We start from the raw sequence: 71,576 nt of genomic DNA on the forward strand, positions 1-71,576 counted from the left end.
GGATGGCATGTGAAACAATGTTTGCATTGGAAGTACCTTCCACGTCAGAATAAGATGAACAACCAAAAAGAATTTCATCTTTGTCTTCACCACCTTTATCTCTATCCATATTCCATGTATCATCTTCATCATCAATTGATGTGTTGGGTTAATAAATTGGTGCAACATTGGATGATGACCTATGTATCTCATAATTACTATAAAACAGTGGTTGAGTATCGATATCCAATGACGACCACGATAATGAAGAGTTGCTAACATAATCAATTTTAACATTTGACTCAAGCAACCTTGTTGCGACTTCAGCAAGTTCACCGGTCGTAAAAGTAATAAAGTGTACCAGAGTACAAGATCATTCCCACTAGAATTGGAATTCAAGCACTAGTTCACTATTCATGCTTTATTTGGACAAACAATTACGAGAATCTTTGAATTTAAACTTAAAACTAAGCAATAGCATAAAATTGCAAAATTAACAAGCAAGTAATTAAATGGAAGGTTGTTTTGACCTCAGGAAAAGTGCATTTAGGGTTTTGATTTTTTCCAATTTCCTCTCTATGATACAGATTAAACCTTTAAGTAATTGTCCTTAATATATTGCCAATCGATTCCTCTAAATTAATTAGGGCTCAGTCCATTGACACCCTAATTCTATATAATCTTGAAAGAACTTTAGTTCCTCAATTATTTCTCAAGAAAACATGCATTAAGATGAAGAATCACAAGATTGCAAAAATTACCCTATGTCTATTCTTAGAATCATAAGGATTATGATGAATTTATCAATCAAGAATCATGTACCAACATCCCTATTGTCATACAATCTCACCAAATCAATCTACAAGATCAAACTCATTGAAGGCATAAAGAAAAGATATATTCATTCCATTATAAACAGGGAATTCAAAAATCTAGCCTAGCATAGCGAATACAATAAAATAATAAAGCTTCCCCAAACTCCATTGGTATGATGGCATTGTGGATCTTCAAAGCTCCCAGCGTAATTTTGAATTCCACCCACGTCTAGTACTCCAAAGCATGAAGGACGCACTTATATGACCAAAACAGGATTTCGCTCTTCCAATTCGTCGAAAAGCCACTTGATTCCTCATAAAAAATAGCTTAAATAGGTGTAGGAATCCTTGTTTTGGGTAAAAATTGCACAATGGTCCTTAACTGGGTCGCAAACTAAAACATGACTGGGGACCCAATGAGAGCGCTAAAGCGCCTTATTTTTCCAACAATAACATTGTTTCATATTGTTAGCATAACTTGAGCTATATTTGTTCGATTGATGTGATCTTGATCTCGTTGGAAAAATAAAAGAGAGATCTACAACTTTCATGAGGAACACAAGATCTATATCCATCATCTTAGATACAAAAATTGGCTAAAAGACAGCTTCAAGAAGATTTTCACTAATTATTTGCTCCTCATTTATTGCTTTAAGTCCTCCTAGCTTAGCCATTGCTCCAGTTCTTCAATTCAACTCAATTGTCTTACAAATTAAGCAAAAATCATTCACGTAAATCAATAATTCAAACTCCATGATTTTTATTCAATTAGCTTAAGTTCTCATGCTTTTGACTAGATAATATATGTAATTTTAGTCCTTAAAACATGATAAACTATGGGTTTATCAAACCTCATCTAAGACTTTTGCTACTGAAACGTACTAAAAATCAACGCAACATCATCATTGTCTGCAACCTCCAAAATCAGTGAATTTTTCACATGAAATAAACTCGCATGTCAAATAAGAAACAACCTTGTTTGTTTTGAGCTTTACTTTCTCAGTAATTTCCCTCTTCAAACTCTCCAAGCTCACTTTGTATCATATTTGTATACCTTATTTTTGACCTTCAAGCATTATTCCTACTACACCTACATATTTTCTACCATTGTAATAGACAATTGTAAACATTGATTTCATTATGAAAGAACAAAAGTGGATAGAGAGTTTGGTGATTCAGGAAACTTTCAAGAAAAATTAAATGAGTATAAGAGGAATGGAGTAATTGTGTGAGGGGGTAGGGATATTTATATAACGGTGAATGGGGAACGAAAGGTCCAAATTGTACCACGTAACTCAATCCCAAAGTTGCGCACCCTCAACACATCCTTTTATAAAAGAAAAAGAAACGAGACAAGATTGCACCATTTTTTTTAAAAAAAGAAGAAGGACTACATTGTGCCACGTGACATAATTTAGTGTCGTTTGGTTGACGTATATAGGAAAAATTTCTCACCCTTTTGCAAATTAATTTCTTTTCTCTCCCTCTTGCATTTGATGCAAAATAGTCAATAAGGTTGTGATGAAAGGGTTGGAGAGAGGAAATTAAGAATTGAAAATATAATTCACAAAACAACTAGAATAACTACTTCTAAGACATATAACATGTTCTTAGAGGTGCATAATAATTATTTTTGTTGGAGAGGCCGACATCCTACTTTGGCAAGGCCTAGTGTGAGGTCAGAGTCAGATCGATCCATGGCACTTGGGATGGTAGAGGTAAGTAGATAGAGTTGCGCTTTGACTAACAGCTATATCTTTTGACTTAGTGGCAAGCGCTCGATCAAGCACTTGGTATCAGAGATGAGGTCATAGATTCAATTTCCCGGGATGACACTTTATAGGAGGCATGTGTTCAGGGGGAATTGTTGGAGAGGACAATATCCTGCCTTGGCAAGGCCCAGTGTGGGGTCAGAGTCAGATGAACCATGACGTTTGACCTGGTAACAACTATAGTTTTTGGCCTAGTAGTAAGCTCTTGATCCAACAAATTTAGAAAGTAACCTCACACGACAAGGTCAAACTTCTCCAAATAGAATTTATTTGAGGACTTCATTAAATAAAATAAAAAATCCATAAACTTGTAAATTAAAACTAAGGTCGTAAAAATTTCGGTCATGGAAATTGTTTAGGATCAATGATTTGGACTCTTTATGTGACTAACTATCACTATAGAGCAAGATATCTTGTCATGAATATCCCCTTAGCTCGTTGATATAACACCTCCTACGATACTTGCATTATGCATAACCATGCAACCTTCACTTACACTAAATGCTCGCTTATCATTCATATTCTAGAATATCCTTATAATTGCTTGTGCATGTAATATCTTTTGACTTGTTGCACTCTTCATCTCTTGTAAGCGAATCATCATCACTTTTTTTCACTATAAAACACAATGAAGCACCCACTAAGCACAACTGATCGAACATAATAATATCAAGTTCATTCAATATTCAACCACTTTGTCTCAAATTGTATAATAAACGCTCAGTCCATAATCTTCATGTGAATAGAAATTAAGATTAATTTTGTTGTAGATTGTAATCATGAATATATAATTTGTTAATAGTATTACTCTTCAATGACCAAGAATTACTAGAATTGCTATTATCGTAATTCATTGCTAGAATGACTTGTCAGGAGGAAGAAATGTCACAACTAGATTAATTTAATAACAAAAAGATATGTTACTGATGGAAACATTGAAATTTATCATTGTCACTCTTCATTTCTATGCCTTTGTTTGCATTAATACTTGTTATGATTAATGAATGTCAATTACAAATTATAAAGAATTCGCTGTTACCATCCCAAAAATGATAACATAAGGAATAAAGGGAAAGGTGTGTTAGGAATTCAAATGTGAGTGATAAAATGTCTCACATTGGAAATGAATGGGATAAGTTGCCTTAGCATAGCACATATAAGTGAAAAGACTCATAAATTCAATGCCTTAAGATTTTGAGTTAAGATGTGGTGTCGGATTCCCTTGTTGTGGATTTGTTATAGACCCATTTCATGCGTGGATGATAATTTCTCCTAATTAAACTCTCCCTAGCCACTGCGCAACAAGGTGCTAGTAGGTAAAACCAAATATAGAGAAGCATATTTAGTGTAATTAGATACTTGTTTTTCTTGATTATATAATATTTTAGTGATATAAGTATTTTTCCAATGAAGTTATATTAAATTAGTCAATCTACTTATGTAATATGTGTTTTATTTATAACACGTGAGTAATCTTGAATTGTTTATATATAATATAAAAGTTTTTCATTATTATTATATCATATGGAATTTTTTTAATTTTTAATTTTTATTATCTAAGTATTGATATGAACTTATACTAAGTGAATTGAAATATCTGGTCTAATAATGAGCCAACATAAGGTCCATGATGAAGACTAAATTTGAAAGTAAAATGGCCTTGAAGGCCGTAGCATGTGAGAGGGAAAAACAAAATTTTTCATATGCGGAATTACACATGCAATCAAGAATCATGCTTTATGGCATGTGATGTTACCTTTATTTGTGAGTTCAAAACTCCAAGACGATCAGTGTTAGGTTTGAAGGGTTCAAACCCTCTAACGTTGATCCACACCACCCACGTCAAGATGCAAGAACGCTTTCTTGAAAGTCACCAATTGACCACCACAGAGAGGCTTGTTATGCGCTCAATAGGTGAAGAAGGAGGCTAGGTATATGTGTTTAGAAGAGTGAAGTCTCCAGCATGAAAACTTCACAAGAGTGGGAATGGTATATAGAAGAATTGGCTAGGTTCTTTTGAAAAACCTTAAGGAGGAACTCACCAACTAGGCGCACAAGAGAGGGAGAGAATTAGTGTATCAAATCAGAATTTTTACTTTACTTATAATGAAAGTGGCGCACAAGTGAGTGAGACAAAGGTGAAGTTGTTGCAATTCAAAAATCCCAACAACCTCCCCTTTGAATCCTCATAAGACTAGGTCTTTATCTAGTCAAAATTCTGAACCAATGGTCATCATATGACCACCAATTCATGCGCCCCTATTCAGCCCAAAAGGGTCCAGATACATTTGAGCTGTTGCATTCAAGTTTGAACCAACTAGCTCACTGATTCTCTCAACAACCAAATCTGATTGGAGCTTGTTGGTTTGACAAGATGACAATCATCTCCCACCAAAATGGCACCCCAAATCAGCCCTTGGAGATCTCCATAGATCTTCTCTTGATACAAGGGATTTGTTCCAACAAGATCTCATCTTATCCTTTTGTTATGAAACAACTTTTCATAGCCAATTCAAATTCGAATTCAAACATTTAAATTCAAACGTTCAAACATTTAAATTCTAAATTCAAATTCAAATTTTAAATTAAAAATTCAAATTTCAAAATTCAGATTCAAAATTCAAAATTCAAATTTCAAATTTCAAATTCGAATTTCAAAATTCAAAATTCAAAATTTAAATATTTGATAATTAATTTAACTAATTAAATTAATTTAACTAATTAAATTAATTAGTAATGTCTTGGACCATCCAAGCCCATTAACAATACCATGCGCCCTCTCCCTCTTAGGTGGGCTTCCAGACTTCATCTTGGGCTAACAACCATTATTAGGCCCAATACCTTTAATGCTATATCATCATGACATTAAGGTGTTAGTGTGTGACCCATTAGGTCCAACATAGCCACTGACATAAATGGGCTCGGGCCCAACAAGCCCACAACCCATTTAATGACAACACAGAGCACTAGCAATGCTTTGTTGCCCCAGAGCTAGTTAGATTAATGACTTGATCATCCTATTACACATATTTGGTTGCCGTATGTATTTCTTTTCGTCTCGGTCACCTTCCCATAAAACCTAGGGTAAAGAAGCGTATCAACCCTTGCGGTTTAGGGTAAGCTTTATTCGAAATAGGGAATCTTCAATTTACTGACTCTAAAGGCAGATCATCTCATGATCTCTTTTACTATGCATAGATTCCCGAGTCCTTGTAAATGTCATCCTGATTTCTCCGGTTTACAGATAACCTAATCTCTCACAGAGACTTGACGAATTCCTTCAGCTTATCACCCTAGCCCTGTGCTCTTTCAGGACGAGCCCAACAGTATACCTATGAGTCTCCATGTTTCAGGCAGACGAGGTATACAGTCAAAGCATGTCTTCTAGAACACAGTCTAACTAATAACTTCTGGTCTAAGGAAAGATATACCCAAATATAAAGAGACTACTCTAATGATACTCTCTGTGAGATTTCCTCATAGAGTCTCTTTTGTGGGTCTGTTCAGTGCGAGCTATACCCTTATAGATCCACCTACGACTTTAGCTAAGACATCTCCATATCTGTGGCTCATGAGGTTTTTACCTTGCATCCGAATACAAGTAGATAAGTCGTGCTAGTCTTACCCGAGATCACTGATCCCCATTCTCAGTGTCTCTAGACTAGGAACATAAAATTAGGAATAAATATCCAGTATCCTTGAATCCTCATGATTGTGATCTCATACTTATTTTATTCCAAGGGGTTTATCGAGTTACTCATATAAAATATTAACATTAATATTGAGACAAAATATAAAACAGGTTAAATAGTGCTTTTATTTATTTGCGACAATACAAAGGTCCACATATGTCCTAATCTAATTAAAAGATTGTCTTTAGGACATCCATATACTAACAAAATTTATAAGAAATCATGTTAATAATGTGTACATGCAATCCTATGCAATCCCGAAGGAAAACAGCAAAGTTCCCAACAACATAGAATAAGTGAACCCCTTTAATAACCAGTAATTGAATGATTGACAAAGCATATGAATTAGCCAACGAGAGACATGTTAATCATATTACCACATTAATGTGACATAATAAGTCGTTATGCTATTACTATTAAAGAGAGACTCAAAATCCAAATATGATCATCTTCTTCTAATATATTTAAGCTCATCATTCAAATATTAATTTGAACATTGAAGTATTTTGCTAATACTCATCCACCTCTTCCAATACAAATCATTTACAAAGCGTGTCAACCCGCCATGTCAGATCAACAACACTCTATACCCACTTGGACCAAGGCTCAACAAATCAGGCCTACGAAATTTTCTCTTCTTCTTTCATTTATATTTTTCTTAACTTTGTATCTTTTCTATTTTTTTCTATATTTTTATTTTCTTAATAGCAATCAAAATGGGTTTATTTTTAATAAAATGCCTTTAACATGCTATTATGCTATACATTTATAAACAAATATTCTTTTAATTTTAATGTTACAAATTCTAATAATAAGAATATTTGAATAAGTCCACATAAGACAAATTTATCAGTAGAATTGTGGAAAATAGGATGCGAGTAGCGAATTTCAAAATTTGCATTCCTTACTCATCCTATTCCCTTTTTCGAGCAATAATAAGACTCGTATCTACGAGTATTTTTTGGGTGCTAACTGCTACAGTAGCATACAAGGCAGTGCTCCTCTTTCCCAAATAAAGAAAATTTTATTTTATTTCAATCTACATATTTTTTTGTTTTTGTTTAGGAAAAGTGTTCGTCCTTTTAAATGATACAATTTATATCATTTCACTCTCACAAAGCGGTGAGACCCACACCTTTATTGTTTTTTGTCCACTCTCTCTTCACCTTTATCTATTTTTTTTTTAGTACAAATCTTTATCTATCTCTTTCTCTCACTTAAAATGACACAACTTTACATCCTTTAAAATGACACATATTTTTCCCTTTTTTTAGGCCGCACTTTTTATCCTTTTTTGAAGGATCTATGTACTACCGATGCATAGAAAAAAACTCAGAACACTGATAAAAATGTCATTGTTCATCAAATTTTTTACCCAAATACCACGCGAACAGTGTTATTTTTCAATATGACACTACTTGGAGTAACGAATTTGGTTGGAATGCATAATTTGTATGTATTGCAACCAAGTTCGCTACCCCAAGTTGCGAACTTGGTGTCTACTAAAAACGTGACACGTCAGCAAACCGAGTTCGCTACAGTGTCTAGCGAACTTGCACATGTAGTATAGAACAATGGCATTTTGTTCACTGTTCCAAAAAACTCTCCACATCCATAGACTATCTCTTGAACTGAAATAATTTTTTAATATTTTTATATATATTTCATTGATGATGCCTCTTTATTTTGTTTATACTCATAATATTAACATATTATGCATCAAATTTTTTATAAATATGAGTTAACATAATAAAAAGATATATTAGTCAGTAATAAGAGCTCAGGTTAATTAATTTAAACTTAAATTTAAATCGACATTAGATACAATTAAATAGGAATGGTTAAGAAAGTGGGACATGATATTGTGACAACCAAATAAAGTTACGACCATGTCACGACCAATCATCTCACCGTTAGATTGGTAGTAGTGATCTGACGATCCTCATTGGTCTCTTAAATAGCCCCTCTATATTCGTTTCTCTCACCCTCTTCTCTCTCTGTTCCCTTCTCTCTCACTATACACTCTGCCACCGCCGCCGCTGCCCATATTTGATTCGAGATTCATCAAAGGTATTATTAAAAAAATTTGGGCGAAGCAGATCGATCACCGTAATTTTTTTTGAGCAGATTCGTTTTTTTGATTCGAGATTCATCAAAGGTATTATTAAGATTTTATCTCTTCGTTGTTTTGATTCCTAGTGGTTACCACCCACAGGATGCAAGTGAGTTGTTCAATCAACGACATATTATGGGTTCACGAAAAACAGTACCTAAAAAAAAATGAAAAATTATTACAAATCAAAATTTGAACAGACAAGGAAATCGAATCTCGAAAAATTGAACCCTAGCTCACTTGCAAAACAAATATAGGAAATCGTGAATAATGAGCAGATCAATTATTTCGATCTTTTGACCAGATCAAAATTATGGGTTCACCTGTGTTTGTAATGGGTACGGAGGAGCATACATCAATATAGGAAATCGTGCCTTCAAAGCCTCAAAAGTTCGATCAGCGACATTATGCCTTTGATGAATCTCGAATCAAATATTAATTGGACTTACAAAACCGCGATAATTGATATGCTCAAAAAATTGAATCTGGTAAAAATCGAACCCTAGCTCGTGTATTAGGCGAAGCTCTCCGCGGGATGCAGCGGCGGCGACGCGACGGAGGCCGGCGCCACCGTCGGGACAAAGGATATGGGCAGCGGCGGCAGTGGCAGAGTGTATAGTGAGAGAGAGAAGGGAACAGAGAGAGAGGGGGGAGAGAGAAACGAATATAGAGGGGCTATTTAAGAGACCAATGAGGACCGTCGGATCGCTACTACCAATCTAACGGTGAGATAATTGGTCGTAACTAGGGGTGTAAATGGGCCAGACTGGGCTGAGCTTTGGTCTTTCTGGCCTAAGTCTACGTAAAAAAATATTCAGCCTATCTGGCCTATTGGCCTACTAAAGGCTTTATTTATTGGCCAAGTATGGCCTATTTTAAAAAATTAGAGAGTCTTATATGGCCTACAGGCCTTGTAGGCCTCCATACTGAAATATTTTTAAAAAATTTTAACAATTTTTAAAATATTCGCTTGACATTACAAGTCATTAACGTGTTCATAAATTGTTGCATTTTTTACACGAGATATAAATTTCACTAGTGAGCATTAAAAATTTTATAATAGTAAAAAAAATAACTACAAAAATATACTGAGCAAAGTTTCATTCATGCATGCACTAATACTTCTCATAATTTATAAAAAATGACAAACAATACCCCAGCTCTATAATGTATATCATATACCCTAAAATAAATATATTTTTTATTTTATTTAAAAAAATTAAATAGGCCAGCCTACAAGGCTCTAGGCCAGGCTTGACAAAATTGACCTATGGCCTACTTGTTAAAAAGGCTTTCTTATAAGCCTAAGCATACTCAACTTTTCAACGTACGCCGGGCTAGGCAAGGCTCAACGTAGGTCGGGCTGTAGGCTAGGCCAAGTCAGCCTGGCCCATCTACACTCCTAGTCATAACATTGGTCGTAACTTTATTTGGTTGTTACAATATCCTTTCTCTAAGAAAGTAGAGAAACTTTTAGCAATCACACAAATTTTTTTTTTTTTTGATAACACAAATTAATATATAATAACACAAAATTACGTAAACATATATATAAAACTGTAATTCTGTAAAGAATCTAATCAATAAAAAATTTTAAGTTGATGGGTGAGGTTATATTAATTATTTTATATACCTTTAATATGTCTTTTCACAATAGAGCCCATTGATCGAATCTGGGACATCGAATACCATATAAAAAATTAAATTAACCCAAAAACTTAAGTTGATGAATTAAGCTACATTAATGATTTTATATATTTTTAAAAAAAATTATAGTTAAAGTTTAAACGTGTTAATTAATAATTCAATTGTTTCATGTCAAACAATAGGCAAGCAAAAATGTCTAAAAAAGGGATTTGGACCCTTAAATGTGAAAAAAAATATAACATGATTATGTGAGGAATCATAATCATATATAAAGATGGATCAATGATAATAAAAGAAAAAAGAGAAAATATTAAAATAAATAATTATAAAATTATAACCATTAATTTGTTTTTATATAATTATAATTTTTTATATCACCTCATCATATTATTTTCACATGAGAAAGGTTCCATTTCCCCAAAGAAGGTATTGGTTAATTAGCCGGAAATGGAAGACGGTTAAAAAGAGACAGCATAAAAGGTGTCAACAGAAGCAGCCATTATCACTACAACCAAAACATTAATTAAAAAATAAAAAATAAAATCAGAAACTCATAATAATGTGAATGTGGAAGATGGATTCATTAAACTAAATTAGAAGTCGGTGTTGGAGTCCGAGGAAGCTTTCAATTTCAAAAGACAACCAAACAAAGAAAGAAACAACAGAAGCTGGTGTTTATTGTTATTTGTTAGAGTTAGTGTTGAGCCTCAAACAACACAACACAGGTTCCTCGCTGGAGGCCATGGTTGCTCTCCCTTCTGTGGAGTTCAAACCACTGCTCCAACGGGCTTCTTCTCTCTCTATCTTTTCTCTCTCTAGCACCTTCTCAAACTAAGTCTTATCGAGTTTTTGAATTTTTCTTCGCTAAAGGTGAGCTCTTTTGGCTGTGCCTGGATCTGGGGTTGTCTAGTTTTGGGCGGATTCTGATGGGTTTGTGCTGTTTTCACTTGTTATCCTTGTTTCTTAGCTGTTTTGGCTTCTGGATGTTGCTGCTTTTGTCGTTTTAGAGTTTATTAACGATCATTCGTGTCTGTTACAAGGTGATTCAGTTGGAATTTTCTGTTGGTAGCATAAAAACTGTTTTTTTTTTTTTTGTACTGAATTTTGTGGCACAAGAATATATTTCTTATTCTTTTTGTGAAATTTTAAGCTGGGGAAGCTTGAATCTTTGAATTATTGTGACTTGTGATCTGAGTCAGAAGTGATTACTTTTGTTTTCTGTTGTGTGTTTTCTATGAACGTGCTTAGTTTGTCTTATTTTGGGTACTGTGCTGTGGTTGATGTGAGTCTCATTGTCACTGTTTTTCAGATCAGCTTATTTGGAAAAAAGGGAGAGAGGTGGTCCTGAGTCCTGACTGGTTCAGATTCATGGTATCGTGTGCCTTACGTCGAGTTTCTTTGTCAAATATCAGCCACTTTAAGCTTCTTCTAAGATTTGACTCTGAAATGGAGGGTTTTGGTGGATGACAGTTTAAGCAAGACAATCAAAGGTTGACTTTTGTGTTTAGTATTCATATTTTGTCAAAGAGGCTGTTGCTGTTTCCAGAATAAGAAGTTTCAACAATTCAACCAGAGTACTGATAGGGTAAGTAAATTAAATTGTTACTACTCTTTTTGGGTTTGTTGAGGAGTGAGAAAATTGGTATGGCTGTTGCCAAGAGCAACAGCAACAGTGGACCTTGTACTTCATATAATTGTTACAAAGTAGCAGGCTTGACTGAAACCATATTAGACACAAACCATACCTCTAATTTGAAAGATAGGTACATTCTTGGGGAGCAGTTAGGTTGGGGACAGTTTGGTGTGATAAGAGCATGCTCTGACAAGTTGTCAGGAGAGGTTTTAGCTTGCAAATCAATTGCTAAAGATAGACTGGTTACTTTGGATGATCTGAGAAGTGTCAAGCTTGAGATTGAGATAATGGCTAGGCTATCTGGGCATCCAAATGTTGTGGATCTCAAGGCAGTTTATGAAGAAGAAGGGTTTGTTCATTTGGTTATGGAGCTTTGTGCTGGAGGGGAGCTGTTTCACCGGTTAGAGAAGCATGGAAGGTTTTCTGAATCTGAAGCCAGAGTTATCTTTAGGCACCTAATGCAGGTGGTTTTGTATTGTCATGAAAATGGGGTTGTTCATAGAGATTTGAAGCCTGAGAACATTCTCCTATCGACAAGAGCCTCTTCATCTCCAATTAAATTGGCTGATTTTGGGCTTGCAACTTACATTAAGCCTGGTACTTGCTTTCTTTGCTTCCTTTGTACTTTGCAGAATATAAATCTTAGTTTAAATTTCCATTGTTCCTATGAATGTGTGTGGTGTTTATCTTCAAATATTGGGCTTTGTTTAAGCAGGACAGAGTTTGCATGGGTTAGTTGGGAGTCCATTCTATATAGCTCCAGAGGTACTTGCTGGTGCATATAACCAGGCTGCTGATGTTTGGAGTGCAGGGGTTATTCTTTACATTCTATTGAGTGGGATGCCTCCATTTTGGGGGAAGACCAAATCGCGGATATTTGAAGCTGTTAAGGCTGCTTCCCTTAGGTTCCCATCGGAACCTTGGGATCGCATTTCTCAATCTGCTAAGGATTTGATCAGGGGAATGCTGTGTACAGAACCTTCTCGAAGGCTTACTGCTCAAGGGGTTTTAGGTAAGTTTTCTTCTCCTCCCTCCCTTGCTAGTGTCTATCTGCTGAAGCTATTTTTATTTAGATTCATCATTGAAGTTATAGAGCATTTTAGACAAGCAGGATAATGGCAGTTCAACTGAGATATAGACTACTATGCAAAAGTTGAACATTAAAAGATTATTAAAATATTATAGAGCACATGATAACTTAATTGGAGCATTAAAAATATGCTTATTCTTCTTATGAAACCAATTGCCTGACAGTTCCATTCTCTTAGATCATGGCAAATGGTTCAGCAATGAAGTTATGTCATAATGCCGAAAACTATTAAAACTAAAAGGCATTTTTAATGAGGTTGGTGGTCTTTCCCTGGCGCGTCTTCGCCTAATCTAAACTTCTGTCTACTTAAGAAAAAGTGGAGGATATTTACAGTATGAAATTCATCCTATTTAGTCATTTATGGTATGCGTTTGCAATACATTATTCTTTAAGACAATAAAAACAAAAGAAATGAAAAATCAAATGAATATATTTTCTAATCTTCATCTGAACTTTCCCTTTCTAGATCATTGCTGGATGGAAAGCAATCAAACAAATACTGAACAACTAAGTACACATAAAATCCGACGTTGTGAAGAATGGGATGTTGGTGGCAGCTCATTCTCTGCCTCTTTTATGTCCAGGAATCAGGACATCAGCTTTGGCACGGGATCGCCTACTTGTGATGCTCAATCAACTACATTCACTTGCAGATCATCGTTTTCTTCTTTTTTTGTGGAACCGGTTACTCCTTGTTTAATTTCTGGTGGGTTTTCATTTCGGAGCACAGACGATTCAACAAGTTTGGAATTTTCTTCTCCTGTTGTTCCCTCGATGCTTAGCTTTTCATTTCTTAGCCCCAGTTCTGTTGTTGGGAAAAAGAGTTGTAATTTAGAGTGCTCAGCTAACATGTCAGATGTAAATGCAATTGCTGGAGGTATGTATAGAGCTTTTCATATTAACTATCATTACTTTTTCTTAACTCCTAGGTCTGATTTTGTTTGCAATTTCTTGTAGAAGAAGCAAGCTTGGGAAAGTTGCTATTACTACCAGATTCTCCCCTTTGCGTTGGACTTGATGTTAAAGAAATGGATCGCAAGGCTATAGAACCTAAAAGAGCTGGTGGAATGAATGGACATAGGGTATTGGGAATCCACAGCAAGAGAAATAGGACAATTGGACTTGGTGAGTGTGAGCAACTTGACCTTGTGGTGACTGAATCAGTCATTCGCTGGTCATCATGCACTCAACTCCCTACATCTTTGAGATCATCTCTTGTCTGCTAAAAAGATAGACTTTTCCACTGATTAATGGAATAGGTTCATGTTGTGCCTAAATTTCGGCATATCCGTGTAAATTTTTGCCTCCTCAGAGAAGTGTATATGTTTCCTTACTTGCATTTGTCGACCTCAGTTAGTTTGGAATAAAAGTGATGTTGATATAGATTGTCTTCTTGTTGGTGTGAGGTTTAGTTTAGATTTGGTGAGGGTTTAATGATGTGTCTGATTGAAAAGTGGTGCTATACTAATTGCTCACTTTCTTGTTTTTCCTCCTCTTTTTCCGTTCTCATGTCATGTACATTGGGTGTGAGTAAAAGGCTTTCATTCTACTTAGTTTGTAAATGAAGTTTGTGTCTTTATGATAGTACTTCAGTTATCTTAACATTATGTTTCTTTCTGTAACGCTTTTTTAAGCTCGTGAACATGTTACTATTAGCTTTTATGCATGTCTTTTATTTATTTATTATTATATATATATATATATATATAAATCATTTAGTATCTGGTCGTTAAAGGGCATCAATTAATCTGAATTTGAGCGGGGCAGGACTACAAGGATAGTTAAGTTTTTTTTATCAAATTTTAATGCAATTACATATCTAGGATCGGAATTTAAGATTACTGGTTAAGCTAGAATAAAAGAACATGGAGCTAATATCTTTTTCTTGTTAAAGTGTCACTTTTGGATTTTAAAATATAGTTACTTATAAACTAAACTGTACTAACCTAAATGCTGATAATTTTCATGACCCCATTAATGAACTTCGGTTCTATCATTTCTGCGGGGCTCTTGCTTTTATTGGTATAAGGTTTTTCGTCAACGTGTAAAGCCCTTTGTAAATTATGTCAGGCCTAAATTAACTAATAATAACTCATTTTGGCGTCAAGGAATTAAGCAGGTAAGGGTGAAAATATGTGCTTGACTTTTTTCAATATTGTATTTGTAAGGAATTTAAAATTTTAATTTTAAAATTCATTCTGAATTATATTAGTCGCAAAATAATAAATTGATTAAAATATTCCAAAAAGAAATTATTTCATGGGATGATTTTAAATGTGTTGAACCAGCAAGCCAGCAAGTGATGGTTGTAATTACTAGTCCGTGACATCTCACACAAAGCTATATGCGTGAAGAGTTGGTAGGTTTGTCATCATTTGTTAGGCCAGAAGTCAATGCCACCTTTTTGTGAAAATAGTATATATTAAGGCCCGGATGGAAACAATCATGGCAGGCATGACAACTTCGTGATTCCAAAACTTTTTTTTTCTTTCGAGATTATTTCCGTTATCTTTATAAATCTTTCATACACTTCAAGATAAATGCATATTATTAAGAAAAAGCTACAATAGAATTAAGGTGTTACTTCATAACTTACATGAAAACATGAAGATTTTATAACGATAGTATACTTTAAATTATGGTAAGATATTCAACATTCAAAATATAAAATTATGAGTATCGTAGCAATTTTCTTTTTTGGCATATAAAGTTTATAGTTTTGGGTTCACTTCGGATCATGTGACTAAAAAATTTCTATAAAACTTGTCCAAGAAAAAATGTTCTATATGTTTATAAGAGAAAAGGAAATGAAAGAGCAAAAGGGTCTTGCTCCACCACGAGTATAAAGTGCAGAAACAACACTTTGAAAGTGAGGGCCTTATCTATTTGGTGATGCGAAAGATGCTATTTCACTAGGCAATAACACAGCACAGCCAATAATAATGTTATGCTACCCTTGTTTCTTTAGAGACACAAAAACACTACAAAGTTAATGTCTGCTTTGTCAAAACTGCACACATGATTCTGTCCCTGGCCCTGGGGTTGAGACACAGAAAAGCTATGGCAAAATGAAATGGGGATATCTCTTGATGTCTAATGCAAGTTGTCTTGCAAGGTAAAACTTGATACAAGTAAGGGTGATAAACGAGTCAGGGGCCTTTGGCTCGGCTCATGAAGGCTCATGCTTACATGCCTAATATTGGTTGTTGGAACCAGGTTTGGACTTGTATAAAAGCTCGTTTAGTAAAAAGGCCTCAGGCTCCAATTCAAAAGCTCGGCAGCTTCTCAGGCTGGCCTAGTATATTAATTTTTATTTTTATTTATATTTTTTATACTATTTGTAATAGCCCACTCTCTCCTCTCAATCCATTTCATTCTATTTTATTAGTTAAACAGGCTTTTTGAATGATTTTGTTCTATATTATGTTGTTTCGATATATATTGAATTTATGAATATTTATGAAATTACTTGTGTTGTTGATTGTATATTCTGTTTGGATAAATTTTTATTGTCTTATTTTAGTCTAACAAACTAACAGGCCAAATCAGGCTTTTTTTTTGTAAATAAGGCAAGCCACAGGCCGATAAATATATTCGTAACAGGTAACAGGCTTGATAAGGCCGACACATTTAATCACAGACTTAACCTTTTAAGACCAAAGCTCGGCTCGGCCCGTTAACACCCCTAGATACAAGTGTCACAAGTATATTTGCACCTGGCCAATTATTGCCCTATTCTTACCATTATGCTCAATGATGTCAAAATAACAAAAAAAAAATTGATACTCTATGATTGCTTGTTATGCTATAATTGCTTCTCATGTTCTCAAACATAATGAGGAATTTAATGCCAAGAATTTGGAGTCAACGTGTAGATGACATGACATTTGCTTTTCAAAGGGTACTTCTTAACTCGAGGGTATTACTATTGTGACAATCCTTTGTATAAAAACAAATATAGTCACAAAATTATTGGATTTTATCTTCTAATCATGATATTTTAGTTTCTGTTACGAGATGTTTATCTGAACAAAGTTGTAGTTATCTGTGAAATGACGCTTGAGTTGCCATTGATAAATATCAGTGCAGGCAGTGTTCAAGTCAGTATGTGTATAAGATAAAATATGTGTGCCTACAATCGTACCTGTTTATATGATTCAAGGGTGAAGACCTTCATCGTTATATGATGGTTTGGAGGGATGACCTTGCGCAAGTGAATGAGATAGGAGTATAGAGTTTCAATAATATTTATCACGTTTGTAGGAAATAAATTTATCTCGTACCCATACATAAAAATATGTATCTCCAACATTAAAAATAATAATCCCTTACCATGATGGTTGTTTATGGTAGATTAACAACTTGAGTAATATAATGACCAGTCATCCGAGGAGCTTTCAACAGAGACAAATATTGAGAGATTGACGTATTTGATTGTATTATGATTTTTTTTGTTCTTAAAATTATTTTATAGAATTATTAATGAAACAAGTGGTTTAAGTGTTTTTTTTGTTTTGAGAGTTAAAAATCAAAATACAAAATAAAAACAATTCAGAAAATATTCTTTAAATTTGATTCTAAAAATTAAAAAACAGTTATAATTTTTGGAACTATTTTTACAAAACAGATCTTATCAAATATTTTTTTTTTTTTTAAAATCAAAAAATTGTTTTCAAAAACAGTAAACAAACATGCCCCTTATTTTCATGTTGGGATGAGTTGGGTTTTTATTTTATTTTCTTCCCTCAAAAGTAATTTTTACAGTAGGCGATAAAAACCAATTTTTTATTGTATTAAAAAAAAAAAAGCATTTCCAACTGATTCTTCATACTCAATTGCCCACTTGGTCAATGAAACAACTCAAGAATATTCCAGCAATAATACTAAGATCTCAAAATTTTGAGAGCTTTTGGCATACTTATACACATGCTTGGGGCTCTTTGAAGAAAAATTATCAGTGATGCTGCTAAAAAATTAGGCAATTGAATAAGAGTCTGTCAAAAGCCATCTCACCTAAAAAAGTTCTAATTGTATATTTGGATCTACCCCACAAATAAAAATGGGCGTCTAATGGGAACAGTGACCATTTTGTCACGTTTGGATAAAAAAATTACCAAACTGCTACGTTAATAGTAAATTTTGTCAAAATGTCACTCGACATAATTCGCTACACAGTGTAGCGAATTATGCCACGTCAGAACTCAAAATGCTACATGTCAAATTTTGAGAAATTCGCTACCCTATGTAGCGAATTTCTCAAAATTTGACATGTGACATTTTTGTTTCTGTGCATTCTGACGTGGCATATTTCGCTACATTGTGTAGTGAATTACTTGCATGCATAATTCGCTACACTGTGTAGCGAATTATCTCACGTGACATTTTGACAAAATTTACGATTGGCGTTGTATTCTGATAATTTTTTTGTCCAAGCGTGACACTTTGGTCACTGTCCCCGTGTAATGTTGTGGACAAGCAACAAAAAGCAGCATCTCTTTCATTAGTTAATAGAACCGTGCAGACTATAATCATGTAGCTGCCTGCTACATCCTCTATTGTAATTAGCAGTAAGAGCCCGCTTGTGTGGTTTTATCAAAAAAATAATTTTTATCTCTTTCTTATTTCAGAAGTGTTTTTTATAAAAGTTAAAGTTATTTATATTTTTATAAAAATATTTAGTTTTTGAAAAAAAAATATTTGACTTTTGGCTTTTACTTTTACTAGAAGTTAAAATTTTTAGCTTCTGAAAAAAGTAAATTTTGACTTTTTTTGTGACTTCTACTTTCTTTAAAAGCAGACATCCAAACAAACTAGAAATGAAAAGTGCATTTTTTTTCTTCTCTCTTTTAGTGGGTCCCTCTTTTGGTTGAGTTTGCGGGAAAATATTTGCTTCTTCATGTTGCATAAGAATTATATTGTGCTGGGAAAGAACATGTGTTCAATCATTTTCAGTATCATCTTAAAAAAGGGTTTAAAGTTGTAATCTTATGACGTACCCCGAATCGGACTAGTCGCAAAACAATGAAATGATTAAAATATTTCCAAAAAAAAATATATTGCTTTTAATTTATATGAGAGAAGTATTTTTTCTATGCCATAGACTCAAAAAAAATTGTTTATTTGTATTTAAAAAATATGATGGCCCCACCATTTGTGTTTTGGGCAAAAATCTTCAAGTGCTTGGGAGACTCAAAGCCCAATTTATATATATGAAAACTTTTGAGAACCAAATCATTATAAGTTAACATATTTTAAATATGGCTTTAATATTAAACAAGTTATCTACATTTGCTTCTAAAATAATATTGTTTTGGGTTGAAAAATTAAAAAATTATAATAAAAAAAACTATTTTAATCCTGAAATATATTATAATTACAAAAATAACGTGATTTTCGTCCCAAAACGACATCGTTTTGAGCTCAATGTAAACACGTTATTTTGACTGTAGAAAAAGCAAATTTTTTAAATATTTATAACTCTATATAATATTAACAAAAACGGCAGTTGATATCACACTTTGGAGATAATATTTAGAGCTCCGAGCAGGGAATAAAATTTTCAAACTTTGACCATAGAGGACACCGCGGCTGCAGCAGCCTATCAATCCAGGTTGTTGCTCTGAGACAACATTAACCTGACCATGAGTTAGGTAATTGGCACCTAGATTTGGGTCGTCGCTCAATTATACCCTCATATCTTGGGGCCCTCCTTCAATTACTAGTGCAACAAACGGATCCATCAAGAGCCTAAGAAGTAGTGATACTTTCCACCATTTTATTGCACCCCCTCCCCCGAATTGGGTGAGACAGTGATCATTTTGTTACGTTTGAACAAAAAAATTATCAAACTGTCATGTCAACAGTAAATTTTGTCAAACTGCTACGCGGCATAATTCGCTACACAGTGTAGCGAATTATGCATGCAAGTAATTCGCTACACAGTGTAGCGAAATATGCCACGTCAGAACCAAAAAGTGCCATGTGTCAAAATTGTTGAAATTCGCTACCCTATGTAGCGAATTTCAACAATTTTGACACATGACACATTTTGGTTCTGTGCATTCTGACGTGGTATATTTCGCTACATTGTGTAGCGAATTACTTGCATACATAATTCACTACACTGTGTAGCGAATTATGTCGCGTGACAGTTTGACAAATTTTACTGTTCGCGTGGTATTCTGATAATTTTTTTGTCAAAGCGTGACATTTTGGTCACTGTCCCCAATTGGGTTACAAACATAAGTTAACATACCCGACATTTTCAGTTGTGGTCCGAACGTTTTTAAAGACTAACCCGATCTGTGATTCATGTGGCCCTTTAATTGTTTCCTCGTTCTTAATTTCATTGTTTTCTTTGGAGGTTTCCTTTGGATAAGCTTGGAACAACCACACTTAACCACAGCGTATGACAATAGACCAAGCAACATACTCATTGATCTAAGTCACAACCAAGAAGATAAGGGATCTTGATTTTTATGCATTGGAATCATGTTCCATATAGTAGGGTAAATAGGTTAAAACACTTATTAGGATCTACCACCCAATCTATATCAAGTTAAGCATCATATATTTAATATAATAAAATAGGTTCAAGTCTTAAAAAAATCTTATTTAGAAAATTGATCTAAATAAGTCTACATATCGGGCTTTTTGACCATTATAGCCTTTTTTTAATAATTAATTACTAAATTGATCCTGTTTATAAACTATTTCAAAAATTTAACCTCTTCAGAAAACATAACACCAATCTGCCCCTGTTTGACCGTTGACCATGAAGCCTACCCGGGTACACCCCTCCCTACCCGGGTATATTCTGAAGTTTTTAACATACCCGGGTACACCCCTCCCTACCCGGGTATATTTCTTGAATCTAGAAAAAGTTTGAATTATTTACCCGGGTAGGGAGTGGTGTACCCGGGTAAATAATTCATACTTGTAATCTTGAAAAGTGTGGATTCTTAATTTGAATTAGGGGATAATGGAAGAATAAGAACCACTTGCAATCAGTGCCGATTTGGCATAATAATTTGGGCTTGCATTCCTTGCTATTGAGATATGTGCAAACTGAGTTGTGGTCGAGATCTAAAAACTGAGAAGTGAATTTTTGATGGAATACACAATTGCTATATGCCTATATCAACTCTGAGGTGAGGAGAGAGAGCTTTGCGAGGTCTGTTGAAGAGATCAGAGACCAAGCTTTTTGTGAAAGTATGATGATATTTGTGGGTGGCAGAATGGAGACTGAGGTACCTACCATGCCCTCTTTCTTGTCTCCTACTTAAGCCCTCTGTTTTTCTATCCCTCATTTACATAAACCATTAAAAGAAAGGCTTCAAACTCAAAAGAACAAGCTAGAAAATCCAGAGCATATAGGACCACTCATTATCTATATGCATGACAAGCATATAGAGTAGAGAACAGTTAAAATTTTGTCAGTAATGTAGGACCCTTGATCTTCCCTGTTGGAGATGGCAACAACACGAGACTTGGCTATGAAGAATCCCAAAGGAATGGCCAGTTACAACACTTTGAATTATTTACCCGGGTACACCACTCCCTACCCGGGTAAATAATTCAAACTTTTTCTAGATTCAAGAAATATACCCGAGTAGGGAGGGGTGTACCCGGGTATGTAAAAAACTTCAGAATATACCTGGGTAGGCTGTACCCGGGTAGGCTTCATGGTCAACGGTCAAATAGGGGCAGATTGGTGTTATGTTTTCTGAAGAGGTTAAATTTTTGAAATAGTTTATAAACAGGGTCAATTTGGTAATTAATTATTAAAAAAAGGCTATAGTGGTCAAAAAGTCCTACATATCGGTTTATATTATATTACTTATATTAAATAAAATAAAGTAAAGTTATTATTTGAAAAATTTTAAATAATAAAATAATTTTTTCAATAATTGTTTTTATAGGTCTTGAAGACTAATAAACTTTAGCAGGTTAAGAAGTTTACCCCAGACTTTTGATTTTTAATTTTACGTCAAATCATGCCTATAATGTAGCTTTTTTTTTTTTTTTGTTAATCTATAATACAGCCTTTATTAGGCTAGCAGGACATCTCAAATTCAAAATTATATAAAATTAATCTATTTAAATCAAAATCTAACTTAATTTAACTTAATTTAACCTATTTGTACTCCAACTTACATAGAAGAAAATCAATGTGGTGTACGCGTTGGTCGTATTTTAGGGTCTGTTTGAATTATGTTTTTAACAATAATATTTTTATTTCTACAATAAAAAATATAAAAAACCTATTTGATTCTTGTTTTGTAAAAATAATTTTAAAAATAATTTTATTTTTTAGCTTTTAGAATCAAATTTATAAAACATATTTCAATTGCTTCTGTTTTGTGTTTTTGACTTTTAACTTTAAAAAAAAAAACCTATTTCTTTAACTACTCTATAAAATAATTTAAAGAAAAAAATAATAGAACACAATTTCCAAAATAAAAAACTGTTTTTTAATTTTCTGAATTTCGTGTTTGTTTTATTATTATTAATTTTTTAAAGGGAGCATAGTAAATCTTGTTTATCATAGAAGCTCTTTACAATTATGGAAAACAACAAAAAGCGACATGAACCATTTTATTTGTTTTCTCTACTCAATACTACTAAAATACCAAGTGCCATGTGTTGATTGCAGATTGCACAAACTGAGAGAGACCTCAAATGAAAAGATAAGATTCATAACCATAACCATAAACCAAACCAGCCTCATGTGTTTGGTTATTCCACTTGGTTTTACTCACCAAAACTTATCTAGAATTCAACCTCTCTTTTCTTCAGCAAGAAATCATAGACACTAGATGAGTTCTAAAATAAACTCCTTAAGTCCACCAATTCCATGCAACTTTTACACAAAGAAACCAAAGCTTAGAAGAAGAAACACCGTTATCTTCTCTTCCTCTACGTCCAGTGAAAAGCAACCAAAAACCATTGAAACCCCAACAACTGAGACTTACACTGTTAGTTTTAAGACAGAAAGGGCTTGCAAGCTTGGCATTTCAAGATACCCTGACTTTGACTATGATGCAGAGGGAGGAATAGGAAATGGGTCTGGTACAAAGGTAACAGATAATCAAGCTAACAATGACTTACTTGTTTCATTTGATCCTGAAACACTGTATATTCCACCATTAACAAGTTCTACAACCAAGTTTTTGGGATTCCCATTGCCACCACTTTTGAAGATTGACATAGTTCCAGAAGCATTCCAAGGAAGTATTAACCTAGAATCTGGCAAGGTAATTCATATAAGTTATGGATATTATACTTCTTCAATTTTAATAGGTTGTGCATTACGGAACAACTTTGAGTGACTCTAATACTTAGTCCATATCCACTCCTCATAGTGTAATAAAATCATATGAACCAAACCAAACTGAGCTGCACCATATTTTTCCGTCTTATTCAAAACCCCTATTATGAAATCTCTTTTCTCCCACTTCACACCTCGGAACACACCCTTCTTATAGAGGGACGCTTTCACATCTTCTTAAGTCGAAATGAAATGGCTGAGGAGAGGAAATGTTTTTCTTTTTTAAGGTATTTCGGGGAACAGATCCAGTGGAGACGGGGTGAGGCCTGTAGCTCAGAGGATTAGAGCACGTGACTAAGAACCACGGTGTCGGGGGTTCGAATCCCTCCTCGCCCACAACCAGCCAAAAGGGGAAGGACCCTTCCCTCTCAGGGTAGAAAAATCATGATCAGGCTAGCGGACCCAGTTTAAGAATCAAACCACTATTTAAAACTACTTCAATTTGTTCGAACTAAACCAGGTTCGGTTTGGTATAAAAAACCAAACTGAAACATGCATGCCCCTAAATATGAACTGAATCGGATTGGTAAACGGGTTTGGTTCTTGAATTGATTTAAAAAACATGGTTCTTTTTATGCGGTTCCGATCAATTCACAGTTTAGTTCGATTCATTTGATTTTATTTGGACACCCCTAATACTTATTCTAACGTGTCATAGGAATCTCTTTGATTTAGTTCCATATGCACCCTGTTGAGATATGATTGCTATGGTTTATTTTACAAGGTTGATCTTGAGTTCAAGGCCAAGTTCTTGTTTTCTGCTGGAGGTCTATATAAGGCTCCTCCACTGCTGGTGAAGACAGTGTTGACATCTGAAGAATCAAAGGGGACAATGAAGAGTGGAAGAGGCAAGAGATTGGATGAAGAAGGGAAGTGCAGACTGGTTGGAGTGGCAACAGTTGATCCTATTGATGATTTCCTTATGAATTCTTTCCTTGGTCTTCCAACTGAGTGCCTTGCTGACCTAAATGCTGTAATTTCTATTTCTTCCTCGTCTTAAGATCTCCTCACAAAATCTGGACATTGTTGTAACCTACTTATAGTTATTGTATCCACATTGGAAATTCAATGTGAAATAGTGCAAAGTGAGTCAAAGACAACAGTTAAAATTGGACTAGTTTAGCTATTTTAGCCAAGTGACTTGATAGTCATGTATGACACTTTATATATAGCAGCAAGTTGTAGTCATTATTGAAATGTATTGCAATTTGTTGTTCAAAGCTATTTATAGTTATTGTATCCAAATCGGAAATTCAACGTGAAATAGTACAAGGTGCATTGAAGACACCGGTTAAAATTGGACTAGTTTAGCCATCTCAGATTTGTGACCTGATAGCCCCCTTTAGCACTTTGAAATCTACACAAAATAGAAGAGCGAAGCCTAATATAATATAAACCATTATTCTACTGCAAGTTGTGAAAAATTTATTTCCAGGTGTAAGGGGTGTTAAACACGTTGCTTATAAAAGAAATACAGTTAAGAAGCATGTCGATTGATCATAAATTTTTTCTCTTTATAGAAAAATTAATAGTTATTTGTTAGTCACTGTTAAAACAGAATCATTTTTCATTGTGCAACTATTAAAGAAAGAATACCAAACTCACTGTTAAAGAAGCATTTCCTTACCCTGCATCATATAACATTTTTTCTTTTACTTTTTACGCATCAAAATAACAATGAAATGATAAAATCAATTTGAAGCAACAGGATGAGGCCTTGTACTCTAAAATACCACGACATGCGAGTAGCTACAGCCAATCATCCATTAATTACACTATTTCTTCTTCTTTTTTCCCCTTGTTATGATACACATCTCAACCAAACCAGTACCCTTGTGCAAGCACCAAATGTCATCAGGCAGCATTCACTTTGAGGCAAAAACTATCTCTGCTAATGCCATAGATGACTTGTTTAGTTTGAAAACTAGACTAGCCAGTAAAATATCCAGTTGAATGTCTCATGCATTGCTATTTCGTATAACAGGAAGTATTAACACCTTCATAGTATTAATTCATTCAAATGCAAGCCTTTGAGTGGCAACCAGTGAAGCATATTGGCCCTTCTTAGCCAACAACTCAAAATGGGTGCCTAGTTCTACAATCCTCCCATCAGAACAAAGTGCAATTTGATAGGCATTTTGGACCGTGCTTAATCGGTGAGCTATTACTAATGTTGTCCTCCCCTTCATCAAATGGTTGAGAGCGCTCTGGACCAAGCGCTCACTGACGGCATCTAGGGCACTGGTGGCCTGCAACACCAAAAAATATCTTAATGAAGACAGGCATAAATAGGGTCAGATAGATATCAACTTAAAGAATAGCAGGGAGGGTTTTTCATGGCTGCATGTTGCTCTGCCTCCCAGTGAATCCAACCTCATTGTATGGATGAACTGAAGCATATAGAAAAGCATACAATTCAACAAAAATATCACCTCATCAAGTATAAGGATGGGAGCATTCTTTAGGAGAGCCCGGGCAATAGCAATTCTCTGCAATTTAGAATAGTAGTCAATAATCTCTGAATGTGTAAATGCTGAAAATGCATGCCCATGCAAATGAAGGGTTGTATATGTAAAGTTTAAACTCTACTGTACCTGTCTCTGCCCTCCACTCAGTAGGCCGCCGCGCTCACCAACAAGTGTATCATAACCCTTTCCAGAAAATATGAACATTAAGGAAACATTTTATCAATTGTATGTATATAAAAGCATCTGCATATACAGAAGACAAACCAACCTGTGGAAGTGAAATTATAAAATCATGAGCATTTGCAGCTTTCGCGGCCTTAATCACATCGTCTTTAGAAACATTATCATCTGGAAGCCCATATGCAATATTTTCTCCAACAGACACCGAAAACAGAACAGGCTCCTGTAATACCTTAGTATTATTTGTAAACAAATGAAGCAATATATTTGAAATCAAACACGAGATTCTTTTTTTTTTTTTTCCTTTCCTTTTTTAGTTTTCATACTTGATTCACAATAGAGACAACCCGGGCCCATTCACTCTTGTCAAATGTTCTGACATCCTCTCCTCCAACTGTTATACAACCTCTTGCTGGCTACATAAACAAGAATCACTTGATGTATATGCTTTTCTTGAAAAAGAAGTCAAATGACACTTGAACCTACAACTGAAGAATAGAAGTTAAACCTCATAAAAACGAGACAGTAGCTGTACTATTGTACTTTTGCCTGCACCACTAGGACCCACCAGTGCAGTTACAGTTCCACATTTTAGTCTTAAATTTAAGCCACGTAAGATTTCTACATCTGGCCTTAAAGGATAAGAGAAATACACATCTGCAGTATAATATAAGCATAGTCATTGACAAAGCAGAAAAAAACACACCACAAAGTAAATCAGATCTATTATGTTATTGTAATATTTAACAATCTCTTGGTTATTATAGAACTAGTTCATATCCATAAGAATAAAGTATGCGAGCTTGTGCAAGAGAGAGAGAGAGAGAGAATAAGAAACTTAAGCTTCACAAATCAGATTGGACACAAATAACTAAAAATAACAGTAAATGATTATATTTCTTCCACAAGCTCCTATCACTGTAATTCTATCTTTGAAAAGTATGATTTAAATACCATGACAAGCAGAAAGCAATCAGCACACAGTCAAAATCCCTCAAAAGGAAATTCAACCATTTAGTTACTGAAACTTTGGAAGCTCATCTCATAACTAAAACAGAATAAGTAAGATGACGAAGCTCCCATTACAAGAACATAGGCAAACATGACTATTGATATACAAAAATCATATATTAAAACAACACATCTTAAGAGACACAAATAAAATTGCAATAAAGATACCTTCAAGACAAACATCTCCAGACCAAGCTAAGCTAAACAAATTGTTTGATGTTTTTAGTGCTGACATGTAATGCAGATAATTTTTTTGGTCTTTCTCAGCAGAACTATTTGAGAAGAACAATTTATAGTTTTCATCTTCCACTGCTTTTTGTTTCAGTTCTCTTTCTAAGCCATAGGCAAGGGCATCGTCAACTTGAACTACAGACAAAACAGAATTGATCCTCTCAACAGCAGCAAAAGTTCCACGAAGATCTCCAAAAGTATTAACCAGTCCTTGAACCTGAAAGACATAATATCAGACAGCAAAGAGAGGACGGAAAAATAAAGTGAAACAAGAAGTCAACAACTCAATTTGCTTACAGCAAATGTTAAAGTGAAAGTATATCCTATAAAAGATGCCATAGATCCAACAGAGAGCTCACCCTGAAAGCAAGAATTAAGAGCAAGTCAGACAGATTCATGAATGATTTCAGTGGTGGGAAATCCTTGGAAAAGAAACAATAAGAAAAGGACGTATAGAAGGATAAATAATCAGATGCAAAAATATATTTAAGTAGCAAAAATAATCACGGCCAACATCTATTAGGGAAGAAAAGAAGAAAGAAGACTGTGATTATGTTTGTCATTATAGAGAAAAAAGAGAAAAGCTTCATAAGCTAGAATTGCTTACCGCCTTAACTTTGCTTCCTCCGAGACAATATAATGCGATTAAAGAAATATAAACAGCAACTCTAGTCAAGGATTCATTTACAGACTTGAAAGTTCCCAGCTTTATCCCACTTGATTGGAAAGAAAGAACCTGTATGGAAATCATAATTAACATGAAAGTATCTAGAGGGTATCACACTGTTTCTGACAACAGCTATTGATCCTTGAATAATTTTACCTGGTTAGCAAATGTGAACATTTGGCGCTTTTCACCGCCAAAGGATCTTACCTATAAGCATGTATGTCATTGATTCAGCTGTCAATTACAAATCCAAGCCTTCATAATTCACAAGGCAAATGTTTATCATAAAAATATGAAGTATTGGGAACTCACTGTTCGAATGGCAGAAAATGTTTCCGTTACACAGTCAGATATATATGCTTGGGCCAACCCATGTGATTTAAAAATTGGCAAAGTGGATCTCTTGTAGACAGCTTCAGAGAACCAAAAAGAATCAGCAGCAGGGAAGAAAAGATGAAATGACAAATAACATGACCCAAATTTTTTTTCGTTGTACAATGTATTTATAATTCAAGCTACATACAATTGTTAGCTTTTATAAATAAGCTATTTGTGAAATTAAGATGCCATTTGCCTTAATATATTTAAGAAGGGAGGAATAAAATGATGGATGATTATATTTCTGCCTTTTATAACAAACCAGTGAAACCACAACAATGTTGAAAACCTAGAACAATTTGGTCATTAAATTGATATCAATAAATACAATAGAAATTTACCAATTGAAAAGGAAACAGCAAGCATCAGAACAGCCAGAATGGGTGCCAGTTGAGGGGATAAAGAAAAAAGTATGAATAATGTCCCAATGACCTACAAGGACAAAGAAAACAGAAGAATCAATGACACAGATGAACGAGAGCAGCAAATTGCAAACTTAAATATGCATGAGTACAACATAAGTGACAAAAAAGGAATTGAGATTCTCTCTTGAAAGGAAAGTCAACCCAACAAAGTGAGAAAGGAATCATACACATGCTTAAATATAGGAAATATATAGCTCACTTCTCATTGGTGTAGAATTGCTTGCCTCAGATAATGCCCTGAATCCGCGGTCCCTTGAAACATTCTCACTGACAATATCTTTAAGAGAACCCAAATCAGATGTTAACAAACCAGTGAGTTCACCAACCTATAAGAAGCAAACCCAAGAAAGTGAAATAGTTTTTGCACCTACTCTGTATCATTAAAGCAAAAAAAACAAATGAGGTATTATACAGCTTAGTAAAATGAAAATTTTATATTTTTTCAAAAATGTATTAATACGAATAAAATGGAATTGCAGAAGATTAAGTTACTGCAACAGATGGCAAAGATAGGGAGAGAAAGAAAGAAGAGAAAACAGAAGCACTGCAAGAAGAGGGGAAGGAAGACAGAGACAAGAAAATACCGTGTACAAAAATCAGGCAAAAGCAACATAACAATATTATCTGTACATGTTCTCATCTCTCAACCAAAATATATCAAGAGATTCACACATGGAAAAGTAAAAGCACATATAACATAATTAATTCCGTATGCATACCTTGTATTTGTCAAAAAATTCAATCTGCATAAATAAAAAGAACACTATATGATTAAACAACCAAAGCAAAATAATTTCTATCCAATAATTCAAATTCCAAACAACCATACATGTTCTCTAAAAAATAACTAAATAAAAAAAATAGAGAAAGAAAATAAAAATGAGGAGGACAGTTAAGAAAGATTTGATTTGACTTTACCTTTTGAATCAATATTCTTCCAAAGACCTGTGCTCTTAGTGTTGACATAACTTTCTCCCACACAATGTTCATGTTTATAACAAAAACAACAGTTAAAAGTGGCTCCAGGGCATACAGAATCCCAATTTTACTGAGCAGCCTCCATAATGGTTCTGGTCTAGCACCAATAAGAACTTCGAAAAACCGCCCTAAAAGAACAACAACACATAAGAATGTGTGAGTGTGTGTATATATATATATATATATATATATATAGTGAAATCACACATGAACAGCGGGTAAAAAGGAATCAAAAGATAAAAAACAGCACCCCAAATGCTATAATTTCTAATGCTGCAATAACAACTGACTGTTGAATACAAGCAGAACAAGTTAGAGAGACTTGCATAACAACCCAAATAGTTGTTGAACACAACATGTCATACAAATCTCAATATGATTAACTTCAAAAATAAATTACAGCAACCCTTCTACTCTGAGTTGATCAAACAGGAAAGAACCTTCATTTTTAACAACCTAGAATATTTTCCATAAGATAAAATTGTTCCATTTTCTGAGACATAAAGAAGGAGAGATTTTATTCAAGTCCTCCAAGAACAATTTTTTACATAACCCCATTTGATAGGCATGTAGCTGCAGCAATCAGAGAGCAAAAGAATTGGAAAAAGAAGAAGTAAAGATCACAAACAGAAAAACTGTTAATTAACCATTTGAGTGGATATTCATTAATCTCACTCCTTGAACATCTTAGTTGTTTTATAATATGCTATCATCATAGTCCCTATAGTCATTTATACTTCTATGCTTTTGGGTAAAGGCACACAATTGTTGGGAAATTCGTTCCCTCAAACTCCAATGTCAAGCGGGTCCAGGGGAAGCCCGTGGCGGGGGCCACCACCAATGAGCTAAGGCTACACCAACCGTAGCAAGTGGATCCGACACCATGTCTCAACCCAAAACCTTAAGGCAATGGGTTCATGGGTCCTTTCACTTATATACTCTTCACTTAGCTCATTACCAACCAATGTGAGACTCATCACACTTGAATATCTCAACAATCTCCCCCTCAAGTGTGAAACCCACCATTGGTATGCTCCCCCTCAACCGAGTACCCGAAGCGCAAAGTACTCGACCCGCCTCCTAGCCAATCACTAGGCTAGCTCGAGCCCAATCCGACTCTGATACCACTGTTGGGAAATTCGTTCCCTCAAACTCCAATGTCAAGCGGGTCCAGGGGAAGCCCGTGGCGGGGGCCACCACCAATGAGCTAAGGTTACACCAACCGTAGCAAGTGGATCTGACACCATGTCTCAACCCAAAACCTTAAGGCAATGGATTCATGGGTCCTTTCACTTATATACTCTTCACTTAGCTCATTACCACCAATGTGAGACTCATCACACTTGAATATCTCAACAACAATGACATTACATAAAAGAGTGAACTTTTAAGCAATTAAAAGGATGAAAATATAACAATATCACGAAAATTTGATAATGTTATATTTCTTTTTCTTTTTCTTTTTTAATAAAAAAATAATTTGTTTATAACATCCCACAAAATGAATTACATAAAAATGTGAACTTTTAAGCCAATTAAGAAGAAGTGAGAGAAGAGAGAAGTTACCAGAAAAAATGGGCATGGATAGAGTGCAGGTGGTGCAGGCAAAGAGTGCTGCAACCGAAACAGCAAGACGCAATTTGTGCTTCATGAGAAGGGTCAAGAGAAGGTTCCTGGTTATAACGTTTGGTGGCTTGACCTCATCCGGAGGCGACCTATCAAGCTTCGGATCCGGGTCGCAGAAAATCGGGTCGGATGCGGGTCCTGTGACGTAGGCACGTGGTGGGGTTGTAGTAGAGGAGAGAGAGAAGCGTGGTAGGCGAAGAAAGGGTGAGAGTGAGAGTGAGAGTGAGCGTGAGTGTGAGTGTGAGAGTGTTGGTTTCAGAGTTCTGATTGAAGAGGCAGAAGAAGAAAAAGGAGGGTGGCACTGAAACAGTGTTGCAGAGGCCATGGACGTTGTTCAACAATGGAGAGTAGTGTGGTGAGGTGAAGAAGAAAAAGAAGAAAGGTGAACTAATGATTGACATGTGTAATTTATACAATTATCTTTCTTTTTTTCGTATTCTTTGTAAGAGAAGAAAATTGGGACATTGTTTTCCACAAAAGGAACATCCTACACTTTCTAATAATAATTGAGTTTTATTAATGGTATCTTATGTTGTAGAGAGAAACTAAGTGGGTCCTACCATTATAAAAAAAAAAAAAAAATTGAGGTGCGAAAATCGAAGTGAGAAAAAATGAGATAAGCTACCTCATGAAAAAGAGACTAATATTTCTCATAATAATTATGGGAAAATGGTTTCTGATGGTACATGAAACCAATTTCTTACACACCCAATTTAAATTAGGTCTTATTTTTAATTTGTTTTTCACTTCACTATGTAATGGACCCCCACATGGTAGTTAAAATTTCGATTTAAATTTATGGTTTTACGATTTTTTTAATTAAAATGATTTCATCAAAATTGCAAACATTATTACGTTTTTACGATTTTTTATGATTTTTTTTACGTTCGGATTTTACGATTTTTTATCCTCCTTCCTATTTTAGATAAAATTCCGATTTTAACTACCATGGACCCACATATACTATAAGTGTGTAGGAAAAGGGTTTTTGTCATGTAATATGACAAAAACAAAACCCATTTTTTTTACAAAGTATCACGTCACCATTGTAATTGTTGGAATTTTTTTTTGTACTCCAGGTCTCATGTGGTCCTTCCATTCAAGAGGTGACACTTAGAGAAAAAGTTGATTTTTATTTCTTCTCTTTTCTATCTCCTCATTAGTTGTATGATTTTGATTGGTTCGGATCACTGAATAAATGATAATCCGGGACTAGGGATGGCAAAAACAAACCAACCCGTCGGGTTGGCTCGCAACCCGTCCTAAATGAGTCGGGTTGAGTTGACCTAAATGAGTAGCCAACCCGACTCAACCCGACCCGATACAACCCAGACCCAAACGAGCCAGCTCGCGAGTTGGGTATTTTTTTTTAATTCAAAAAAGAATAATATGACTGTATTAAAAAATAAAAAAATATGAAAACTCCAAAACTGCCATACGCTCACATCGTCGTCACTTTCCTTAACCCTAAGATTCTTCTGCCCCCTTGGATAGCTTGTTCACCTTGTTACCATTAACCTTGCATCTTCGGGTCTATTGACCTATTCTCTTGACAAACGCAATCCACTACTTCCAAGGTGCAATACCCTTTTCTCTATATTTCTCATCTTTCTTTTTTATTTTTCCCTTATGAAAATGGATTCATTGTTCTTCTTCTATGTTGTTGACATTATAAGATTTGTTACTTTAATGTTTTTTCTTTTTCCAATCTGGATACCTTTGAAGAGATCAAAGTTGGAACCTTTTGGCAGTGTTGGTAATTTTAGCAGTGTTAGAGAACAAATAAGACTAATTCCACAAAAATAAATTTTTTTGAGCCAACCCGCGAGCCAATATTTCGAGCTAACCAACCTGCGAGCCAACCCACTGGCATTATTTCGAGCTAACTCGCGAGCTTTTTTTGAGCCAACCCGCGAGCTTTATTCCGAGCCAACCCGCGAGCTGATTATCGAGCCAACCCTAACCCGGCTCGGGTCGGGCTGGGTTGAGTTTTTTGACTCGTTTATTTTTTTGGGTCAACCCTAACCCGACCCGTTTTTTACGGATTGAATACGGATTGAGCCAGATTGACCCGTTTTGCCAATCCCGGGACTACTAAAATTCTTCTCGTTGTTGGGTAGTATAATAATTTTTTGTTTGACCATGCGATGTGTTATTGGAGCCAGAAAAGTAGCCAAATAGTACAGAGACTTTTGTGATCAAAGTAGTCGATTTTTTGTACAACTTTTCAGACACTTGGCATAAAGAGAATTGAAAGTCGCGCATAAACACTTCTAAATTTAAGTATAGCGTAAATATAAATTAAAAGAAAAAAAACTATAAAATTATAAAAGATACCCCCAGTAATATAGAAAGTATAAATTAAATAAAAATATCTTCAAAACAAAAAAGATATAAAAATAATTTATTTATTTTTACAGAAAAAAAATAGTGAGATTCAAACACTCTAAAGAGAATTTATTATATTCTTAGCTATAATATTAACAGCATTAATTTAATACAACACTTGTATTCATTAGTTTTTGAGGAAAAGACTTTGTACTTTTTCCATTAGTTTTTGAAAGTCCCGTTAAATTATTTTTTACCATTTTAGTTTACTTTCCTAGGCATTGTACTTTTATACATGTCTCCACACATTGTACTTTTTTTGCGACTTCAGTCGTTTTTCTGTCACGTGTCAAAAAAGCTACACAAAATATTTGTCATTTTGACTATAAAAGTCTCTATACTATCCAGCGATTTTTGTAGCTCCAATAAACATATCATGTGGCCAAACAAAAGATGTTGCACTTAGAGGACGTTTGGTACGAGACATTTTTTCGAATTTTCAGAAAACTAAATCTTTTAAAATTTTTAATTTTTAGATATTATCATAAACTGAATATAAAAATCATATTTTTAAAAATCGAGATTTTCGGACAAAAAGAAAAAAATTTCCTATACTAAACGCCCCCTTAAAAAAATAAAAATAAATTCATAACACTCAAGTGATTTTCATTGGAAATTGGGGCAGAAAGGTCAATCTCCCCCCAAAAAAAATATAGGCTTTCTGACCATAGTACTTTAGTTTTCAAACGATTTCATAGATGAAACTTATAGTGAAACTTATTACCAAAGTCGTTGGAAATCGACAATTACACAAATTGCAAATGAAAAAGAGAAAAAAGAGAGAGAATAGACACTGAGATTTACCCTAGTTCACCCAATTTAAGCTACGTTCAGTTTGTCTGTATTATATTCACCTTACCGCCACTCGTTACAAGTCAGTTTACAAGAAAAATATAAATAGGATTAGAAAATCCTAACAGCAGCTATTCATGGGCCCAAGCCCAAACTGCTAAAAAAATTATAATAAAACAGAAGCGAAGCTCACAACAGTACCTAACCTCTATGTTTCTGCTGACCCCAATAATGAAGATCTCTGTCAAAATAATGCAGCATGATGCGAAGCGGAACTGAACGTGTTTAAAAACGCACACCACGGTTGCGAGTCACTCGGAAACTTGCTCCTGCATGAACACGCAGCTGTCATTGTCGCGTTCAGGTTGCACCAGAAAAACGAATCTAATAGGTTTTATCAGACATGCCTCTATTAGTGCCGTGTTCAAGTTTAACAACAAGCACCTTCCCCGTTGATCCTCGCACACGGTACATGCGAGTTGTGTGGGTGGACAAAAATAAACACGTTCCTGAACGTGGGATTGATAAGGCTCCATGACACTGAACGCGGACATTGTGCCTGCGTGTTCAAACGCTGCAAAAGTACATGTGCGTATTATGGCATAATGATTGGTCAATATAAAATTCAACTCCACACTCTTTTTTGTATTTCATCTTCGCAAAATCGAAATCTTCTCACGCCTCTTCTTCTTACAAGCCACACTTTGTATTTTCATATTCTTGTGCATTTTCGTTCTGCTCATTATAAAATCCAAATACACACTCTTCTTTGTATTTCATCTTCACAAAATTATACTCTTCCCACACCTCTTTTCTAATGAGCCACAGTTAATAGATGTGAAGACAATACGTTACAAAAATTAATAATATTTCCGGGTGTATTGGATTGAGATTTCAAAGTATTTTAATGGATTATTTTTGGACAAAAAAATTCATGGGTAATCAATTAAGATTTCAAAGGATTGAAAAAAAGTCACGTGATATTCAATTATTCGATTAGGATTTTAAAAGATTATTTTAGAGTGCATCCAAATAATCCGTTGGTATTCAATCAGGATTTTAAACAAAGGAAAGATAATCTCATGGTATTCAAAAATCTTACGATTTTAATAGATTTTCTATTGGTGTGAATTTCGTAAGACTTTTTAGTGAGAAATATAAATAAGATGTTTCTTTCACAATCTCACCATAATCCTAAGATTTCTTGAGATTTTGTTTTCTTCTTCCTTTGACGGGTTGATCCTCTTGAAATCGGATTCCGTCGTAGGAGCTTCGTTAAAGCTCAAAAACAGTAGATTGTTGAGCGATTTTCATCACGAAACAATCCAGAAAAAACAAACCAACAAGATTCTAATATAATTCATCTCAAAAATAGCAGATTTTTGAGAGCTTTTGAAATTTTTCTTGGAACAAAAAGGTATGATTTTCGTATTAAAAATAAATTAAAACAGTGAAAAAGCAACAAGGGAACTAAAATCCTCAAACTAATTTTCGTTTTACATCAATGAAACAAAATCAATTTAAAGAAAGATTGAAACTTTCATAATATAAAGCTTATATTTCGTAACAATATATTCATGAACGAATTCCTTCGCTATAGGAAAGGATTTCAAACAATTTTTGTGTTAATAGATAACTAAAAACTTGTTTTTCAAAATTTCCAAATCAATTTTAGTTTTTTTTTTATCTAGTTTTAGTTATTAAAACAATTACTTAATAAATTTCAGGTTGTTATTTCTTATTAAACTTATTTTTTCAATAACCTATATTAAAAGTTGCGTTTTAAATTATTTCTAAAAAAATTAAGTACAAAACATGAATAGTAAAACCTTATATTTTTAACAATAAGTACAGCCTTTTTAACTATTTCTTAACACTTACAAAATTTTTCTTTATAATCTAAAACCCTAAATTGAAGTTTTACAAAACGTGAATAGTAAAACAAAACAATCAAATTTGTTTGTAATATTATTCTTGTTGTATACAACAAAATAATTATAATTTTCAACTCACTAACATAAAAATTTAGTCACATCAACAAACAACATATTTTAACGCCACTAACCTAAGGTTTTCATATCAGTTTTTTTTAGTCCCCTTAACCGATTCATCCTTCAAACTAGTTCGGTTCGAGCACTATCGGATCCTATAGAGGGGTGGTTCTCCCAAGACCATTTTTTTCATTCCCAAGGCTCGAATACATGTTGGGTAGTATAAATCAGATGATCAGAATCGTTCTCAGGGACGATTGATTTTAATTCCTTTTTCTTTGTTCTATTCCTTAATTTTTGAATTGTAAGTAATCTCACTTTTAAAATAAAGAATCGAATGAAATTGGTTTTGTAATTAAAACTAGATTAACAAATAGAACTAAAATGGTTAAGTAACAAATATGAACAATGAAAAGATTCTGAAATTCTCAATTCATGGACTTCCGTAAAGCAATTCGCATTCTTGCGTTTTATCACTGATAAGGCATTTTTATTGAACTACTAAAGCACATTTATTGTAATTTCCCAATTTTAGTTTTAATCCCCAAAAAATTCCTTTCCCAAGGTCTTTTGAATCTTTATACAAAAAATGTCAAATTCCTCCTCTAGTTATCCCTAACCGAAAGGGTTCAATTAGCAAGAATGCATTCACTTGATTTCCATTCATAGCTCTTGCAAGAATGTTCAAGAATCTTTCCCAGGATTTCTTGAAACTAAGAGAGTTGCTAATCAAATGAAATAAAAGAAAGCATCACAGTGTTCATAAAAATAAGGGGATCATCAAATCATCTTGAATTCCAAAATAACAATTTAGAAACCCATATTAACAAACAAAAATTGCAAAATTTGTACTAAAAGCAACATGCATTACCAAATATCCAGAAAAGTGAACTCATAGTGAAAGTTTACGGACCAACGCTTCAAGAACCAAAATTCCTAAACTAGAGCTAGGATGAACTTGCAGAAATTTAGAAACACAAGCTTGCATGTAGATCATCGATCTTTTCCCGCGAAGATGCGTTGTCAGTGCACTTTGAGTTCAAGAACTTGTAGATTAATTGCACAAGTTTTACAAATGCTCAAGAAGATGCACACAGAAAATTTTTACAAGTAGCATAACAAAAACTAACTCTAACTTTCTGATGACTACCACCCAGCTAATATACCTTCTAACTAAAAAAAACTAAGAAAAATATCCCAAGTGCTAGCTGTCCATCATAGCTCTATCCAATTGTTTAGATCAGATTTAATTTCTTACTTTTATCTCATCCACGTGGCTTCTTTCTTCACTGCAGTAAAAATAGTAAAAGAAATCAGTAATTTATCAATTGTCCCTTTTTTCTTTCTTTTTACCTTACATTATTGATGCTCAATTGACCCATTATCCTACACTTGTAACCATTCTTCAACCCAAATGTTACAAAGATAAGTCCATTAAAATAACAAAATTTATTGCTAACAATACGAGATCTCGGGTTAAGGGATACAAGCTCATTACCACTTGTGCCAATGATATTTGGTGATTTTCTAGTACTTTAGATGTTAAATATAAGTTATAATATCTTTTTAGCATTTTACTTTTTATTTAACCAACAACATAATTATATTTTTCAATTCACTAACAAGATAAATTACTTACATCAACATACATATTTTAAGGCAACTAACTTAAGGTTATCACAATACTAACAATGATTACTAAACTAACTACTTAATGAAATAAACAATAGTTTAATGAAATAAATAATAAATGTCTAACGTAACTTACTTGAAAAAAGAAATACAGTTTTCACTTGGAGAAGGAAAATGGGGGAGGGGGGGGAACAGATGCACTTTGAGAGATGAGAGGTGGAAATTAGAGAGGTGGAGATTAGAGAGATGGAAGTGAGATTTTTGGAGAGCAGAGTGTGATACCGGTAGGGAGGGGGGGGTTAGATTCGTTATTCTAATGCAACCTGAACGCGGCAGTGGCATCTACATGTTCATGCAGGAGCAAACTTACGAGTAACTCTCACCATTAATGGTGTGAATTTTTAAACATGTTCACCTTCGCGTCGCCCTACATTACTTTATTCATAAGTTTGGCTATGAATTTCAGATGAAACCTTTTGAAAACTAAAGTACTATGGTCAAAAAGCCAAGAAAATATTTTAAATCTTGTTCTAATTACAATTTTTTTTGTCTAATTATTTATTGGTTGATAAAAAGAAAACTCCACATTTAAAGAATAATCTAAGTGAGAATGGGAGTATTTAGGAGTGGAGTGAGAATGAAAGCATTAGGTATATACAATCAATTTTATTACAGTGGTTATCGACTCAGTCGAGGTATCGAGTCAATTGGTTACTTTACTGGTTGAACAACTTAAATTGAATTTATATAAAGATATATAATAAATATATAAGTAAAAGTAAAATGACAACCAAAGTGATCTAACTTAGTGACTTAGTGGGTTAGCATCGGTTCAACCCGATTTATGACCGATTCACCAGTTTTTTATAGAGTTGTATGCATGGCCGATTAATTGATTGAACCAGATCGATTAATGACCCGATTCTTGGTTCAACCAGTTTGACTAATCAGGACAGGGTAGCTTTAATAACACTGGATACCACTGCAATCCTATAGTGTTGTGAGGATTTTTCGGCACTCTGAAAATGAATAAATCGACTACTCTCAAATATAATCTTATGTTTTTTCCTATGAATTTTGTTGGGCACATGAGGATTAACAATTGCTACCAACTAGCCGCCATCACCATCCATCAACAAAGTACCACCATCGGTCACTGGCACCACCACCAACACTTCCATCTGCCACTACCAAACCAACCTGCACCACCCTTAATCATTAGGTATTAGGCACCAACCATCATTGCTATTATTGTCACCACAACCACCTCCATCAGTCAGCCATCACATTTGCCACAAGTTGCCGCTGGTATTGCCATCATCACCACTTCCACAAACAACCCCACCTACCACCACCACCATTGATGTTGTTGAAATCGGCCACCATCCGTTAGTTAGTCCCCACAATCGTTACTAGCTATTGTCGGCGCTAGCTCCATCACCACTACCTATTGCCACAACTGGCCATACTACCATACTAGCCACCACCACCCCTAGCCACTATCACTAGTCACCAGCTCCAATATTGATAATCAATTTAAAATTTAATTTTTAAAAATTTATGTCGTGATGATATAATTTTTTTTATATATATTATAGTTAAAATTATGACTATTAAATTTTTTAATAATTTAAAATAAGAACCAATGTCTAAATAAGTAAAAGAAAAAAAATTATAATTTACCAAATTTTTTTTATTTAAAAATCAATTTTAAAAATTATATGAAATTCGTTAAATTTTTTTTATCTATTTATTTCATATCATGACATTATATGGTTCAACTCAAATATCAGATAGGAGAATATTATCCCATCTTATCTATTACACATAAAACACAAGATATACTTTTATTCAACCATCTTATACTATTATGTCCTCATTTTGTGGATATGATAAGATGTAAATGGATAAGATAAAAAAGACGAAATGAGAATAAAAAAAGATATGGACCATATAAGCTCATATCTTATCTTGTGTGTGATATGCATTAGATAATAATTTGATAGAATAATGTTATTTTATTAAATATTTTAGACGATTCATATATATAGTGTCATGATATAATATAAATAGACAAATATATGTATTCTTTTTAACATAATCTCATATGATATACATTATTATTAAACTTAAAATTTAACATTGCACTAAAGAATATACATTAATATTACATATATAAAATATTTTTAAACTAAAAATCTTTAATTTAACTTTTGAACAAAATACTAATTTTATCTAACTTTCAATAAAAAACACTTGAAGCTCCACACTTATTTTTAAATAGATTTACATTTCTCATTAAAAATTGAGAAAGAACAAATTAGACCAGTACTTTTTATATTTAAAAATAAACGCACAAGTTTAATAATACAAGATCCATCTTAAAAACAACAAAACAATTCACATTACCTCTAACTATTAAAAAAACAACAACCATTGGAATAGTAGTTGCAGAGCATACGAAGTGTGCATAAAATAAGATTGAAATCACATGATGGAGGAGCACACATTAAATAATTTATTCAAGATAAGAACAAAATTATTTCTTTTTCTGATTTTTTCTAATGAGTATTCTACTACAGATTAAAAAAAGTAAAAGTACTAAACATTAAATTAAAAAATACAAAAAGAAAAATGTAAATCAATTTTAAAAATCATATGAAATTCGTTAAAAAAAGATAATTTTGTCTATTTATATTATGTCATAACATTATATGGTTCAACTCAAATATCATATACGAGAATATTATTCTATCACACTACTTATCTCCTACACATAAAACGCAAGATAACCAAACACCATTGCCATAACTAGTAAGGAACTTGTGTCCGTAAACCAGATGTTTCGTGTTCGAGCTCTGAAAATGAAAAAAATAAAATTGATCGCCCCCTCTATATGGTTCGATAGTGCTCGAACCGAACTTGTCCTAAGGATGAACCAGTTAAAGAGACTCAAAACACAAGATAAGATATATTTTTATCTAGCCCTCTTATCCTATCATGTCTTCATTTTGTGGATATGATACGATATAAAGGGATAAGATAAAGGGCAAAATGTGAATAAAAAAAGAAATAGACAATATAAACTCATATACTATCTTGCCTTTGATGTACATTAGATAAATAATTTGATAGAATAATGTTATCCTATTAAATATTTTGGACGATTCATACAGTGTCATGATATAATATAAATAGACAAAAATATTTTTTTTTAAGCATAATCTCATATGATATACTTATTATTAAACTTAAAATTTAACATTGCGCTAAAGAATATACATTTAAAACTAAAAATCTTTAATTTAACTTTTAAACAAAATACTAATTTTCTCTAACTTTCAATAAAAAACACTTAATCTCCACACTTATTTTTTAATATATTTACTTCATTTCTCATTAAAAATTGAGAAAGAACAAATTAGACCAGTTCTTTTTATATTAAAAAAAAAACACAAGTTTTATAATACGAGATCCATCTTAAAAACAACAAAACAATTCACATTACCTCTAAGTAACTATTAAAAAAAAATCCATTGGAATAGTAGTTGGAGAGCATATGAAGTGTGCTTAAAATAAGATTGAAATCACATGATGGAGGAGCACACATTAAATAATTTATTCAAGATAAGAACAAAATTATTTCTTTCTGATTTTTTCTAATAAATATTCTAATACTGATTAAAAAAATTAAAAGTACTAAACATTAAATAAATAAAAAACAAAATTCAGGCCACGTTAGTGGAAACTTTTATTTTTTTAAGGTACACGTAATAAGGCTAATTATTAGTGATAAGAATAATGATAAAATAATAATAATAATGTTGTGTCTCTGAGATTTCTGTCATCTTCTCTTCACGAGATTCTGGTCCAGTGGTCCTGTTTTTGCCCCCTCCTGAGTCCTAACTCGCTCCGAGTTTACTCACTTCCTTATCGTTCGGTATCAACCGCCACCGCCGCCACGCTCCGCCGTTAATGTAACCCCAACAACCCTTCTCCGTCAATGCAAAACTCGCCGTCTATTCTCGCCGGAACCTCCTCTCTCTCTCTCTCTCCTCCTCCTTCTCCTTCCCCATTGACTTCGTTTTATTGTGAATCCGATGACTCACTTTCAATCCCTCCTCCTCATCCTCGCCGCCCTCTGCTGCGTCCTCCGCCCCCTCGCCGCCAGCGACGGCGACGCTGATCCACTTTACCGGTAAGCTTCTGTCTCTGTCTCTCTCTCTTCCATTTTCTTCTTGCTATCCAGATTTTTCTCCAAATTTTTCACTCTAACCATTTGATAAGATTTTGGGGGCCTTAAAGAAAACTATTATGGGTTCCTTAAAAATTGGAACTTGGAATTTTATTTTATTTTATTTGTTTTTTCCGTATAAGTATTTTAGGTTGAGTTTATAATGTGGACTTGGAGTTTTTTAAAATCATGATATCTATATATTATGTGGTTGGTTTTGGTAGATTCAAGAATTCTCATTGCCTGCATAGGAGCAAAGAATAATGATGCACTTTTTCTTTTGTGTTTGATGTCAATTGTCAAGCATGGAGTGTGAGTGTGAGATTAGAGTTTTATGAGATAATGTTTTCTTATGCTGTGGTATTAGTTTTTAGTTGTTTTTTTGGGAGTTGCATTGTTTTGTGTATTTGCTTCTGATAATTTGTGGTGTGTTAATAGTACCAGTAGATATCATAATCAGGAGCTTATCTTTAATGATTAAGTAGGTACTTTTATGCTAAAAATAGGAAAAAGTGGGACTTACGAGGCATTAACCATAAAAGAGTGGGTAGAATAACTGAATAAGTAGGTGGGTTACTTTTTTCCAACTTTAGCAATTGATGCATTTGAGTCTTCATTACTATGTGAGGATGGAAGATATTAATTTTTTTGGGTTGATCTTAGTTTGTGAATTTGAAATGTCTTGCTAGCACGATGGTAGTTTTAATGTGTTAGAACTCGTATGATATTAATATACAATACGGATCTCTGCATTTGAGATGTTCTGGAAAACAGTTGGCGGCCTTTATGTTTCCCAACTATTTAGTTGCAACTGTTTAATGTAGATGCATTGCCATGTTTTTGTTCCTTCCTCATTCACTCCTACTCCTACCAAGCATCATTTGCCTTTATTTTCTAGAAATATTGAGTTAATTTAACAGAGGGTAAAAGGTTTAGTTTTAGTGCTTTGAGTAAATTTTTTCTATATATAGTGCATTGCAAGTTGCAACATTACATAGGCCTGTTTTCTCACGAGTGATGATTGATAAATTCAATATCACCCTAGGTTTAATACGGCCTTCCCACTCAACTTTTCCTTACTATCAAGGCTTAAGGCTCTTATTCCAATATTTTGATTGTTTTCTTAGGTACTTTGAAAACAGTGCTCCAAAACACCTTTCCGTCTCATTTCACATTCTACAACTTGTAATTATATGAATTGGTCTACTATCTCCTTAAATGAAAGCCTGCAATTTGTAAAGCACATGTAAGTAAATTTGAGTTTGGAGCATTTACAACATTTAAATTCCTCATGAACATTTTTTTGTGACAATGCAATAAGTAAAGTATAAACTTCTCATAAATTAGATATCATACCTTTTTGATGTTATTGTTGACTTTGATGGCGTGCCTAGTTGGACTGCTTGCTTGATTTTTTCTTGAGCTAAGATGTAGCATCACAAGTACTGATATTTAATAATTGTAGGCATACTTATTTTCTTTATATAATAACTAATTTCACATCACAACTTCTTTTATTGTGATAAATAAATAAACAAATTTGAGATCACTGCAGTAGCCAGGCCTGTAGGATTGATCTTTTCTTGTATTGTCTGAATTTGTATTTTAATTATTGGTCTGTAGAAGACTAGAAGCATTAGTATCAATGGCTTTATCACTGATTTAGAATCTTGGTTTGGGTTCATTATCATTTACATCTTGCACAAGGTTCATACTTTGAAGCTAACAAAATTGTAAATGTTCTGCTGATTAATCCAGCATTGACCTGCATATGTTAACAAAGTTACTGCTGGTATCATGCAGCTGTTTCCATATAAAATAACAGTAAAATAATTATCTTATTCTCTATTCTTGCCATATGATCAATTTTGGTTGTGACTATTAAATTTCAGAGGTTGTGTCGAACAGTGCGAGAAAACTGGATGTGTAGGGCATAGATGCTTCCAACATTGTAAATTCTCATCAGATGGAAAACCAATTGATGGTCCTTGGTATATGCATGAACCCCTCTACCTGAGGTGGAAACAATGGGACTGTCGCACTGACTGTCGGTATCACTGCATGGTAGCTAGAGAGGAAGAAAGAACTAAACTTGGTGACAAGCCTGTCAAGTATCATGGAAAATGGCCATTTCAACGTGTTTATGGGATTCAGGTTCTTTCATTAATCTCCTATGAAAGGTGTAATGGTAATATTGCTAAGTTGGTTTTGATTACTGATTGGAGCATGCATATGTTATATATGGTTTCAGGAACCTGTGGCTGTTGCTCTGTCTGCTCTTAACCTTGCTATGCAGTTTCATGGTTGGGTATCCTTTTTCATTCTTGTGTACTATAAGTTGCCTTTGAGGCCAGATAAGAAGACTTACTATGAGTACACTGGCTTGTGGCATATCTATGGGGTTCTATCGATGAATTCATGGTTGTGGAATGCTGTTTTTCATAGTAGGTAAGTTTTTCCCTTTATGATTTCCTTTTATGGTCTGGGGCTCTGGGCTATATATATATATATGAAATTATGATTCAGTATTGAAGTACTAGCCCTCAAAGCACAGTTGTTTTTTCTTGCGGGTGTCTTAATATTGATTTTCCTGCACTTTGTGTACATGGTATTTTAAGTAGTCACGTAAGAATTGAACTTTTACACCACAATGATCACAAAGCTTATATATAATATAAAACAAATATATATTAAGTATGGCTGGCCTATTCTATATCTACTGCACTATCACAATGTCCGGAAACATTTATTGATTTCATTCGAGCATTTAACTGATAAAGGAAAAAACAGATTCTAATATCTTCAATAGTAATTATACGGAATTTTTGCAAATGCTGCTTACTTTGTGTGATATTTGTTTATTATGAAGAAGAGAGGTTGTTTTGCTATTATAATTTAAACCTTTTATTTTTTGGTTTTGATGTGTATTTCAAACTTGATTATCTGTAGAGCTGTGGAATTAACAGAGAAGCTGGATCACTCTTCTGCTGTGGCCCTACTTGGATTTACCCTCCTTTTGGCAATACTGCGAGCTTTTAATGTGAGGGATGAAGCTACAAGAGTCATGATTTCTGCTCCCTTGATTGCTTTTGTGACAACTCATATCTTGTATCTGAATTTCTACGAATTTTCTTATGGTAATCTTCTACTTTTAAATGAAGTGTTGTTATTATTGTGGTTGTCTATTGAGTTACACTCTTTTAATTTTTATGTTCCCTAATGGAGTCATGTTTATGCTTCTTTGATTGCTCTTGTGACAACTACTCTTTATCTGAATTAATATGAATTTGCTTGTGGTAATCTTTTAATGTCCTGTTGAGTTACACATCTTATAATTTTTTATGTCAGCATCTATATCAGCATCACCTTTATCCCAATTCCCAAACTAACTAGTTTGAGTCTACAGAAATCGTGCTGCACTGATTTTGGGGAGTTAGCTGATGATGCATTAACTGTTTTTTCAGGTTTGAACATGACAGTTTGCATGATAATGGCTGTTGCTCAGCTTCTTATTTGGGCAATTTGGGCAGGTGTTTCTAACCATCCAGCAAGATGGAAATTATGGGTGGTAGTGGTGGGAGGAGGTCTAGCTATGGTCTTGGAAACATTTGACTTCCCACCTTACATGGGATATGTAGATGCTCATGCTTTATGCCATGCAACAAGCATTCCTCTTACGTACCTTTGGTGGAGTTATATAAGGGACGATGCTGAGTTTAGAACCGATGCTCTCCTTAAGAAGAAGGTAAAATAGTGTTGTTGACTCAATGGACATAGGGTGGAGGATCAGATGAAGGATGTTGTACTATTTGCTCGCTTTGAGTTGTACATTAAAACTCTTTTTCATTTTCCTCGTGTAGGCATTTATTTGAAAGTGCTTAACACGATGGTTTATGTGTTTATGATTTTATAACTTTTGTTTTCCTCAGGTATGAGGCATACTTTCTTAATGAAATTTATATTTTCAATGCCTTCCAGATGAATTGCATGTACTGTAATTAGAGGACTGCTCAGGAAACTGATACTCATACTTGGTTTGATCAAATTTAATTCAATTCATATGCCATAGTATTTTCATTTTTAATGTGAGTTTGCGACCTAATATTTTAAAAACATAATAGGTGTTAGTTAAACTTGTTAGATTCGGTTCTGGTGCAGCGAGGGGGACTGGCCCCCTTCAAGTTTATATAAGCCTTTAATCGGGAGCATCATTTGTGTTGTTTTTGGTCATATTAACAGTGATTACCTCATTCAAATTCTTAGAAGTCTTTAGTTATGAATATCATTTTTGTTCTTTTTTTTTTTTTTGAAAATAAGGGAAAATAGTTAATTCAAAATATACAGTCTAGGGCTAGAAGTGCCCATCAAATCCCTACTTAAGAGGGTTTTACAATCCAGGGGAGGCTCCTGAAGAATATGGAGATCCCAATCATCCCAAGAACTACCATGGCTTGCAAGAAAATCGGCTACCATGTTCCCTTCCGTATACGTATGGCTAAGTTTTGTTTTCCATTGTCTTTGCAGCATGTGACTGTTCTGGTTTATGAGCGGGGCAACTGGATGAGACTTCTCACAACCTTTGGAAACAAGGTTGATAGCAACCTGAGTCCCCCTCAATACACAGCTTACTAATCCCAAGATTCCAAGTCCAAGCAACTTGAGTACCATGCAAAATGCTCCAAACTTCTGCTCTCAAAGAAGAATCGGTTCCCAAGTTTCTACTAAAACCCACTAACCATCTACCAGCTGCGTCCCTAAGCACTCCTCCGCAACTAGACAAGGTACCTCCCATGCTACTAGAGCCATCGACATTCAGTTTGATCCAGCTATTAGGAGGAAACTGCCAACAAATGAACTTCTGTATCCTCTCTTTCCTTCCAGCTCCCAAGCTGCCAAGCTGCACTGCTGCTTCCTTGAAGTTGGAAACGAAAATCTTAGCTTCTCTGATTAACTCTGCCTGGCTGAGAATTTTTTGATTAAAGACAATATCATTCCTGGCTTTCCAAATGAGCCAAAGGAGGACACCATTGCATAGATAGTGATTGTTTATAAAGAATATTACATTTACAATTTCGCCCCGTACATTAAATTTTCTGACTCTGCCATTAATCGGAGCTAGTCCTGTTATTAAGGATTGAAGCATTTTACTGGTGAGGCTTGGTTTCAATTCTTGCCGCAAGCAATCTTTGGAGCTTTGATTATGCAGGCAAATAGAAAGATTAGAGCAAACTATAAATGCTCCAGGTTATGAAGATAAGGTTCCGTTACATGTTCCAGAAGGGAACATAAAGTTGCTAGAGTCCGATCTAAAGAAGGTAGATACCCTTTTGAATGAAACTACTCAAGAAGTTGCTGGCATATTAATCAGTAGCTTCTGATTAAGTAGTGAACTTGATTGACCATTCAATTTCGTTTCAGGATGAGAGAGTTGCATTAGCATTATCGCTTCACTTTACAATAATTTGTATATGAGGTTTAATTAATGGCTGCAATGCACCACCATCTCCTAGCTAAATTAATGCAAGTTTGTATATACAGTTTCATGAACTTTATGTTTTTTTTTTCTTGTCCCTTTCCTCACCATTTCTTCAAGAAGAAAACCAAGGTGTACAAAAAAGAAGAGAAGAATAAGAAGTGAAACAAAAAAATGTTGATTTCTTCATTTAATATATGCAAAGCGGTATAACTGTAGATTACATTTTCCGAATAAAAAGTTGAAATTGCAACCAAGCGTTTGATTCGTTAAAAAATATAGCTTATGATAGTAGACAAACGCATGAAGTTTGTCTTGTTTAGACAGAAACGTGAAAGTTAAAACCATGAAAAAGTTTATGAATGAACGGTTTATAAAAAGCAAAAAATATTAAAAAAACCCTCCCGATGTATGGAAATATCTATGGTACTACTGCTGTACTATTTACTCAGTACATCTATCCAATAAAAAAATGAGAAATGACTGTCATGTTTGTAAGGAAAAGAGAAAAAAATATTTTTTTTATCGAAATATCACTTGATTAATGGTAGATGTATCTACTACAGATGTACAGAAGATGTTCTCATGATGTATTGATAATTTACCTTGTAACTTAGTAGTTCCTAAAAAGTAAATTGAAGGTAAAAAATCAGACATAGATGTCAGAACTATTGATTTGGGTAAAGGCTTGAATGAGTTTAACATAAGTAAAGTTCCGTGTATAATTCTTGGCCATAAGTTTACAAGTAAGCATCTTTTCAGATATTTTAGAGCTTTTGACAAAATTATTAACTTTGGTTTTAGCACTTTCAAGAGAGAAAAGGGTCATCAATACACGCTTCAGCTGGTCAAGTTGGCCACTTGGCTCCATATTGTACGAGAGAAAGGGGCTTTGGTTTCTATAGAAAAGTTCAAAGACATACTTTGTATTTCCAAATAAATCCTCTTACATTATGAAGTAACCAGCACTATTTACATGACAATTTTCAATTAGGAATCTCATCCACTAGCTGAGGGACACTAATGAGGACCAGCATTTCCCTTACTCCTTGCTTAGAAGAGTAAGATTATGTGACTTATTGTTCATTTAATAATCACAATCTCAAATTAATTTAATTCGAGTAATGTATAAACTATGAGTACGGAGAGCTCAGGTTCTTGTATCCAAGTGTATCAAGCATTTGATGCCAACAAGGGCAGGTGTCAACTTCAGTATCATAACTTCAAATTGTGAAAGGTGAAGTCTTAAAGAACTGTTGAGAGTAGGTTACCAAGAAGGGAACCTTGAAAGCATCCCAAAATTATTTTCTTATACAAAAATTGTATGAGATGCACTTGGCAACTATTGCTTTCACAAAAAAAGTTGTAAAAGGAAAATCTCTTTCAGTCCTTTTTCTATGTTTCGACCTATAAATAGTATCCCTATTACAAAAAAAAAGGGTACAGATACTCTACAATCCAAAAAAAGAAAAGAAAGAATCAAACATATTAATTAATGAATTAAATTTAAAAACTCCATAGTGACACCTCAGCATCTTGAACGTCCACGTCATCATATTCATACTCAAACCCGAAGCAATGTGTTGGGGACATGAGTGCCATATCTCTCAACAACTGTGGAACCTCCATCACTGTCTTTTTTTCTTCCTCCTCCAAATAAAACACACTCTGCTCCTCCGTGGCTGCCACCTCCTCAACACTCTCATTCCGCGGTGGCCGGAAAGCCTCAGCGGCTTCCGTGGCTGTCCTCTGAATATCCTTAGCCTCGGCGGTGGCAGGGACAGGAAGCCGCCATGCAGAGTCGGCAAAGTTAAGACGAGCAGACCGGCCTCTCAGCGCCATGGCGGCCACGTCGTGTGCACGCGCCGCCATCTCCGCCGTGGGAAAAGTACCGAGCCATATCCTTGTCTTCTTGTTTGGCTCTCTCACTTCACAAACCCACTTATCTGATTTCCTCCTCCTCACGCCCCAATACACAGGGTGGCGAGTCTCCTTGTACTTCTTCCTCCCCGCACGTTTCTTCGGGTTCCTCGCCGCCAGCAGCACCTCCTCGTCGGAAAATGACGCCCCGCCAGAGGTTCCGGACACCGGCGATGATGAGTCAAATGAAGAAGAAAGTTCCAAGGAAAAGGGGTTGAAGGTAAACATGATGAGAAGTTATGTTTTTTTGTAGTTGTTGGAGTGAAGTAGTTATATATATATAGGTTTTGTAATGGTGTACGTGTTGGTGACTTTGGTGTTAAGAAAATATCTATTAAAGCATACGGTGGGGTTCGAAGAAAGAGGCACCACAAAGATAAGAGTGAGTGAGTGAGTGTGTGTGTGTGTGTCAGTGAGAGTGAGAGTGAGAGAGAACTATGAAGAGCCAGCTGGTTTTGGTTAATTGGCTAGTGTTTGGGTTTTGACTGATTCTCAAAAGGGAAAGTGTTTGGTAGAGAGTGAGAAGAGGAATTGAATATGTCATGACGTGTATTTGTGAGAGTCAAAGGATTTGAGGGTTTTGGGTTAGAGTTTTTTTTTACCAAATGATGTTAATTTAGTTGTCAGATACATGCCAGTTCAAATGAGAGCACGTGTTTGATTCTTTATAATATCATATTTAGGAGGAGTTTAAAATCTTAACCTTTTGTCTCTTGTGAAAAGAGAAAAAAGGAGTTTTTTTTTTTTTATTCAATTCGATTTAATATGCTATTAGATTGGAGCGATTCTTCTATTATCATTTTGTCCTGGTGGAGCTGGAGGAGTTAGAGGGATGATTGCTGCCTCAAGTTTATTACAAATATTTGTCTTAGATTATATTCATTTTTTTTTTTTTAAAAAGTAGTGTAACATAAATCCATCTCTTTCATGCTATTATTGGTTTTGGATAAAGACAACAGGTGTTGGTGTTTCACAACCACATGCTAGAATAAGGGATTGCGCGTTTTTTTCCCTTTATTGGTATATTCCCAAGAGTCCATGCATAATGCCAATTAAGGATGGTATAGAAAAGCATTATCCAAATAAAATTTTGAGTTGGTTTCAATATTAATAGTTCAGGTCTGAGTATTACTACAAGCTCTCAATGAGACTACTACATGCATGTTTTTGTTCCTTCCTCATTCGCTCCTACCAAGCATCATGTGCCTTTATTTTCTAGAAATATTGAGTTAATTTAACAGAGGGTAAAAGGTTTAGTTTTAGTGCTTTGAGTAAAAATTTTCTATATATACTGCATTGCAAGTTGCAACATTACATAGGCCTGTTTTCTCACGAGTGATGATTGATAAATCCATTATCACCCTAGGTTTAATACAGCCTTCCCACTCAGCTTTTCCTTACTATCAAGGCTTAAGGCTCTTATTCCAATATTTTGATTGTTTTCTTAGGTACTTTGAAAACAGTACTCCAAAACACTTTTCAATCTCATTTCACATTGTACAATTTGTAATTATATGAATTGGTCTACTATCTCCTTAAATGAAAGCCTGCAATTTGTAAAGCACATGTGAGTTTGGAGCATTTAGAACATTTAAATTCCTCATGAACATTTTTTTGTGACAATGCAATAAGTAAAGTATAAACTTCTCATAATATCATACCTTTTTGATGTTATTGTTGACTTTGATGGCATGCCTAGTTGGACTGCTTGCACTTATTTTTCTTGGGCTAAGATGTAGCATCACTAGTACTGATATTTAATAATTGTAGGCATACTTATTTTCTTTATATAATAATTAATTTAACGTCACAACTTCTTTTATTGTAATAAATAAATAAACAAATTTGAGATCACTGCAGTAGACGGGCCTGTAGGACTGATCTTTTCTTGTATTGTCTGAATTTGTATTTTAGTTATTGGGCTGTAGAAGACTGGAAGCATTAGTATCGATGGCTTTATCACTGATTTAGAATCTTGGTTTGGGTTCGTCATCATTTACATCTTGCACAAGGTTCATACTTCGGTAATATTACTAAGTTGGTTTTGGTTACTGATTGTAGCATGCATATGTTATATATGGTTTCAGGAACCTGTGGCTGTTACTCTGTCTTCCCTTAACCTTGCTATGCAGCTTCATGGCTGGGTATCCTTTTTCATTCTTGTGTACTATAAGTTGCCTTTGAGGCCAGATAAGAAGACTTACTATGAGTACACTTGCTTGTGGCATATCTATGGGGTTCTATCCATGAATTCACGGTTGTGGAATGCTGTTTTTCATAGTAGGTAAGTTTTTCCCTTTATGATTTCCTTTTATGGTCTGGGCTATGTATATATGAAATTATGATTCAGTATTGAAGTACTAGCCCTCAAAGCATAGTTGTTTTTTCTTGCGGGTGTCTTAATATTGATTTTCCTGCACTTTGTGTACATGGTATTTTATGTAGTCTCGTAAAAATTGAAATTTTACACCACAATGATCATAAAGCTTATATATAATATAAAACAAATATATATTAAGTATGGTTTGGCCTATTCTATATCTACTACACTATCACAATGTCCGGAAACATTTATTGATTTCATTCGAGCATTTAACTGATAAAGGAAAAAGCAGATTCTAATATCTTCAATAGTAATACACGTGATACATGATTATTATGCAAATGCTGCTTACTTTGTCTGATATTTGTTTATTATGAAGAAGAGAGGTTGTTTTGCTAGTATAATTTAACCTTTTATTTTTCGGTTTTGATGTGTATTTCAAACTTGATTATCTGTAGAGCTGTGGAATTTACAGAGAAGCTGGATTACTCTTCTGCTGTGGCCCTACTTGGATTTACCCTCCTTTTGGCAATACTGCGAGCTTTTAATGTGAGGGATGAAGCTACAAGGGTCATGATTTCTGCTCCCTTGATTGCCTTTGTGACAACTCATATCTTGTATCTGAATTTCTACGAATTTTCTTATGGTAATCTTCTACTTTTAAATGAAGTGTTGTTGTTATTGTGGTTGTTTATTGAGTTATACTCGTTTAATTTTTATGTTCCCTAAAGGAGTCATGTTTATGCTTCTTTGATTGCTTTTGTGACTGTAAAGAACCTTGAGATATATCACCCCAAAAGCTAGCTCGAAGGGTGAGAGTGTCCAAGGTCTTATAAACTTAACATTAGTTGGACAAACAACCAATGTGAGACTATATATCTCAACACGCCCCCTCACATGAGAGCCCATTGGGCTAAAAACGTGGATATTACACAGACCCATTTTTGGTTTACCTTTTTGTGTTTTTATTTTAATTCCACTTTAAAGTGGGGGGCGGTGAGGATCGAATTTGTGACCTTATAGTCACTCAAGCTCTGATACCATGTAAAGAACTTTGGGATACACCACCCCAAAAGCTAGCTCGAAGGGTGGGAGTGCCCAAGGCCTTATAAACTTCACATTAGTTGGACATACAACCAATGTGGAACTATATATCTCAATAGTGACAACTACCCTTTATCTGAATTTATATGAATTTGCTTGTGGTAATCTTTTAATGTCTTGGAAACATTTGACTTCCCACCTTACATGGGATATGTGGATGCTCATGCTTTATGGCATGCAACAAGCATTCCTCTTACTTACCTTTGGTGGAGTTATATAAGGGACGATGCTGAGTTTAGAACCTCTGCTCTCCTTAAGAAGAAGGTAAAATAGTGTTGTTGACTCAATGGACATAGGGTGGTGGATCAGATGAAGGATGTTGTACCATATGCTTGCTTGAGTTGTACATTAAAACTCTCTTTCATTTTCCTCGTGTGACATAGGACATAGACATTTATTTGAAAGTGTTTAACACGATGGTTTATGTTGTAAATAGTAATTATGTAGTCATTTATTAGTAATTATGTAGTCATTTATTTGTATTTATTTAGTCCGTTACTTGTATATTGGGCCAAGCCCATTAGGTCAAAATCAGGTCAAGAAGTCTCTATAAATAGAGACCCCTATGTACAGATTCAAATACAAATCAATAATATTTCATAACCCTTTTTCAAGTTGGTATCAGAGCTCTCGATCCTGAGGGCTCTGCTTCCGCGCCTACTGTCTTTTTTTTACAAAACCCTAATTTCTTTGCCTTTTGCCGCCATCAGCCGCCACCGGAAATTTTTTTTCGGAGACCTTTTGGACCAAGGGGACCACTGTTGACCTTTTTTTTTTTCGTTCTATCATTCTATGCAACGTTCCTCCGCCACAAACGACCCAAACACCTCCGACCGCCTTCAACCAGTTCTGTCTTCACCGTTTAGAACCCTTTCCGGTGACTTTTCAACCGCAACCACCCACAGACAGGTGCGCGTTCACCGGACGACCACACCGGAAAAATTTCAGCCGGAAAAGCCTTGCCACGCGCTCTCACGCGCTGCCTCTTTGTCCGAGAGTGAAGCCCACGCGCAGCTGCTTTCTCCGGCGCGTGGAGGCGCGCCCGGCGGTGTTTCTGGACCGAACCACCACCATTCTTCTCGTCTCCTTGTTCTCTTTCTGGATCTGTGTTGTTTTCTCAGATCGGACATCGTTTGGTATTTTTTCCAAATTTTTTGGCTTCTTAGAGCCTTTTTCGTTGACTGTTTTTTGTGCAGTATGACATCTTCTCAAAGGAGTTCCTTTACAAAGTTTTATGTTGGTGCATCTTCTAAACCTAAGAGAGATGATCGATGGTGTTCTTATTGTAAAAGAACAGGTCATATCAAGGATTTATGCTTTCGCCTCCATGGAAAGCAAACTGTCTTAGAAAAGATGGCAAGGATGCGTGGTCAAACGCATTTTACTTCCTTTGGAATAACTCCTGCACCTAATGAGACCCAACCTGCATTTCGTCTAGATGAGTTAAAACGGCTCCGAACCATCCTTGATTATCTGAGTAAGCCATCTGATACTAGTGCTTTGGCTTTGACTGGTATGAGCCCCAAAACTCATTCTTTCCTTTCTTCATGTAATGATTTTAAACATTCCTGGGTTGTTGATTTTGATGCTACTGATCATATGGCTTGTTGTGCTGACTCTTTTGCTTCTTATCATCTTACCATTGGAATCTTTATCAGCCAGAGGAAATATGTTCTTGATCTTCTCAAAGAAGCAGGAAAGCTCGGGTGTAAACCCTCTAATACTCCTATTGAGCAGAATCACAAAATGTGCTATGAAGAGGAGAGTCCTCCAGTTGATAAAGGACAATATCAACGGCTAGTTGGGAAATTGATATATTTGGTCCATACTAGACCAGACTTAGCTTATGCTGTTAGTGTTGTCAGTCAGTTTATGCACGATCCAAAGGAGAAACATATGCAGGCAGTAGAGAGAATTCTTCAGTATCTGAAAGGTACTCCTGGTAAAGGGTTGTTATTCTGACGTGATGGCAATCTATCTTTAGAAGTCTACACAGATGCTGATTATGCTGGATCCGTGACTGACCGTCATTCTACCACTGGAACTCATACTATAGCCATAGCTGATGGCTCACATACATCAGTTGCGGGTTCTGGTGACATAAACTTACAGCAGTCCTTACATCTTAAATATGCTCTTCATGTTCCTAAACTCTCCACGAATCTTCTTTCTATTCATAAAATTACAAAAGATCTGAATTGTACTGTAACCTTCTTCCCTACCCATTGTGTTTTTCAGGATCTCGCCACGGGGAAGACGATTGGTAGTGCTAAAGAGCAAGGTGGGCTGTACTATCTGGTGTCACAATGTCCCGCAAATAAAGTAACAGATCACATCTTGATGTCTCATGGTCAATCAACTGCTGATTATTTGATTTGGCTTCATCATAAGCGCTTGGGACATCCTCCATTTGGTTTACTCAAGTCTTTATTTCCGTCATTGTTTTTATCTAAGCCTGTTGAGTCTTTTCATTGTGATGTTTGTGAGTTTGTTAAGCATCATCGTGTGTCTTTTCCTTCTAGTAGTACTAAGAGTGTTGAACCTTTTGATCTTATTCATTCTGATGTTTGGGGTCCTTCTAAAGTCCCTCATGCTTCTGGAAATAGATGGTTTGTTTCTTTTATTGATGATTGCACTCGTGTAACTTGGGTTTACTTAATGCATGAAAAGTCTGAGGTACCACATCTGTTCTTTCAATTTTATAAAATGGTCGAGACCCAATTTGGTAGAAAAATCAAGAGACTAAGAACAGATAATGGTACTGAATATGTTAATCACAGTTTTTCCCAATTTATACGAAATCAAGGTATGATTCATGAACTTACTTGTGTAGACACCCCTCAACAAAATGGGGTTGCTGAAAGAAAAAATCGTCACCTTCTTGAAGTTGCTCGTGCCTTACTGTTTCAAACACATGTACCCAAATGCTATTGGGGAGATGCCATTCTTACTGCAGTGTTCTTGATCAACCGTTTACCCACTCGGGTTCTCGATCATGTAAGTCTTATTCACTCCATGACTTCTTTTTTTTCCTTCTGTTCCAACTTTGCAAAGTCTTCCTCCTCGAGTGTTTGGGTGTGTTGTCTTTGTTCATATTCATAAACAGCATCGCAGTAAGTTGGATCCTAGGGCTCTTAAATGTGTCTTCCTTGGATATGCTCCTGATAAGAAGGGCTACAAGTGTTATCACCCTGGTAGTCGGAAATTTTTTTGTTTCTATGGATGTTACATTTCAGGAATCTGAGTCCTTTTTCCAAGGTCCTCATCTTCAGGGGGAGAATAATTCACTAGAAGACTCATCACCTTCCTTCTTTGAATTTGAATCTTCAGTGTCTACTCCTTCACCTGAGTCAGTGTCTCTTCCTCTTGTTCCTGTTCCCAAGGTGTCTATGTCTGATCCTCCTGTGACTGATCCTCTTATGACTGATACACAACCCACATTGCCTCAGCAGTAACCTCAATCGTCTGAACCACTGGTAAGTCCTGAATCTCATATTTCTGATCATGATACTTCTGATGACTTACCCATTACTACTGATTCTGATGATTTACCCATTGCTCTTAGAAAAGGAAAAAGATCATGTCCCAAGAAATCTTGTTCCTCTTGTACTCAATACCCTATCTCCCATTTTGTTTCCTCTGCTAATCTGTCTGTGCAGCACAAAAGCTTTGTTTCAGCACTAGACTCTATTGCAATCCCAAAATCAGTACATGAAGCCTTGAAAGATGGAAATTGGGCTCAAGCCATGCAAGAGGAGATGAATGCATTGGAGAAAAATAAAACATGGGAGGTTATTGATAGACCTACTAGAAAGAAAGCAGTAGGGTGCAGATGAGTTTATGCCCTGAAATATAATTCTGATGGAACTCTTGAGAGATACAAAGCTCGATTAGTTGCCAAAGGGTACTCTCAAACCTATGGCATTGATTATGAAGAAACATTTGCTCCAGTTGCAAAGATGAATACGGTGAGAGTTTTGTTATCCCTTGCTGCCCATTACAATTGGGATATAAACCAATTTGATGTGAAGAATGCTTTCCTCAATGGTGAGTTAGAAGAAGAAGTCTACATGGAAATTCCGCCTGGTTTTGATTCTGTGAAGGGAGAAAATAAAGTTTGTAAATTAAAAAAGGCCTTGTATGGATTGAAGCGGTCACCTCGTGCCTGGTTTGGAAAGTTTACTAAGGTTATGATAACCTTAGGATATAAACAAAGTCAAGGAGATCACACTCTTTTTTTCAAGCACTCCCAAAATGGGAAGCTTACTGTGCTCCTTGTATATGTTGATGATATTATTATCACAGGTGATGATTTTGTGGAGAGACAGATTCTGCAAACACGGCTTGCCTCTGAGTTTGAAGTCAAAGACCTTAGGAAACTGAGATATTTCCTAGGGATAGAAGTAGCTCATTCGAGCAAAGAAATCTTTATCAGCCAGAGGAAATATGTTCTTGATCTTCTCAAAGAAGCAGGAAAGCTCGGGTGTAAACCCTCTAATACTCCTATTGAGCAGAATCACAAGATGTGCTATGAAGAGGAGAGTCCTCCAGTTGATAAAGGACAATATCAACGGCTAGTTGAGAAATTGATATATTTGGCCCATACTAGACCAGACTTAGCTTATGCTGTTAGTGTTGTCAGTCAGTTTATGCACGATCCAAAGGAGAAACATATGCAGGCAGTAGAGAGAATTCTTCAGTATCTGAAAGGTACTCCTGGTAAAGGGTTGTTATTCCGACGTGATGGCAATCTATCTTTAGAAGTCTACACAGATGCTGATTATGCTGGATCCGTGATTGACCGTCATTCTACCACTAGTTATTGCATGTTTCTTTGTGGTAACTTGGTGACATGGAGAAGTAAGAAACAAGATGTGGTCGCCAGATCAAGTGCAGAAGCTGAATTTCAAGCTATGGCTCAAGGCATTTGTGAGTTACTATGGCTGAAAATTGTACTTGATGATCTAAAAATAAAATGTGAGGGACCTATGAAGCTGCTATGTGACAATAAGTCCGCTATTTGTATAGCTCATAATCCAGTTCAACATGATCGGACTAAACATATTGAGGTCGACCGCCATTTCATCAAAGAGAAACTTGATAGCGGGTTGATTACCACTCCATACATTCCCACTGGGCGTCAATTAGCTGATCTATTGACAAAGAAGCTTCTTTCAGATAGATTTCAAGAACTTGCTAGCAAGCTGAGAATGATAAATATCTATTCCTCAGCTTGAGGGGGAGTGTTGTAAATAGTAATTATGTAGTCATTTATTTGTATTTATTTAGTCCGTTACTTGTATATTGGGCCAAGCCCATTAGGTCAAAATTAGGTCAAGAAGTCTCTATAAATAGAGACCCCTATGTACAGATTCAAATACAAATCAACAATATTTCATAACCCTTTTTCAATTGTTTATGATTTTATAACTTTTGTTTTTCTCAGGTACGAGGCATACTTTCTTAATGGAATTTATATTTTCAATGCCTTTCAGATGATTTGCATGTTCTGGAATTATAGGACTGCTAAGGAAACTGATACTCATACTTGGTTTGATCAAACTTAATTCCATTCATTATTCATATGCCATAGTATTTTCACTTTTAATGTGAGTATGCGACCTAATATTTTAACAGAAATGCAGTTCTCCTGCTGCAGGAATCGTGAATAGTATTCCTGCAGGTGGGGTTAACATATATTGTGTTTGCAGTAAACTAGTCTTATCAGCAGTAACATAAAGAAAATTAATCTCCATATTTTAAACACATAATTGGTGTGTGTTAGACTTGTTAGATTCAGTTCTGGTGCAGCGAGGGAGGGGTTAGGGAGTTTACATAAGCCTCTAATCGGGAGCATCATTTGTGTTGTTTTTGGTCATATTAACAGTGATTGCCCCGTTCAAATTCTTAGAAGTCTTTAGTTATGAATATATTTTTGTTCTTTCGATTACATATATAGTTATTGTTTATAAGGAATATTACAGTTACAATTTCGCCCCGTGCATTAAATTTCCTGATTGTGCCGTTAATTGGAACTAGTACTGTTATTAAGGATTGAAGAATTTTAGTGGTGGAGCTTGGTTTCAATTCTTGCTGCAAGCAAATAGAAAGATTAGTGCAAATTATGAATGCTCCAGGTTATGAAGATAAGGTTCCGCTACATATTCCAGAAGGGAACATAAAGTTGCTAGAGTCCAATCTAAAGAAGGTAGATACCCTTTTGAGTGAAACTACTCAAGAAGTTGCTGGCATATTAATCAGTAGCTTCTGATTAAGTAGTGAACTTGATTGACCATTTAGTTCGTTTCATGATTCTTGAATGAAGCATGAGAAAGTTGCATTAGCAGTATCGATTCACTTTACAATAATTTGTATATGAGGTTTAATTAATGGCTGCAACACACGATCTCTTAGCTAAATTAATGCAAGTTTGTATATACAGTTTCATGAACTTGATTTTTTTTTTCTTGTCCTTTCCTCACCATTTCTTGAAGAAGAAAAACAAGAAATATAGGGTACAAAAAAGACGAGAAGAATAAGAAGTGAGACACAAAAATGGTTGATTTCTTCATTTAATATTGTTAAACAATGGAGTCTGTATGTTACTTCCTTTGTACAGAGGTAATTATATATACTAATTTTGGACTTCAATCAAGTCACAAATCACTCTAAAAAATAAAGTTAAAATCATAGAATTGATGTCTCATATCAATCAATTCTATTTACAATTAGGTCCTATAATTACTAACACAATCAAAATCAAATTAATTACTCAGAGAATTGATGTCTCCTATCAATCAATTCTATTTACATTTAATTCCTATAATAGCTAACACAATCAAAATCAAATTAATTACTGATTGTATATAGCTCAACACTCCCCCTCAAGTTGGAACATAAATATCTATCATGCCTAACTTGCCAATAGCAGCTTGAAACACCTTCCTTGACACAGCTTTAGTCAATATATCAGCAAGTTGATCTTCAGATTTTACAAAAGGAAAGTGTATAATTTTTTGATCTAATTTCTCCTTGATGAAATGTCTGTCTACTTCCACATGTTTAGTCTGATCATGCTGAACTGGGTTGTGTGCAATTTCAATGGCAGCTTTGTTATCACAGTGCAGGTTCATAGGATGGTCATAACAAACTCCTAAATCTTTTAGGACACTTTTGATCCACAATAATTCACACACACCATGAGCCATACCTTGAAAATGCTTCTGCCCTTGATGGACTTCCACCTGCTATCACTACCCCTGATCATGCCCCTGCTGATATGGTGCATACTCCATCTACTGAACTTTCAACTTTAACACCCATAATAGAAGAATCATCTATGGATGTCACTAATACCTCACCCGAGAAAAATACTGAGGTACCTTATTTCTCAACTCCAACTCCAGTTGATTTACCTGAAACACATATTCCTATTGAAAATATCTTAGATCCTCCGGATATTAATATTAGGTGTTCCTTGAGACCTAACAAAGGTGTGCCAAAAAATCAATATGAACCAGACCCAAAAGAAAATGTTAAATATCCAATTAGTAGCTATGTATCCACTCATAGGCTATCTGAATCGTATGCTCTGACGGTTAATCAATTGTCTAGTATATCTGTTCCTAACAATCTGCAGGAGGCCTTACATTATCCAAGGTGGAAGAAAACAATGAATGAGAAAATAGAAGCATTACAAAAGAACTCAACATGGGAGCTGGTTCCCTTGTCAAATGGAAAGAAAACCATAGGGTGCAAATGGGTGTTCATAGTTAAACTAAAAGCAGATGGAAGCATTGATAGGTACAAAGCTAGACTGGAAAGTATACACACAGAAGTACGAAGTAGATTATCAAGACACTTTTGCCTCGGTTGCTAAACTCAATACTATTCGAATCTTGCTGTCTATTGCTGCAAACAGAGATTGGCCCCTAAAACAATTTGATGTTAAAAATGCCTTTCTAAATGGAGATCTTGAAGAGAAGGTCTATATGGAGATACCACCAAGTGTCAAAAGGAGCTCCATGGGAAAGAATGAAGTTTGCAAATTGAAGAAAGCTTTATATGGGCTCAAGCAATTACCTCGAGCCTGGTTTGGAAGATTTTCTCAAGCCATGAAGAACTTTGAGTATAACTAAAGTAATGCAGATCATACTCTCTTCATAAAGAACAAAGATGGAAAGGTAACAACATTGATTGTGTATGTTGATGACATGGTTTTGACTGGTGATGATCCATGCGAAATGAAGTTATTATAGAAGTATCTAGCAACTGAATTTGATATGAAAGATTTGGGACAACTCAAATACTTCTTAGGCATCGAGATTGCTCGATCTAAACAGGGAATCTTTTTCTCTCAAAGAAAATATGTACTGGATCTTCTTGCTGATACAAGATTGCTTGCATGCAAACCAGTGGAAACACCTATAGAGATGAACCATACACTTCGTATCTTCCCTAATCAAGTCCCAACCGATATTGGCAGGTATCAGAGATTAGTTGGTAGACTAATTTATTTATCCCACACTAAGCCAGATATAGCTTATGCCGGGTTTGTATATTATTTCCTTTGTACAGAGGTAATTATGTATACTAATTTTAGGCTTCAATGAGCCACAAATCACTCTAAAAAATAAAGTTAAAATCAGAGAATTGATGTCTCCTATCAATCAATTCTATTTACAATTAATTCCTATAATTACTAACACAATCAAAATCAAATTAATTACTCAGAGAATTGATGTCTTCTATCAATCAATTCTATTTACAATTAATTTTTATAATTGTTAACACAATCAAAATCAAATTAATTATTGATTGTATATAGCTCAAGAAATATAAGCAAAGCGGTATAACTATAAATTATATTTTTTTGGATAAAAAGTTGAAATTGCAACCAAGCGTTTGATTGGTCATGAAATTTGTCTTGTTTAGACAGAAATGTGAAAGTTAAAACCATGAGAAGTTTATGTATGAACGGTTTATAAAAAAAAAAAAAAAAAAAAAAAAACCCCGATGTGTCGGTTATTTACCTTGTAACTTGGTAGTTCCTAAAAAGTAACCTGAAGGTCCAAAATCAGACATAGTCCGAACTATTGATTTGCATGAATGAGTTTGACATAGGTCATGTTCCGTGTATAATTCCTGGCCGTAAGTTTACAAGTTAGCATCTTCTCAAGGAGCACAATGAATGAGGAGAGAAAATAGAAAAGAAATAAAAAATAACTTTTTGTCTAAATATTATCTCTTAAATGAAAGGATCAAATAGAGACTGGAGCACAAAAAAAAATTCCCTTCTTAAGAAAAATATTTATGATACTATTGCTATACCATTCACTCAGTGTATAAAAAAAAATGAAAAATGACTATCATATTTGTATAGAAAGAAGAATTTTTTTTTTATCTAAATATTACTTATTAAATAACCGATATACCTAGTACAGATTTACTGAAAATAATCTCCTTCTCAAGATATTTTGATCTTTTGTCAAAATATTAGAACTTTGGCTTTAGCACTTTTCAGGAGAGAAAAGGGTCATCAAAACACGGTTTCCTGGGCAAGTTGCCCACTTGGCTCCACTTGAGAAGGTTACCAATTATTCCCTTCCTTATTCACATCCCAAAATTATTTTTTTCTTTTATACATAAAAGGTAAGGGATGCACTTGACACCTATTGCTTTCACAAAAAAGTTATAAAGGAAAATGTCTTTTATTCCTTTTTCTATATTTCCACCCATAAATATAAATATTGAAAAAAATATTTGTTATTTTAAATGACACAACTTGTATCATTTCACTCTCACAAAGAGGTGACTCACACATTTTTTTCTATCCACTCTCTCTTTCCCTTTAGCTATATCTTTCTCTCACTTAAAATAACATAACTTTACATCCTAATTCACACTTTTCTCATAAATATTATCCGTATTAATAAAAAAAGTACCGATACTCTAAATCTTAAAAAAAAAAAATCCACTAAAATTGATATAGCGGCGAAGGATTTAGGTAATTTGAGGTCATAAGTTTAACCTGTGCCATCATTGTATCAAAAAAATAAAAAAATAAAAAATATTAATTAATAAATTAAATTGAAAAACTCCATAGTGACACGTCAGCATCTTGAACATCCATGTCAGCATATTCATACTCAAACCCCAAGCTATGTGTTGGGGACATGAGTGGCATATTTCTCAACAACTGTGTCATCTCCGACACTGTCTTTTCTTCCTCCTCCGTGGTTGCCACCGCCTCAACAGTATCGTTCTGCGGTGGCCGGAAAGCCTCTGCTGCTTCCGCAGCAACTTTTTGAATATCCTTAGCCTCGGCTGTGGCAGGGACAGGAAGCCGCCATGCAGAGTCAGCAAAGTTAAGACAAGCAGACCGGCCCCTCAGAGCCATAGCGGCCACGTCGTGTGCACGCGCTGCCATCTCCGCCGTGGGAAAAGTCCCTAGCCAAATCCTTTTATTCTTGTTTGGCTCTCTCACTTCACAAACCCACTTATCTGGGTTCTTCCTCCTCACGCCCCTATACACAGGGTGGCGAGTTTCCTTGTATTTCTTCCTCCCCGCACGCTTCTTTGGGTTCCTCGCCGCCAGCAGTACCTCCTCGTCGGAAAATGCCACCCTGCTAGAGGTTCCGGACACCGGCGATGATGTGTCAAATGAAGATGAAAGTTCTGAGGAAATGGGGTGTGGGTTGGAAGAAGGGTTGAAGGTAAACATGATGAGAAGTTATATTTTTTTGTAGTTGTGGAAGTGAAGTAGTGAAGTAGTTATATATATAGGTTTTGTTACGGTTTACGTGTTGGTGCTTTTGGTGTTAAGAAAATATCTAATAAAGTATATGGTGGGGTTCGAAGAGAGAGGCACCACAAAGAGAAGAGTGAGTGAGTGTGTGTGTGTGTCAGTGAGAGTGAGAGTAAGAAACAGAGTGAGAGAGAACTATAAAGAGACAGCTGGTTGGTTAGATGGCTAGTGTCTGGGTTCTGACTGATTCTCAAAGGGGAAAGTGTTTGGAATAGAGTGCGAAGAGGAATTGAATATGTCATGACGTGTATTTGTTAGAGTCAAAGGATTTAAGGGTTTTGGGATAGGGTTTTTTTTTTTTTTTTTTTAATCAATTCAATTTAATATGATGTTAGATTGGGGTGATTCTTTTAAGATCATTTTTTTCCTGATATATATATATAGAGCTAGAAAGGAGTTAGGAGGGACTGTTGCTCCTTCAATTTTATCAAATATTTGTTTTAAATTATATTCAGATTTTAAAAAAAATAATGTAACATAAATTCATCTATTTCATCCTTATGTTAAAAAAATAAAACTTGAAGAGCTCTTCAGATCTAATTATGAATCAACTAAGTTTATGCTATCCGCCAAAGTTAGTATGAATTTTGAATTTCTTGTTTTCTCTCAAAAATTTTGGATTATAAATATTGGTTAGAGTTTTTTTCGTTTTGAGATTTAGTACAGCAAGTGTGACGTAAAGTAGGGAATTGTGTCGGTACCAAAAAAAGCCAACACACTCTTTCCATTTGTAAGCCGGATTTGAGAAGGTAAAGTAATGCTTCTTGGATAATAGAGTTTGGATAAAGACAACAGGTGTTGGTGTTTCACAACCACATGCTAGAATAAGCGCGTTTTTTTCCCTTTATTGGTATATTCCCAGGAGTCCATGTATAATGCCAATTAAGGATACTATCGAAAAGCATTAACCTAATAAAATTTTGAGTTGGTTTTTCTTTTTTAGATAAAGGGTATATATTCTTCGTGGCAGGCAATTCTGTTCGGGACGAGTTTAGAATTAAGGCTTTGAATCACTCTCAAAGATGGTATTAGAGATAACTGAATATATATATACTCTCATTCCCACTTGTTTAACTTCCATACATCAACCGAGCTACCATTATTTAATATTGATATTTTGAGCTGGTTTCAATATTAACAGTTCAGGTCTGAATATTACAAGCTCTCAACGAGACTAGTATTTATCATACTTTTTCAAAGAAGATTACTTTTGCTCATTGCAAGTTTGAGCTCCTCTATTTTTCTAAGGGGATGTTTGGTATGAAGAAATTTTTCATTACCGGTAACAAAAAATTATCCGAAATATGATGGAAATAATTTTTGCTTGGGTAAGTTATAAAAAGGTGTTTGGTAGGCACCAATTTTGCCAGGAAAGTTGGGTTTTTTTTAGTAATACCACGTTTGGTTGATGATGAAATATTGATGGGAATGCATCGTGAAATTATGTTTTTACCCATTATGTTAAAATTATCAATGACTGAAACGTACCTTAATTCATTTCAGTTAAGTTTCAAATTTGCTTTTTCAGAAGTTGTACTCGAAAGTTGCTTTTTCACGGCATTTTCGTCTTAAAAATTGCAAAACAGGTATCTCAATTGGTGGATAAAATTAATACCACGGTTCACATTGCATTTATTTGTGCCATCGTCTAGTACAAAAATATTTTCTTAGTCAATTTTTTGTACTGGTTATTTTGGTCTTCACCACTTACCAAACATGGTAAACATTCTTACTTACATCACTTTCCCATAATTTCCAGCAGAAGCTACATACCAAACAGCCCCTAAGAGAAACAGAGAGCATATTGTAAGAACCCGCACCGTTAATTAAGGAAATTAATTAATTAATTATGTGAAATTAGGAAATAATTCCATAATTGACCATAATAATTATTATGAGGCTTTAATAATTATAGTAAGTCAGTAATAATGCTGAAAGTCGCTTTTCGGAAGAAAAGTGCAGATACCGGTTCTGTTAGTCGGTATAAGTGCATGATAATTACTAGAATAATATGTAGAACTTGTAAAATGAGTTTCAAGTCCAAATAATGAAAACTGGTGCCAGAAACTGGTACTGGCTATGAAAAGCGCATACCGGAAAGGTGCTCCGAAAATTATAAGAAAAATATGATAATTCTTGTAAAATTGAGTAGGTTAAGAATCCAAAGTTTGAGATTAAAATGCTAAGCGTAACAATTAAGGTTAATACTGTGTGTTAGTGACTTAAACCGCCTATATATAGTGCTTGACACTAAAACCTAGGCTGATACTCAGCCATTTGGATGTGAGTGGCTGCTGCTCTCTGCCCTCTCCACCATTTCTTGACCTTGTAGTTTTTCTTCAAATTTCCTTCACCAATCATCCTTGTGTGATTGAGATAGAGCCTTGGGAGTGGGTGGGAGACCTTCTTGCTGAGTTGGAGTTGCTGTGTGAGGGGTTGTGGTTGCTGCCTTTGTGTTTGTGGAGGGGGTACACCTTTGGCTTGGCATTTGTGGTGCCAAGGAGTCACCTTTTGGTGCAAGAACCAACCTTTGGTGGGGTATCTTCATTTTGGGACCAAGTCAGAACCTTGGGAGTTGGTTGTGAGCTCCAAGAGCCTCTCATTTCTGAGTTTGTAGCTTTGGTAAGTGGTACCAACTTTGATCTTGTGTTTTGATGAGTAAAAGAGGTGTCTTGGTATGTTTAAAGAGTTAAACAAGTAACCAACTGGTATGTAAGCCTAAGAGGGTATAAAAATGCATGCTTTAACGTGTTTAAGTGTTAAAAATGGAACCTTGGAAGGATATCTTCGCGAAATGCAGAAACTGCATTCTGTCGCGAAATATCCGGATATTTGCCTGTGGAATATCCGGATATTGATATCCGGATATGGGGATCTGGATATCCAGATATTGATATCCGGATATTGCCAGAGTGATATCCGGATATTGCCTATGTGATATCCGGATATTGCATATCCGGATATGCCCCCGAGGAATATCCGGATATTCTGGGTTTGCGAGGAACAGTAGCGTACTGTTCATCCAGAACTGATCTACGGGTTTGTGGACCCTAGTTTGAGGAAGTTGAACTTCTGTAATTACTTAATGTAAGTCAGAATCATGGGATTAAGGGCTTATGGCTTGGTGAGAAGCCTTAAGACGTAAAACGTAATGAAAAGGCGTTGTCTTTATGTGGTATACTTGTAGAGTATGATTGTTGATGTATTATTGGTCCATATCAGATTGTGATTCTGCTGTGTTTGGACCTTGAGCTTGTGGACTCTTGGCTTGGATTGATAGCTTGCAAGGTAAGCTTCTGTGTCCTCGGTTTAGCCATTGTTGGTTCCACCATGCCCCTTGGGGGAATGGTTTATATGCATGATGTGTTTTCATGCTTTGATATTTGAACTGCTTGTGAACTGTTCAGTGCAAGGGCCTTATAATATGCATGTGTTGTTCCATCTTGACGGTGAGCTTGAGTATGCAGCGCCATACAAAACAGTGATCCGGGGTGGATGCAAGTAGCACTTGCACATAGTAGGATTTAGACGTACATAAATTCTGCATTTCTCTGGCCAGTAGATAGTATTTGACACACATGGCATGGTTATCTGTTTGCATTGCACTGATTTTGGAACTGATATGATATGTTGCTTTTGAACTTATATTGCTCATGAACTTATATTGCTCATGTAAGAGAGCTTGGGGTGGAAGATCCTTGAGGACCCCTTGCCTTACTGAGATTTCATGTTTAGAGATTTCACCCCACGTTTGGGGAATGCTTATTTCAGGTTCAGGTAGTATGGGGACTGATGTCTCTGGCGGCAGGAGGCTAGAGCTTAGTTGATGATTTTACTGCTTATTTGCTAGCATGACTGGACTGGATGCTGTTTATGTTTTCTGCACTATGATTATTATGTTGCTGTTGAGTTGAAACTTTGTTGGGCTTTGTTGCCTTATTTGGGTGAGCATGAGAGTTGTCCATGCCACTATGTTGTTAGTACCTTTGAGTTTGAGTTGTATAACTATCAGGATTTGTCCGGTCTACGAGTTGTAGTTCCGTGACTAGAGCCATACATTATGTTATTTTAATTAATGAGGTATTTCAGTTAGCTGTTTTATTGCAATTACATACAGGCAATGTTTTATTAATTGATTAATAAGCAAGTTGGTAATGATAATGACATCATAATTGAAAAGAAAAAGATATTTCACAATTTTAATTAAGCGCAGCTTAATACGATAGTATGATAACATTACCGGATATATACGGGGTGTTACACATATCAAATAAATACATAAAAATGAGAAGAACAATTAACCTTAATCATATAATTAAACAAGAATAATTTAGATTAATTTTATTTAAAATTAATATTAATCATCCATATTAGATTAAATAGTTAAGGTTAACTCTTCTTGACTCTTTCTTGGTACACTTCTTTTGTTTGTTTGTGATTATTTTTAAAGAAATCTCTCTAAAAGTATTCAGCACATTCAAATAAGAAGTGAAGTTTAGCTGGTAAAAACTATGGCTAAATCAAGCATTTGGCCTCTATAGTCATCACTCACTTAGAACTTAGTCTCCACTACATTATTTATTTTTTAAGTCAATATTCACAATTCCCCAACATTAAGATTTTAGTCCTTAATGTTAATTGGGATTATGATATCGTGGTACTATGAGTAGGGGAAATACTAACTAAGGGTTGCAATTTACTACATGAGAATTTTGTATTTGAATTAACACACATTCATTTTCTTGTCATATTCGTGTTAGTAAAAAACGTGACAAAACTTGGATAATTTTGTGTGTCAACTCACAAACACGACAATAATATATATTTTTGTGGTTGATTACATTTTGACCAATGGGTTCTTAATGTTGTGTCATGTCATTATTTGGTTATTGTTAATTGGTAAAAACAACTTCAAGCTATATAGGTTGTTTGTATGTATCATGTAATGTCCACCCACATAATAAATGAGTTGTGTCATTGTCTAGAACACATAGATTTATGGGGTTGACAGGTTATTTGTGACATGTCAACCCACAAAATGAGCATGTCCTATTCATGTTGAAGGTTTTTATATAAACTTTTATTCATGTCGCGTTTGAGTTGTGTGCATTTGAGTTCGTGAACAATCTCAATCCAACCCGAACACAACTCACTTAAACAAACTTCCACCACTTGGAATTACAAATGTTCTACATCTACTACTTTATCCAATGGCATTTATGAGTCTAAGTATGAGCGTAGGAGTGATGTGGCTATCAATTTACCATGCAAAAACCCGAACTTTCACTTTTGACTGAAGTCATATGAAGAAATGATTTGATCATCTTAGGAGAAGTGTGATAAACCTATAGTTTATAATGTTTTTAGAGTTAATATTGCATGATTTGCATAGTTTAAGACATGATTACTTAGGTTTATAGTGGAAAAGTTTGTAAAGTTGAGTTTTATCTAACATGATTCATTCTTATTTGATTTTTAAGGTAAATTTACTTGAATTAAGCAAGAATGAAGAAAGGACTTTGAAAAAGGAATGGAAGATCAGAAAAGTCATGAAAAGCACCCAAGAAGCAAAGCTCAAGGATGAAGGAGAGCGTTACAACGTTGAAATAAGCGTTGCAACGCTCTGGTTATCTGGGAAATAGAGGAGGAAGCTTCGGGTTTAGCGCATTTTAACGCTCTGTAGAGCGTTGTAACGCGCTACCATATGAGGAATTTCCTTTGAGGAGCACGTTATAACACGCTCTAGAGCATTAAAATGCTCTTCTCACGAAAGTTTTTGTACCTGAGTGCGTTATAACACTCTAATGAGCATTGTAACGCTTATCTGCGAATCAAGATATATCCAAATCGTGAAATCATATAATTAAGGATATGACTTGAGATTTGATGAAGATCATACAAGAAAATAAAAAGATATGGTTTCTTCTATAAAAAGAAGGCTGTCACATTCAAGAAAAAAGAGCTTTTGATCAATTGAGATTGGAGATTACTGAAAGGAGAAAGAGAAACACGTTTTCATGCTTTGGAGCATTGGGAACAGGTGGAACTCACAAAGGCGCTGGGGAACTCTGAAGATTCAACAAACTATCATCAATGGAGTTTGAGGATTCTTATTTGTTTTCCATTGTTATTAATTTCAATATGCTAGGCTAGATTTTTAATGTTGTTAGGGGAAGATGAAACCCAATTGAATCTTTGTGTTATGAATTAAATTGTTTCTGAATTCTTCTATTTCTATTATTGACTGAATTTATCTATCTTTAATGTTTTCTATGGGTTTGCTCCTTGTAGATTGATTTAGGAGAATTGTATGACAATATGAATGTTGGTGCATGAACCCTGATTTGATAAATTCATCACAATCCTTGTGATCTAGGAATAGACATAGGGCAATTGTGCAATCTTTAAATTCTTCATCGTAATGCATGTTTTCTTGAGGAACAACCGGGGAACTAGGATTCTTTCAAGATCACATAGAATTAGAGTAGCAAGGAATTGAGCCTTAATTAATTTAGAAAGAATTGATTGGCATGATATTATGAAGGAATTGTTTACATGTTAATTTACATGTTATTGATTGTTTTTAATTTCAATTTTCTTCATCTCAATCTTGGTTGTCCAACTAAACCGTAATTAGTGAACTAGTGTTCGAAAACCAATCCTCGTGGGAACGATCTCGTACTCTGGTACACTTTATTACTTAACGACCGGTGCACGTGCCGAGTCACAACAAGTTTTTGGCGCCGTTGCCGGGGATTGGATCCTTCAACATTAGAAGTAGCTAAAAACTATTTAGATTAGGCGCTTTTGATTTTCTGTAATTTAAAATTCTGCAATAATAAATTTTGCATTAATTTTTCTGCATAATTTGCATTTTTCTGCATTATTCTATTTTCTGCACAATTTTTCTGCATAATTCTGAACTTTCTACGTTTGCTTAATTTCTTTACCCTTGGTTTATGCGAGGTACTGTTAATCCACTATCCTTGCAGTTTGATCCTGAGATAGAGAAGACAGCTAGAAGGCTCAGAAAAAGCGCAAGAGAGAGAAAAGAAAAAGAAGCTTTCAGCTCGACGAAACCTAAGGAAGAAGCTATGGCTGACAATGATCGAATTCAGAATCTTCCAAGAACCTTGGGAGATTACATGACTTTGGCTCGAGTCCCGTAGACGGCGAGTATTGTTAGACCAAACGTGAATGCTAACAATTTTAAGCTCAAGCCCGCGTTGTAATTTATTCAAAAAGATCAGTTTGCCGGAGGAAGCACAAAAAACTCCTACATTCTTCTTGAAAATTTTCTGCTTTACTGTGACACCTTGAAGATGAATGGAGTTTCTCGTGACGCCATCTTACTCAGGCTCTTCCCATGTTCACTTAAGGAATAAGCAAGAGGTTGTTATAATCATTACCTTAAGGAATTATCACCAACTAGGATGACTTGGCGACCAAGTTCTTAGATCGATTTTTCTCATCTTTAAAGATGGCAAAGCTTAAAGAGGATATAACTTCCTTTGAGCAAAAGGAGAGTGAATCTATATACGAAGCATGGGAAAGGTTCAAGGGAGTGAGGTACTACTCAGAAAATATCCACAGTATGGTTTCGAAGCTTGGGAGAAAAGACGAATTTTCTTCCAAGGAATGACACCTAACACAAGAACCTTGATGAACGTTGCATCGGAAGGATCCTCAAAATGAAAACTCCTGAGGAGGCATTAGAGTTGTTAGAATCTTTAACTTCTCAGGAGTTTGATAATGCTCCGGTGCCACAGAGGAGAGCAGAGATTATAAAGCTAGAAGGTTATAATACATTGTTGGCACAAAATGAGCATATATTGTAAATGAACAAGAAGCAGCAACAACAATTGGATTCCCTCACA

General features: G+C 34.9%; 6 protein-coding genes and 2 pseudogenes across 12 annotated transcripts; 4 read left to right on the forward strand and 4 right to left on the reverse strand.

The window, feature by feature from the left end:
- The first annotated feature begins 10,629 nt into the window (after window positions 1-10,629).
- Window positions 10,630-14,359, forward strand: LOC133296566 (calcium-dependent protein kinase 26-like). Of its 6 annotated transcripts, none has more exons than XM_061495574.1 (5): window positions 10,630-10,888; window positions 11,328-12,248; window positions 12,364-12,663; window positions 13,208-13,618; window positions 13,702-14,359. In XM_061495574.1, the coding sequence occupies exons 2-5, from the start codon at window positions 11,663-11,665 to the stop codon at window positions 13,965-13,967; spliced, it is 1,563 nt and encodes a 520-aa protein (XP_061351558.1). In that variant the 5' UTR covers window positions 10,630-10,888; window positions 11,328-11,662; the 3' UTR covers window positions 13,968-14,359. The 6 variants fall into 6 exon arrangements, with proteins under 6 accessions (XP_061351558.1, XP_061351556.1, XP_061351555.1 ...); XM_061495572.1 differs by having other exon boundaries at window positions 10,630-11,058; window positions 13,699-14,358; XM_061495571.1 differs by having other exon boundaries at window positions 13,699-14,358.
- An 8,093-nt stretch (window positions 14,360-22,452) lies between these two features.
- Window positions 22,453-24,332, forward strand: LOC133296570 (uncharacterized). The gene is made up of 2 exons (XM_061495579.1): window positions 22,453-22,997; window positions 23,796-24,332. The coding sequence occupies exons 1-2, from the start codon at window positions 22,560-22,562 to the stop codon at window positions 24,069-24,071; spliced, it is 714 nt and encodes a 237-aa protein (XP_061351563.1). The 5' UTR covers window positions 22,453-22,559; the 3' UTR covers window positions 24,072-24,332.
- A 400-nt stretch (window positions 24,333-24,732) lies between these two features.
- Window positions 24,733-31,390, reverse strand: LOC133296564 (ABC transporter B family member 28). Its single transcript, XM_061495567.1, has 16 exons — window positions 30,976-31,390; window positions 29,350-29,537; window positions 29,151-29,174; window positions 28,656-28,757; window positions 28,348-28,438; window positions 27,941-28,041; window positions 27,785-27,835; window positions 27,569-27,697; window positions 27,259-27,321; window positions 26,899-27,178; window positions 26,228-26,376; window positions 26,046-26,135; window positions 25,808-25,942; window positions 25,666-25,722; window positions 25,504-25,560; window positions 24,733-25,320 (listed from the first exon to the last, which is right to left on the reverse strand). The coding sequence occupies exons 1-16, from the start codon at window positions 31,358-31,360 to the stop codon at window positions 25,084-25,086; spliced, it is 2,139 nt and encodes a 712-aa protein (XP_061351551.1). The 5' UTR covers window positions 31,361-31,390; the 3' UTR covers window positions 24,733-25,083.
- Window positions 31,391-41,689: 10,299 nt separating this feature from the next.
- On the forward strand, window positions 41,690-46,242 carry LOC133296575 (uncharacterized). Of its 2 annotated transcripts, XM_061495586.1 has the most exons (6): window positions 41,690-42,036; window positions 43,200-43,318; window positions 43,965-44,226; window positions 44,324-44,520; window positions 45,022-45,209; window positions 45,537-46,242. In XM_061495586.1, the coding sequence occupies exons 2-6, from the start codon at window positions 43,266-43,268 to the stop codon at window positions 45,824-45,826; spliced, it is 990 nt and encodes a 329-aa protein (XP_061351570.1). In that variant the 5' UTR covers window positions 41,690-42,036; window positions 43,200-43,265; the 3' UTR covers window positions 45,827-46,242. The 2 variants fall into 2 exon arrangements, with proteins under 2 accessions (XP_061351570.1, XP_061351569.1); XM_061495585.1 differs by lacking the exon at window positions 43,200-43,318 and having other exon boundaries at window positions 45,537-46,239.
- A 2,809-nt stretch (window positions 46,243-49,051) lies between these two features.
- On the reverse strand, window positions 49,052-49,693 carry LOC133296573 (dehydration-responsive element-binding protein 1E-like). Its single transcript, XM_061495582.1, has one exon. It carries the CDS (start codon window positions 49,691-49,693, stop codon window positions 49,052-49,054), a length of 642 nt encoding a protein of 213 aa, XP_061351566.1.
- Window positions 49,694-49,757: 64 nt separating this feature from the next.
- LOC133296568 (uncharacterized) lies at window positions 49,758-53,182 on the forward strand (annotated as a pseudogene).
- Window positions 53,183-62,976: 9,794 nt separating this feature from the next.
- On the reverse strand, window positions 62,977-63,615 carry LOC133296571 (dehydration-responsive element-binding protein 1E-like). Its single transcript, XM_061495580.1, has one exon. The coding sequence runs from the start codon at window positions 63,613-63,615 to the stop codon at window positions 62,977-62,979; it is 639 nt and encodes a 212-aa protein (XP_061351564.1).
- A 7,570-nt stretch (window positions 63,616-71,185) lies between these two features.
- On the reverse strand, window positions 71,186-71,300 carry LOC133296577 (small nucleolar RNA R71; annotated as a pseudogene).
- Window positions 71,301-71,576: the final 276 nt, after the last annotated feature.

This window comes from Gastrolobium bilobum, unplaced genomic scaffold (assembly GCF_033153095.1).
Source record: "Gastrolobium bilobum isolate Gb01-03AN ecotype WA unplaced genomic scaffold, APGP_CSIRO_Gbil_v1 utg9203, whole genome shotgun sequence".
NCBI classification, from domain to species: Eukaryota; Viridiplantae; Streptophyta; class Magnoliopsida; order Fabales; family Fabaceae; genus Gastrolobium; species Gastrolobium bilobum.

What these genes read in the sequence shown, in the direction of transcription:
- LOC133296566 (XM_061495572.1), top strand. Translation starts at nt 11,663, where the DNA reads ATGGCTGTTGCCAAGAGCAACAGCAACAGTGGACCTTGTACTTCATAT. An exon ending in TGCAACTTACATTAAGCCTG is followed by an intron (nt 12,249 to 12,363) that starts GTACTTGCTTTC and finishes GCTTTGTTTAAG; the next exon opens with CAGGACAGAGTTTGCATGGG. An exon ending in TACTGCTCAAGGGGTTTTAG is followed by an intron (nt 12,664 to 13,207) that starts GTAAGTTTTCTT and finishes TTCCCTTTCTAG; the next exon opens with ATCATTGCTGGATGGAAAGC.
- LOC133296570 (XM_061495579.1), top strand. Translation starts at nt 22,560, where the DNA reads ATGAGTTCTAAAATAAACTCCTTAAGTCCACCAATTCCATGCAACTTT. An exon ending in TTAACCTAGAATCTGGCAAG is followed by an intron (nt 22,998 to 23,795) that starts GTAATTCATATA and finishes TTATTTTACAAG; the next exon opens with GTTGATCTTGAGTTCAAGGC.
- LOC133296564 (XM_061495567.1), bottom strand. Translation starts at nt 31,360, where the DNA reads ATGGCCTCTGCAACACTGTTTCAGTGCCACCCTCCTTTTTCTTCTTCT. An exon ending in TGTTCACATTTGCTAACCAG is followed by an intron (nt 27,698 to 27,784) that starts GTAAAATTATTC and finishes ATTTCCATACAG; the next exon opens with GTTCTTTCTTTCCAATCAAG. An exon ending in CCATCCTTATACTTGATGAG is followed by an intron (nt 25,321 to 25,503) that starts GTGATATTTTTG and finishes TTGGTGTTGCAG; the next exon opens with GCCACCAGTGCCCTAGATGC.
- LOC133296575 (XM_061495585.1), top strand. Translation starts at nt 41,939, where the DNA reads ATGACTCACTTTCAATCCCTCCTCCTCATCCTCGCCGCCCTCTGCTGC. An exon ending in AACGTGTTTATGGGATTCAG is followed by an intron (nt 44,227 to 44,323) that starts GTTCTTTCATTA and finishes ATATGGTTTCAG; the next exon opens with GAACCTGTGGCTGTTGCTCT. An exon ending in TTTCTACGAATTTTCTTATG is followed by an intron (nt 45,210 to 45,536) that starts GTAATCTTCTAC and finishes CTGTTTTTTCAG; the next exon opens with GTTTGAACATGACAGTTTGC.
- LOC133296573 (XM_061495582.1), bottom strand. Translation starts at nt 49,693, where the DNA reads ATGTTTACCTTCAACCCCTTTTCCTTGGAACTTTCTTCTTCATTTGAC.
- LOC133296571 (XM_061495580.1), bottom strand. Translation starts at nt 63,615, where the DNA reads ATGTTTACCTTCAACCCTTCTTCCAACCCACACCCCATTTCCTCAGAA.